Below are 72,089 nucleotides of genomic sequence, written 5' to 3' on the forward strand. Positions count from 1 at the left end.
GAATATTCTAGATCTGCACTGTCCATGACAGTAGCCAGTCACACATACCTCCTGGAACTTTGACATTTGACTAGTGTGACTAATGAACTGAATATTTAATTGTATGTAATTCTATTTGAACTTGAAGATTTATATTTATTTTTCAAACTTTATCATGTATCATTTTAATATTTAAAAAATACTTACAAAGAAAAAATAAAAAGTGGAGCAAACATTGGCATTGATTTTGGAAAACGAAGCTACATGGTGGACCTGTAGTAAGACAGGTTGGCTCTATTAGCAAACACAGCCCCCCACCCCCCCACCCCCCCCATGAGTGCACACACACACACACACCCCCCACACCCCCCACGAGTGCACACACACACACGCACACATGTTTGGGACCTGTTCTCTTTCAATTATTCCACTTGTTTTTATTTACAGTATTGAGAAAGCCAATGGAAACCATCTTATTTTTCATTACTTCAGGAATGGAAAATTACCATTTGAAAAACATTTAAATTACAGTAATTTATAAAAGTGTGCTGTTCCTGTTTATAACAAGATTACATGTATGCTGTTTTATTTCTTCTGTTTCAAATATAACAAAGTTAACTCAGATTAGTATTCATGTACACCTCCTTTAAGTTGTTAGTTGTAATGTGATAACATGTTAAATCAATCATGTCTCCCAGTGAAGATGACTGTATATATACAGTGCTGTCTTCAGAAAGAAGACATTTGGATGATGTTACAGGACCTTCTAGCAGATAAGCTATGACAAGAGATGAAGACTAATTTGCAGAAAACCAAAATCCACTCCAGTCCCCCAATGATGAATCTGTTTATTCTATTACATTGTACTTCCAATCATTACTAATTTCCAATCACTGGTGGAGGATTACCTCTTTAGAGGATAACCATCTCCTAGCGCTGACAATGAACCAACACAATGAAACATAATAAAACAAAAATGCAATCACAAAGCAGAATGGGACTCTGTCCTATATTAAAATCTTTTAGTGATTGAATAACATCACGGACTTGCTATGTTTGATGGTATATAAATAATTTATTGCCTGTGCTGTGATTTCACAACATTTTTTCCTCTGTACAAGAATTCCCCCCCCCCCCCCCCCCCCCGCCGATTGCACTTTTCTCCATCTCCAATGCTGCTTTGGGTATGGGCTTCAGAAATACTCAGTATTTGTAGACTTATATACAAACTGATTGGTAAACATCTGGGTCATAGGGTCACCATGAGTTAATTTTGACATTGCTTATTGAGAGTTAACATTTTAGGCCCAAATCATCATTGTGTTTTCCTGAAGGAAGAAATCGACGGCAAGGCTATTTCACAAAGTTGAATATACATTAATCCACCTAATTTCCATCTTCCTTCTCTTGCTTCCCAGGCTACAGATATGGAACATTATATTCCACAGAGAGAGCTAAGTACTCTCAGGATTTCTCAGCCCTTGTGTTCTCTTTTTTTTAAAAAAAGATTTATTTGAGAGAGAGATTGAGTGTGTGAGTGAGGTGAGGGCCAGAGGGAGAGGGACAAGCAGACACCACACTGAGTCTCAATCTCACAACCCTGAGATCATGACCTGAGCCAAAATTAAGAGTTGGTCACTTCACCGACTGAGCCACCCAGGCGCCCCTCAGCCCTCGTATTCTTAAAAAAATCCATGGAAAGCTCTGTGCTTCCACCAGCTTGATGTGCTGTTTCAGGTAAATAATGTTCACCAGGTGAAAGTGTCTTACTTTGGAAAAGCCAGGCAAAGGGAAATCATTGTAGGTTATGGGAAGAGAGAGCCGCACATGTCACCTGGCACATTTCTACTTCTTCTCCCTCTGTGAGTTTCGTTTTCCTCAAGCCCCAAACCAAATCCAACCAACCGCCCTCAGTGCCCCGAGGGAAAAGTGGCAAGGAAAATGCTGAAGGTCCAAAAGAATTTTGAGGAGCATGGCCACAGTTTTGAGGAGAAAAATTCACTTTGAAGTCTGAGCACAGAAGGCTAAGGTTCTCTCTTAAAAATCTGGAAGAGAAGACTATCTGATCTGACCTGTATGACCTTCCTCCTCTCAGGCACAAACATCTGAAGTGAAAAAAAACTACATAAGCCCAAGGAGAGTGAAATAATAATAATAATAATAAAAGGAGAATGAGAAGGGAGCCACGTGATAAATTCAGGCCCTGAGGTGTCTCTCTGGGAAGGAAGTCTGCAGCCCACTCTCAGAGGAGGTCTGGGGAGGGGGTTCAGTACGACTTCCAGATGGGATGTCAGGCTGATCAACGCGTGGTGCTTGGCCCTGGAGTGGCCTCCCAGGCCCTCACTGGGGAGATGAACTAAAGTACATTGCATCTGAGCTGAGATCACCATGCAGCTAACCAGGTTCCCCCTGTTTGCAGCAGAGCATGAGGGGAGCGCTGAATTTTCCTCTGCCCCTGATGTTTACAGCTATGAGAAGAAAAAAACTGTGGATATGCAACGAGCAGGTACTGGTGTGGAGGGCGGCCGCAGCGGGACCCAGACTGGAGGCTGTTCACACCTCAGCAGACGCGGACAATCGTGCAGACAACACAGCTAACGTGATGACAAGACAGGTACCACCCAAGCAGCAGTGGAAGAGAGAAGAGAAAACCCTTCGAAAAGTGCATTTAACCTTAACCTGAACTTTTTTCACCTGGAACCTACCTAGGGAGTCCTGTCAAACAGAACAGCCATAAAATATGAAGTTCAATACAGAAAATGTTGAAGTTTTACATATATATATTGCATACTTGAGTACAAAGCTTGAACATCTCCTAACAAAATCACGTGTTAGCTTTATTCTGTCTAGAAGAGACCGTACAAATGATCTAATTCGCCCTAAATGTTCAGCCAGCCGGGAGGCCTGAGGAAGCTGAGATGAGTGGCAGCCAGAGTCCTTTCCCTGCTTCCTGGCCTCCCTGCTCTGTCTCACTGGCTCCCCGTCACCGCGGACATACCACTGTCCCAAGTACTCTGCTCACCACAGGTGAGCACCAACGACCTGCCATGGCGGCCTTCCGCCTTCCAGGGATATTCAGAAGCTGCTGTGTGTTAGTAACGTTTGCCTCTGGGTTTCCTGGAGACGAATAAAGGCCAGTTTTATCATTACCACAATTCAAAGCAAATCATTCCTTTAGAAATCACCTTTGAAGATTTTAGGGCCAACTTGTTTATTATGTATTAAAATTAGGTAGGAAAACCACAGCCTTCAACTCAAATTTATGGGGAGCTCATCTGATTTTTAAGTTTATCTTGCATAGTAAGACATTTTTATAAGAGAAATATACTGCAATTAGAAAGAAATTGTACTCTACATATTTTTTTTTTATTTTTAAATATAAATGCTTTATAAAGCATCCACTTCAAAGCTTGGCTTTTAAATGACTGCTCCAGGCAGGAGGGAATAAAAGTGGTTTGTCTGTTCTTCCAAACTTTTGTTACAATTCTGTCTCCTTTGTTATAAAAGCACAGCCGTGGAAACATGCAAAATATCTTTTGAGTTCTATTCTTTGTTTTGTGTTTGAACTTTATGTCATTCTAATTGTGATAACGTTACTAAACTTATCCCTTTAGGAAACTTTATATACTTTTAGGTTGAGAGGCTACCTTAAGCCAATCTTCCCTAAATGTTTACTGTGTATTGAAGGAAAAAATTGTAAAATTGGATTAAAAAAACCCCAACATGGAACAGCTATATGCAATTTATAATAGGCGTATTTTAAATATCAAGACCCTGATTGGTTGAAAGTACAAAGCTGCAAGAATATATATGACATGAAAGACAAAAGAAAACAAAGCTGATAGGAAGAGCCAGGGGATTCCAGAGGCTGACTCTGTCATGCTTGGGGCCGTGATGCCTGCAGGCACACAAATCACAAATTACAGTGTCATCATAAGGGATAGAAGGAAACCATATTAGGATTTCTGATAGCGTTTATAGATACCATTTCTTGTTGCTAATGGAAATTTAACGTGAGTTTGGAGCATGTATAGAGATCACTTAAATTAATTCTGGATACTTTTGCAAGGACTTTAGAAGAATAATATTGGTACAAATGCAGCCATATGAAGACAAAGACATAAGGATTACATTTTTCTGTGTTCCTATGGCAACTATCTGAAAATTTAATTAATATGGATTTTAATTCACATTAGAAGCATGCCACCAAAGCATTGTTTCTCAGCAATCAAATCAACAACTGTAGCTTATATAGTAGTGGAAAGGTTTAAAGGTTAGTTTTGTAAACTACTTTTTAAAAAAGAACACTAACACAAAACAAAACAAGGCAACACAAAACAAAACAGAACTGCCACAGAGAAAATTCCAGGACAATTTGATTTTACTGATGAGTACAACCAGTCATCTTTGAAAGAAGCAATACATGAGACACACAGATCAGAGAAAAAGGGAGCGCACCTCCACTCATGTAATGAGACCAACATTGCCTGGACATCACAGTCTGAAACAGAAATGACAGAAAAGTAGAATGCAAATCAGTGCCTTTCATCGACAGAGATGCAAACAAACATCTGAATTAAGTATTGGCAAATTAAAACAGCATACAAATACATCATGATGCTGGAATTCATTCTGGAAGTGTACAGTTGGATTAAATTTGAAAAACATTTAATGTAATTTACCACATTAGTTAAAGAGAGAAACCCTAAGATCATCTCAATAGGTTAATTTGACGATATTCACCATGCTTTCGTGATAAAAACTCTTAACGAACTAGCAATTGAAGAGAGCTTCCTTAATCTGAAAGAATATATTTAAACTAAAAAGTACCGCTGGAGGTGCGGGAAAAGATGGTGGAGGAGTACGGGACCCTATTCCAACCGGTCCCCGGAACTGAGGTGGATATCTACCAGACCACTCTGAACACCCACGAAATCAGCCTGAGATGTAAGATGATAGATCTGGATGTCTACAAACAGAATATTGCGGGCAGTTGGTTCCGAGGTACAAAGTGGGGAGCCATGATTCCGTGGGCAGATTTCGGAGGATAAATGGCAGCGGGAGGGAGCCTGGCTGTGGGAATCCTACACTGCCTGTGAGGGATAGCCTCCCATGCTGAGGACGGGGCACAGACTCACAGACCAGTAGCGGCGGGGAAAGGACTTTAGGGCAGCCCCCAGGATGGAAACCAGAGCGGTGGGGCCGTGAATGCGAACTGGGGGTGGCTGGTGGTTTTAGAAGCACAAAAGGCAGAGACGGGCCTCAACGTGGAGGCGAGGACTGGGAGCCCTGCTGAGGGGTGCACAACCCAGGATGCTGCAGTTTATAGCAGCACGGACAGAAACGGAAACAGTGTGGCCTGGAGAGCTCACTGAAGAACAGACTGCGATCTCTCTGCTCTGAGGAACAGGGTTAGAAATGGTCTCTTCTGCTCTGACTCTCAGAAGAGATGCAGAAAGCTGCAAGGGAAAGCAGCCAGAGAACAAAAGCCGCCAGAGAACAAAAGCCCCCCAAAACCACTTTCCACTGAGCCCATCCCCCACAACTCTGCCCAGACAGGGTTGCCTGAGTAACAGCGTGGCAGGCCCCTCCCCCAGAAGACAGGCTGGGAGAACAAGAGGCCAGCAACCTTAAGGTCCCTATAAAACAGGTGCATCTTGCTTGGGTTGTGGTCAATAATTTGGACTCTATACATTCCCTCAACCACCCCTTAACAGAATGACTAGGAGGAAGAACCCCCAAAATAGGAAAGACTCAGAGACTATGACTTATGACACAGATTTACAAATGGATGCAGATATAACCAAGATGTCGGAGATGGAATTCAGGCTAGCAATTGTGAAGACAAGAGCTAGAACGGAAATCAATTAATGGCAACAAATAGTCTCTAAGGGCAGAAATGAAAGCTGAATTGGCAGAACTTAAAAATGCTATCAATGAGATCCAATCTAATCTAGATAATCTAACAGCTAGGGTTAAGTGAGGCAGAAGAACAAATTAGTGACCTGGAAGACCATTTAATAGATAAAAAGGGGAAAGAGGAGGCCAGGGAAAAACAACTCAGAATCCATGAAAATAGAATCAGAGAAATAAGTGACACCGTGAAACGTTCCAATGTTAGAATTATTGGAATCCAGGAGGGGGTGGAGAGAGAGAGAGGACTAGAATATATATCTGAGCAAATCATAGCTGAGAACTTCCCTAATCTGGGGAATGAAACAAACATTCGTGTCCTAGAGGCAAAGAGGACCCCTCCCAAGATCAAGGAAAACAGGCCATCATCCCAGTATGTAATAGTAAAACTCGCAAATCTTAGAACCAAGGAAACCCTCTTAAGGGCAGTTAGGGGGAAGAGATTCCTTACATACAGAGGGAGGAACATGAGAATAACGTCAGACCTATCCACAGAGACCTGGCAAGCCAGAAAGGCCTGGCAAGACATATTCAGGGTACTAAACGAGAAGAACATGCAGCCAAGAATACTTTATCTGGCAAGGCTTTCATTTAGAATGGATGGAGAGATGCAGAGCTTCCAAGACTGGCAGAAACTGAAAGAATATGTGACCACTAAGCCGGCCCTGCAAGGAATATTAAGGGGGGATCTATAAAAGGAGAAAGACCCCAAGAGTGATATACAACAGAAATTTACAAGGACAATCTATAAAAACAATGTCTTCGCAGGCAACATGATGACAATAAATTCATATCTTAGAATAATCACTCTCAACGGTGAATGGCCTAAAGGCTGCCATAAAATGGCACAGGGTTGCAGACTGGATAAAAAGACAGGACCCATCCATATGCTGCTGTCTACAAGAGACTCATTCTGAACCTAAAGATACATCCAGACTGAAAGTGAAGGGATGGAGATCCATCTTCCATGCCAGCGGACCTCAAAAGAAAGCTGGGGTAGCAATTCTTATATCAGACAAACTAGATTTTAAACTAAAGACTGTAGTTTGAGACACAGAAGGACACTACATCATGCTTAAAGTGTCTATCCAACAAGAAGATCTAACAATTGTAAATATCTACGCCCCCAACATGGGAGCAGCCATCTACATAAGCCAACTGTTAACCAAAATAAAGAGACATATGGATAACACTATGTTATCCATATGTCTCTTGTAATTGTAGGAGACCTCAATGTGTTAATTGTAGGAGACCTCAATACTCCATTCCCAGCAATAGAAAGATCATCTAAGCAGAAAATCAACAAAGAAACAAGAGCTTTGAATGACACACTGGCCCAGATGGACCTCATAGATATATACAGAACATACCACCCTAAAACAACAGAATACTCATTCTTCTCGAGCTCACATGGAACTTTCTCCAGAATAGACCACATACTGGGTCACATATCAGGTCTCAACTGATACCAAAAGATTGAGGTTATTCCCTGCATATTCTCAGACCATAACGCTTTAAAAACTGGAACTCAGTCACAAGAAAAAATTTGGAAGAAATTCAAACACTTGGAAGCTAAAGACCACGCTACTCAAGAATGTTTGGGTCAACCAGGAAATCAAAGAAGAACTTAATTCATGGAAATCAATGAGAACAAAAACACATTGCTCCAATACCTGTGGGATACTGCAAAGGTGGTCCTAAGGGGGAAATACATAGCCATCTAAGCCTCACTCAAAAAAAATAGCAAAATCCCAAATTCACCAACTAACTCTACACCTTAAAGAACTAGAGAAAAAGCAACAAACGATGCCTAAGCCACATATTAGAAGAGAAATAATTAAGATTAGAGCAGAGGTCAATGAATAAGAACCCAGAAACACAGTAGATCACATCAACAAAACTATAAGCTGGTTCTTTGAAAGAATTAGTAAGATCGATAAGCCACTGGCCAGACTTATCCAAAAGAAAAGAGAAAGGACCCAAATTAATAAAATTATGAATGAAAGGGGAGAGATCACGACTAACACCAAGGAAACAGAAACAATTATTAGAAATTATTATCAACAACTATATGTCCATAAACTGAGCAATATGGATGAAATGGATGCCTTCCTGGAAACCTATAAACTGCCAAGACTGAAACAGGAAGAAACTGACAACCTGAATAGGCTAATAACCAGTAACGTGATTGAAGCACTGATCAAAAACCTCTCAAAAAACAAGAGTCCAGGGCCTGATGGATTCCTTGGGGAATTCTACCAAACACTCAAAGAAGAAATAATAACTATTCTCCTGCAACTGTTTCAAAAAATAGAAACAGAAGGAACCCTTCCAGACTCATTCTATGAGGCCAGCATTACCTTGATCCCCAAACCAGGCAAAGACCCCATCAAAAAAGAGAATTTCAGACCAATATCCCTGATGAATATGGATTCCAAAATCCTCAACAAAATCCTAGCTAATAGGATCCAACAAAAAAGGATCATCCACCATGACCAAGTGGGATTTATCCCCAGGATGCAAGGGTGGTTCAACATTTGCAAATCAATCAATGTGATAGAACACATTAATAAGAGGAGAGAGAAGAACCATATGGTCCTCCCAATTGATGCAGAAAAAGCAGTTAACAAAATACAGCATCCTTTCCTGATTAAAACTCTTCAGAATATAGGGATAGAGGGAACATTCCTCAAGTTCATAAAATCCATCTATGAAAAACCCACAGCGAATATCATCCTCAATGGAAAAGCTGAGAGCCTTTCCCTTAAGATCAGGAACACATTAAGGATGCCCACTCTCGCCAATATTGTTCAACATAGTACTAAAAGTTCTAGCAACAGCAATCAGACAACAAAAAGAAATACAAGGTATTCAAATTGGCAAAGAAGTCAAACTCTTTCTCTTCTTAGATGACATGATACTTTATGTGGAAAACCCAAAAGACTCCACCCCCAAATTACTAGAACTCATACAGAAATTCAGTAATGTGGCAGGATACAAAATCAATGCACAGAAATCAGTTGCTTTCTTATACACTAACAATGCAACTGTGGAAAGAGAAATTAGAGAAACGATTCCATTTACAATAGCACGAAAAACCATAAGATACCTCCGAATAAACCTCACCAAAGAGGTAAAGGATCTATACTCTAGGAACTACATAACACTCATGAAAGAAATTGAAGAAGACACAAAAAGATGGAAAAATATTCCATGCTCATGGATCGGAAGAATAAACATTGTTAAAATGTCTACGCTACCCAGAGCAATCTATACCTTCAATGCCATGCCGATCAAAATTCCAATGACATTTTCAAAGTGCTGGAACAAACAATACTAAAATTTGTATGGAATCAGAAAAGACTCCGAATCACCAAGGAAATGTTGAAAAAGAAAAACAAAGTTGGGGGCATCACGTTGCCTGATTTCAAGCTATTTTACAAAGCAGTGATCACCAAGACAGCATGGTACTGGCACAAAAAACAGACATATAGACCAATGGGACAGAATAGAGAGCCCAGATATGGACCCTTAACTCTATGGTCAAATAATCTCCAACAAAGCAGGGAAAAATATCCAATGGAAAAAAGACAGTCTCTTCAATAAATGGGAAAATTGGACAGCCACATGCAGAAGAATGAAACTCAACCATTCTCTAACACCATACAGAAAGATAAACTCAAAATGGATGAAAGACCTCAATGTGAGACAGGAATCCATCAAAATAGGCAGTAACCTCTTTGACATCGGCCACAGCAACTTCTTTCAAGATACATCTCCAAAAGCTAGTGAAACAAAAGCAAAAATGAACTTTTGGGACTTCATCAAGATAAAAAGCTTCTGCACAGCAAAGGAAACAGTCAACAAAACAAAGAGGCAACCCATGGAATGGGAGATTTTTGCAAATGATGCTACAGACAAAGGGCCTATATCCAAGATCTATAAAGAACTTCTCAAACTCAACACCCAAAAAACAAATAATCAAGTCAAAAAATGGGCAGAAGACATGAGCAGACACTTCTCCAAAGAAGACACAAATGGCTAACAGACACATGAAAAAATGTTCATCATTAGCCATCAGGGAAATTCAAATCCAAACCACATTGAGACACCACCTTACACCAGTTAGAATGGCAAAAATTGACAAGGCAAGAAACAACAAATGTTGGAGAGGTTGTGGAGAAAGGGGAACCCTCTTACACTGTTGGTGGGAATGAAAGTTGGTACAGCCACTTTGGAAAACAGTGTGCAGGTTCCTCAAAAATTTCATTATTCAGCAATTGCACTCCTGGGTATTTACCCCAAAGACACAGATGCAGTGAAAAGAAGGGCCATATGCACCCCAATGTTCATAGCAGCAATGTCCGCAATAGCCAAACTGTGGAAAGAGCCGAGATGCCCTTCAACAGATGAATGGATAAGGAAGATGTGGTCCATATATACAATGGAATATTACTCAGCCATCAGAAAGGATGAATACCCAACTTTTACATCAACATGGATGGGACTGGAGATTATGCTACGTGAAATAAGTCAAGCAGAGAAAGTCAATTATCATATGGCTTCACTTATTTGTGGAAGATAAGGAATAGCATGGAGGGAGAGACTGGGTAGCTTGGTCATTAAGTGTTTGCCTTCGGCTCAGGTTGTGATCCCAGGGTCCTGGGATCGAGCCCCACATCAGGCTCCCTGCTCCGTGTGAAGCCTGCTTCTCCCTCTCCCACTCCCCCTGCTTGTGTTCCCTCTCTCACATTCTCTCTGTCAAATAAATAAATAAAATCTTAAAAAAAAAAAAAGGAATAGCATGGAGGACATTAGGAGAAGGAAGGGAAAAATGAAGGAGGGGGGGAATAGGAGGTAGAGATGAACCATGAGAGACTATGGACTCTGAGAAACAAACTGAGGGTTTTAGAAGGGAAGGGGGTGGGGGAGTGGGGTTAGGCCTGGTGATGGGTATTAAGGAGGGCACGTACTGCATGGAGGACTGGGTGTTACACAAAAACAATGAATCGTGGACCACCACATCAAAAATTAATGATGTATTGTAGGGTGACTTACATAACATAATAAAATAAAATTTAAAAAAATAAAACAATGAAAATAAAAAGTACCGCTAAAATCATTCTGAATGGTGAAATATTGAATGTTTTCCCTGTAAGTTACAAGATAAGTATGTCCAATCTTTCCACTCTCTTCAAGAAGGTGCTAATGCTAGAGCAACACGGCAAGAGATGCAAATACAAGTTATAAAGATTGAAAGGAAAATGAAAACCACCATTATTGGCAGAAGAGTGTCACAGCATATGCAAAGTACACCAATGAATTCATAAATAATCTATTAGAATGAGTAAGTCAATGTAGCAATATTGCCAGATGTTAGGTCAACATAAAAGACGGAGTGTATTTCTCTATATTAGTATCAGGAAATTAGAAAATAAAATGTAAAATAATTGTTTTAAACACAGAATACCTAGGGCGCCTGGGTGGTGCAGTCGGTTAAGCAACAGACTCTGATTTTGGCTCAGGTGGTGATCTCAGGGTCCTGAGATCGAGACCCGGGATGGGCTCTGTGCTGAGTGTGGATCTCTGCTTGAGATTCTCCCTCTACCCCTCCCCCTCCTGCCCTCTTTCTCTTTTTCTAAAATAAATAAATAAATAAAATATTTTTAAAAAGACGCAGAATACATAGGAATAAATCTAAAGTTATCCTGCCCATTGCTAACACTGTTCTGCCTGGATTGTAGGAACACGTTTTGGGATGGCCTCTAGGCTTCTGCTCTGCAGACTGAACTCCTTCCTGATTGAAATGAAAAGATGTAGGTAAAATAATGTCTCTACAGTTATAACAATTACCCTGAAATTATAATTTTATGATTGAATACATGGACTACTCATTTCAAAAAAACAGTGTCAGGATTTCTGCATCATTGAGATAGATATTGAAGTTTGGACACAGACATTTGAAACACGAGGAACAACAGAAACAGTGGGAACAGAAGCCGTAGAGCAGGGACAGGCAGGGACGTACAGATCAAAGAGGAATCTAAAACGTGGAGTAATACTGCTCTAAATTAAAATGGGACTAGGAACTTAGATAACTTACTCTCACATAACTTATTTTTTATTTTTAAAGATTTTGTTTATTTATTTGACAGAGAGAGAGAGACAGCGAGAGAGGGAACAGAAGCAGGGGGAGTGGGAGAGGGAGAAGCAGGCTTCCCACCGAGCAGGGAGCCCGATGCAGGGCTCGATCCCAGGACCAGGAATCATGACCTGAGCCGAAGGCAGACGCTTAACGACTGAGCCACCCAGGCACCCCTCACATAACTTTTTAAATGAAAAATATACCCATGGAGAATTTAACGTTAGTTTATAATACGTTGGTAGGAATTAGGTTATTTTCCTCCCCAGAACTGGACTAGAGAACACATGCAGAGGAAGACAAGAAGCAGTGAAATTGTGATTCAGTGCTTAAGAATTAGTCTTTATCAAGCATGTTCGACAACTAGAGATAATGTGAGAGGCCTCCGAAAACCAGAAAGGACTTAGAAAAAGAATGTGTCCTGTTCCTGATCGCAAGCCTCATGTAGCACCTGGCAAAGCCAGACAAATCCCTGAGGAACGGAAAACTGTGGGAGCAGTGCAAAAATAGAGGTTTTCTTACCAGTATCATGAATACTATAATTACAAAAATAAAAAAATATACAGGTAGATAAATAAAGACTTGACCTTAGCATTGTGTAACTTTAATTTTCCAAAGGTAATTTTCGGAATTCCATGGTTTGTTTATGGCTTTTTAGAGATGATCATTCCAAACTATGGATGCCTAGTAGGATTTTCTCCTTCCTATTGCCGTGATTTTCGTTATCACAAATGTGCTAGAATTGAGTGCCATTGTATGCCACTCATCTTTACGAGGCATTGCATTTCCCGATATTTTTACCTGTGCAGTGCAATTTCTCTATAAATACTAGAAAGGGGTTTAGTAAAAGAAATGTTATTCTGAAATTAATGTAGAGAAGTATTTCTTTCTCATTAAACTGTCAGTTCATTCTCCTGCTATGGGAATATCATTGCAAAGTTTCTTTCCAGAATAAAAGGGGCTGATGTTATTGACAGACAAAAAAGTAAGCAGTTTCTTATACAATATATCAAAAACATATTTCTAATACAGATTAAATGTGAGTTTTACAGTAGTCCTCCCTTACCTGCAGTTTTGCTTTCTGTGGTTTCAGTTCCCTGGGGTCAACCTCAGTTGGGTCTAGAAGCAGGTGATCCTTCTTCTGACATATGGTCAGAAGGTCAATAGCAGACTCACTACATGACAACATCTATGTCATTCACCTCGCGGCAGAAGGTCAATAATAAACTAGTGCTGGGTCACATGCCCGCAACACTCACCCAGTTCATCTCATCACGTGGGCATTTTATTATTTCACATCATCATAAGAAGGGTGAGTACAGTAAGATGTTTTGAGAGAGAGGCCACATTTCACTCTGAGGCAAAAGAACGGTTCGTTATCTACATTCTACCTTTGGCTCTTCTGGATTTTAAACCCAAGAACACTTCATACCTCCCTGGCTACCTAAGCATGTTCTAAGCATGGTTGCCCACGTGGACTATGTTTATTTGCTAATGACCAATACTTTTAAGCGTTGCAGGTGCACTTCAAAATTAAGGTACTCTTTTGGAAACATTTATATCATAATCCAATCTTGGAGATCTATGATATATACTGGCATATTAAAGACTGATAAATCTTAGAGCAAAGAAAGCTAATTAACTTTTTAAAATCAAAATTTACAATCATAATTGACCTTTTAATTATATTTGTTAATTTCCTACATAATTAGCATTCTATAGGATCATATTTTATAGAATATTGCTTTGTCCTTGCACTTACTTTTTCTTCTATCAGAAATATTCTGTATTTTTTCCAGTCTTCAGACAATTGGTTGAATATTTGATAAAATTCACAATAAACTGTGGAAGACAGATCATGACTTAATATGGTTCTTTTCCAAAGGGTTTGAAATTTACCAAAACCTACTTTCTAAAGAGGTAGTGCTTTATACTGACATAGAAACATACAGCCCATGGTCAAACCTGTCTCATTGTCTATATTTGTAAATAAAACTTTATTGGAACACAACCACAGCCATGCTCTGTTGTAGTTATGTATTTGCTATGGCTTCTTCAATCCTACAACGCCAGATTTGAGTAGTTGTCACTGGTACCTTATACCCACAAATCTGAAAATATTTACTAATTCACCTGCTACAGAAAAAACTTACCAGCCCCGCCTTAAACTATAGGAGGAAATTATGATAATATTTGAAGCTCTGGAGCAGGACCACAAAGGAGATACATTTTTTTCCCTGATTAGCAATTATTTCTCAGTAACACACCACAGACCACACCAAGTGACAAGAGAAAATATTGTTGCTTTGGGCCAAGAGCCACTCCCCAAATTTGCAAGGCAAATGCAAGATACAATGCAGTCTTCAGTAACAGGTATACAATTAAAAGCCAAAGAAAAGCTAAAATGTGCTAAATGTGCTTGAAAATGTGTAACCTGTTCGGGTTGACTTTACGTCTGGAATCACAAGAGCAACACATTCATGTGTCCCTATTTCAATTGACTTGCTAAGTCTACAGTATAAGACTTCTGACAACTTGGAAGAAACTGGTGAATCTGTGAGCAGAAAGAAATGTTGTGATTCTAACCCTTTAGAATCAAGGTTAGGGGCAACTCCTTTTATTTATCAGAGGGCAGTCAACATGCATAGCCACGCCCCAGTAAGCCTGTGTATCCTTTGTGCTGCTCATCAGAGGAGAGCTGGACAGACAGTTGGCAGGGATGAATTGGTATGAGACACATCACCACATTCTCATAGATGAGGGAGAGCACATTTATAAAGAGCTTAATTATAGAGGCTCAATTCCACACATTTCAAAACAGTCCTTTAAAAATAATTGCTGTCATTAGGGCAGTAGTCTTTCAGAGAAATGACAAGGCTGTTGATTTATATCCTTGCTCGTGAAATTCCATCACCCATTTCCCTAAGGTAAAAAGATTGCAGTGGCCTAAACCTCCTAAGAGAGAAACTGCATTTATATTATATATTACTTTAATATTTTTCACTCTCTTAATTAAGTTTTTGAGAAATAAAGTGCAAAAGTTGAATCTACATTAATGAAGTTAATGATTAATTACTCTGTTTCATCCGGAGTTTTGTGTGGGCAAAAGTGAATGCTCAGTGTATAAGACGTCCCAGCTATAGAGAGTAACTTAATATATGTCTGCCAAGTATTTTTATTAGTATTTGTGATAAAAAGTGAAGTGTTATGCCTAAAATTTTGAAGTTAGAAGTTTCTATATTTACATAGGAAAATATTTTCAAAACTAAATTTTAGCTGGGCATTCAGTTTTTCAAGTTGATCACTTATTAAGTAAGCTACGACAAGGATTTCCATGGCACCAGAAGAATGGTTAATTAATTGTATTGTTATGTGCATCACTATAAGATTGAACAAAGGTTATTATAAACTCATATTCCAGAAACGTTAACCTTTTGAAAAATTTTTTTCAATAAACACACTAGTGGGGTCACCAGATCAAATGCGGGAGATTCAATTAAAGTTAAATTGAAGATAAACAACATATAAATATTTAGTATAAATTATGTTCCAAATATGACATGCAGCATATTTATACTAAAGAAGAAGAAAAAACATTATCTAAAATTCAATGTTATTTTGACTTATAACAATAGAAAGAAGCTACGTGGGGAGTGTTCCTGCTGCCTTCCAAGCTGCACTCCAGGGTACACCGAGTTGAGTAAATACATCTTCTTCCAGTATACCCCAGGGGCTTTTCAAGCAATTGCTTCTATGTTGAATATCTGCAGGGTTATTTGTTACGTTGTCTCTCTAAGTGTGGGACTTGGTTTCCTAATGCCCTCTTCCAAAGCTGAGTCACTGATTTCCAAAGTCCCTGCTGATGTAAGAACTTATGAGGTTAGCTCCCCTGGTTTTCAAAGCCAAATGTTATGGGGACTCATCTTCCTAGTGCAAATCCCCCAAGTCTGGGGTGGCTAGAGTGGGGTCTGCTTCCCTCCCTTCTCCGAGCTTGTGGTGTCTCTCCTGTTTGTGGTTGTTCTTGCCAGGAGTTTCATTCCCAACCACATCTCTGTCTTCCTACCCTTTCAGTGTGGCCTCCTCTCTATGATTAACTGGGAGAGTCTGTTCGGACCGTTTTGGGGTCCTTTTCTGGGTTATTTACACAGAAGTGGCTGCTTGCTAAGTGTGTCCAGGGGACGAGGTGAGCTCAGGGTCCTCCTACTCCGCCATCTTCCCAGAAGTTCTGTTTCTGGCTTCTTTCACTTAGCATAATGTTTTCAAATTTTGAATCATGAGTTAGTATGTCATTCATTTTTGTGGCTGAATGAAATTCAAGTTTAACTGGACTTTTTGTATTTTTATTCACTAATCTTGTATAATTGGTGTGTAAAAATAGACAGGCCCGAGTTTTGCTAAAAAACAATAATTTTCTACATGAGTCCTCACATATTTCTGCATTCTTTTTACGACTCAAGTAAGGCCCATAGATGGCTAGGAAAGATGGGGAGGGTTTCTTATTTCACTCTTTGTAACACAATGTCAGATACCCATCTGTCCTGAACATCAGACTTCCCCTTCATTCTTCCTCAGAGACTCAGTCCTATTTCCCTCTAGTGATCTGACTCAGAGGCTAGTAACTGTTCTAATAACATCCTTTATGTTAAATAAAATCTTGGGTGTGTATTGTATTCAGATGCCATGTCTCTTTATTCTTTTGGTTTCAATATAGTGACACTTAAGAGAGTCCAAGCCACTTATGTTGCAGAAGGCAGCATATTTGGTCTGTCCTAAATCTGGGATCATTTAAATATCAAAAGAAATGATGATAGTAAAGGATTAAAACCATGGAATAAAATTAGAAGTCCACACTGATGTAGATGATATATAAGTAAGGAGCCTGGTTTTAAACTCTATTCCTTAACAATGAAACTGGTAAAAATCTCAAACCAGGTGTGGAAAAGAATGTCTCTCCTGCTCCATCTCAGATGGGTATGATGTGGTTTTGGAATACAGGCGAGGCTCAGTGGGGTGGCGTCAGGAGCCTATGACTAAGGAAGAATTCTTGAGACATCTTTGGTGCAAAATGGTGGTTTATTAAAGCACAGGGACAGGACCCGGGGGCAGAAAGAGCTGCTGCACAGGGGTTGTGAGGGGTGGCTGATTATATACTATGGGGTTGGGGAAGGTAAGGAAAAGGGAGGTTTCCAAAGAACTTTCATATGCTAAAGAGGACCTAGGAGATACAGGAGGCCTTGCCATTGTCAAGTTAAGGTTGTTTTCCCTCTAGCAAGGCATTAACATAAAGATAGTTGGGAGCTTCCTGGAAGAATGTCACACATGTCCCACCCAGGAGTGGGGGTGGGGGGAGGTTGCAGGGTGTCAGCTGGTGCTTTGTCCTCCGCTTGCCTTCTGCTCCCTCATCAGTAGCATGCAACAGAAAAATCAGGCAGACCTCAGAGACAGCAGTGTCTCTAGCAGAGATGCTAGTTAGCAGAAAGTTTATCAATACAGCACATGGGCTTTCTCCCATGTGCACCAATGGCAAGGCCTCAGGCATCCTGTGAATCCTCTTTAGCATATGAAAATCCTTTTGAAACCTCCCTTTTCCTTACCTTCCCCAACCCCACAGTATATAATTAGCCACCCTCACAACCCTGGTGCAGCAGCTCTTTCTGCCCCCGGGTCCTGTCCCCGTGCTTTAATAAAACCACCATTTTGCACCAAAGACGTCTTCTTGGTCATCGGCTCCGGACCTCACCCAACCCAACCTCACATATATTTCAAAACTATAACACTATAAAAATGAGAAAAAAAATTAAAGAATGGGGAATAGTGACTTACAGATTGTGTCAGAAGGTAAAGAGATTCCTCCCAGAATCTCCATGGATGGTATTCGAGTTTCTCTGTAAGAGGAAAAATATTCCTCTGTCTATACTGTTTATCCATTATGTAGACACTCTCTCGTGAGCTACACAATTTTTTAATAAGACTTATATGGTCCACTCTTAGAACTCAGAATGAATTACCAATCGTATTAGATCCTTATTGCTGCTATAAAAATTTACCACAAATTTAGTGACTTAAAGCAGCACAAATTTATTTTCCTATGGTTCTGAAGGTCAGAGGTATGAAGTGAGTATTACTGGGAGAAAATCCATGTGTGCGTAGGGCTGCCTCCTTCTGGAGGCTTTACGGGATCCGCCGTGCCCTTCCTCTTCTAGCTGCTGGAGGTCACCCGCACTCCTGGGCTCCTGGCCCCCACCCATATTGTGTCACTCCAGCCGCCTTCCTTCTGCCTCCCATGGCCTCTAATACCGATCCCTCTTCATCTAACCGGAGCTCTCGTGATTGTCCTGGGCCCCTCCATGATCCAGGACAATCTCCACATCTCAAGTCCTTAAACTAATCAGATCTGCAAAGGCCCTGTTGCCACAGAAGGTAACACATTCACAGGTTCTGGGGATTAGAGTGTTTTGGAGTTATTATTCTGCTCACCACACAATAAAACTGAAATTGCAAGATGTCCTGAAAGTAGACTAAAAGGAAACAAAACATCCTGGGAGGAGATCCTTGCATGTTGCTATCGGATAAATTCTCCCAAACCATGATTTTTTGGTTCAATGCTTTCACTTTAGCAAACAATTTTGTGAAGAAGAACAACAACAAGAAATAAAGTAGATGAACTGTAGATAAGCAAATATAAATAAATCTTCTGTCCTTATTTTGGGATGACTTTAGAGTTCACCTGTACATGATGCTGTTTCACTGTTAGATTGCACAATTCACCATATCAGCATATTCATGAAGGATCCGAAATGGATTTACTAGTACTATAACCTATTTGATCCAATTAAAATATGTCTCTGTCTAAACTTCTGAAATTCAACTAGAGAAATTTCTGACTTATATCCTCCTTCTGACCTTTAGCAGAATGTTCTGTACTCACATCACTCTCAGTTGGTAACAGGCATGCTGATATAGTTCACACTGGAGAAACTGAAACATATTTAAGGGGGAAAATAGCTTATTTGGGTTACTGGCAGAGTCAGAAAGATACCAGTGTGACAATTTATTGAGTTTATTGAAGTGAGTATTGCCTACAAATGCAGATGGTAGGTTCAAAACACTCTCATCTGAAGTGACAGGAATAGAGTTAAGAAATGCAAAAGTAAACTCTCAAAATATATCACTGTACTGAGGGAATACATTTGCATTAGGGAAAAGCAAATCAAAACCACAATGAGATACCACCTCACACCTCACACCTATCAGAATGGCTAAAATCAACAACACAAGAAACGACAGGTGTTAGTGAGGATGTGGAGAAAAAGGAACCCTCTTGCACTGTTGATGGGAATGCAAACTGGTGCAGTCACTCTGGAAAACAGTATGGAGGGTCCTCAAAAAGTTAAAAATAGAACTACCATTTGATCCAGCAATTCCACTACTGGATATAGAAGAAAATGAAAACAGTAATTTGGAAAGATATATGTGTCCCTGTGTTTACTGCAGCATTATTACACAATACCCAAGACATGGAAGCAGCTCAAGTGTCCATCCATAGATGAATGGATAAAGAAGAGGTGGTGTGTGTATACAACGGAATAGTACTCAGCCATAAAAAGAATGAAATCTTGCCATTTGCAAGGACATGGATGGCTCTAGAGAAATAAGTCAGAGGAAGAAAAATACCATATTATTTAACTTATATGTGGAATATAAAAAGCAAAGAAACAAAAGAAACAGACTCATGGAGAGAACACAGTCACCACTGTGGTTACCAGAAGGGGGGGTGGGGGGCCGGGTGAAAGAGGGGAAGGGGATTACGAGGTACAATCTTCCGTAATAAAATGAATATGTCACAGCGATGTGAAGTGCAGCACGAGGGATACAGTCAACCACGTAGTGACTTTGTGTGGAGACAGACGGCGATGATACTTACACTGGTGACCATTTTGTAATGTGTACAAATATTGAACCATATGTTGTACACATGAAATTAATGCAAATTGTACGCCATTTTTTGTCAATTGAGAATAAAGGGGGAAATGTAGCAGTAAACTCTCTAAAGACGTCACAGTGGTGAGGCAGGCGCCCCCACAGTCTCGTTTCGTGGGCGTCCTGCCGAAGGTCAGAAGACCTGCAGCGCATTGGGCTCTCTTATACATCACCTCAAGTGCAGTATCGTATGCAGCATTTGTCTCTCCTTCAGCTGAAGTGGTTCTTCTCTAAAACAAGTAAGGCAGGATGGGAATGCAGAGTCTAAGTGGTCTCTGACACCCGACCACAAGGCCGGCTGGCTCTGCCCAACGGAAAATCAAGATCCACCACCTACTGGTGTCAAGAGATGATTGGAGCAGCCGATAGACCAGTGGGACAGAGATTGGCCATTCTCTCAGCATTAAGATCAGGAAGCAGCTTTAGTCGGCTCACATGCTGTGGAGTTTCTGTTTTCCAAGTTGACTTCTTCCACTTCAACTATTCTTCTTCTCTGTTTTCCCTTTCTTGTTTGGCCAGCTTCCCTCAAACACCAAACAAAATCCAAAGCCTTACTGCTTTCCAATGGTCACATTTTCTAGACACTCCATGATGTGTCCCTGCATGATTTACATTAGATACAAAACCAGACTGAAATCTGTGTTTTTGCCTTTCTTAGGTTAATCCTTGTTAGTTGATAACAGTATTACCACCTTGATAATTTATAATTAAATTTAATTACAGAATTTGTTGCTCCAAATAAGTCTTTTTTTTTAAAGATTTAACTCAATTTAATTTAAACAATTTGACTTAAATGCTATCATGCCCAAGACATTATGCTTTTAACCTGATATGTTACTGTAAGTGCAACTTAAATGCAATTTTATGATATATCCACATGTGAAACTGGACATCCTAAATCTCTGAAATTTGGGGTATTCCAAGCATTTTACTTAGTTCTCAAGAGGCAGGGAGCAATACCTGGGTTACTGCAGTAATTACTAATGTTTAGCATTTACTTTGAGCTAATGAGTGTACTGTTCATATATTTGCCATTAATTCATGCATTTCTGAAGTGAGAATTTATGTTTTGATTGCTTTTTCCTGCTCATGGTCCCCTGCCTTCTGTGTCCATCCCTCTTCCACAAAAAGGAGAGAAATCGAGCCAGGTGCTAGTTCTGATCCAAGTAGTTGCCATGAAAATGCATAACCTTTGCTTCGAGTTGAATGTTACAGCCGATTGTTTGCAACATTGGATTTTAAGTGGAAAAGGAATGTAGTTATCAAGGGACGTGAGGCAGACTTTTTTCCCTCATGGTTTCTCAACCATATCTGTGAATATGCTTCTGTTTAGGAATTCGGAAATACTCGGTGATTTCTCTCAATTCCACAGCTCAAATTTACGTTTATATCCAGCTTAATGAGAAATTTAGAAAGTAGTCAAACAGAACATGCCTGAATAAAGCCTATTTCCTTCACTTTTAGGAGCCTTTTTCCCAACCTAGCCAGCTTCTTCTCCAAACTGTGTGTGTGTGTGTGTGTGTGTGTGTGTGTGTGTGTGTGTGTTTACCTGAACTAGATCAGGAGTCATACTGCAAAATACAGACGCCAGAATCTCCCAGATCCAAGTCACTGGGATTTCCTTCGACTGAATTCATCAAAACACTATCTCATGAGTGTTCAAACTCTTTGCACCTGTGTTTTGTTAGGTTTTGCTGTATGTTGATTCAGGAAACAACAACCACAAAAAACCCGAATGAGAATGAACAGAGAAGCCTATAAAACTGGCCAATTCAGACAGTAGACAATTCGGACAAGAGAGAGAGAAACATGTTGCAGGAAAAAGTACTTAGGAATAACCTATAATTGACATATTTGTGTTGCTAGAATGGGAAGACAGTGTTCAGGGAATTTATCTCGTTACCCAGTGGACATGTCACTCAGCTCATCACTGTCCCTACAGAGAAAATGCACTGAGAGAGAGGGAGTCCTGTTCTCCCTTTCTGTAACACTTGACCCAAGAAGGTCTGTGATCTTGTTGTCTAATTTGCTTTATGCTTTCCTTATGAAATTATATGTGGTGGCATAACAGGGCCAGCCAAGAGTTTTGGATATCCAGCACTTTGTACACACGGCTGGAGCACAGTAAAGTTCTTGACATTTGCACAACGCAGACACAAATAATGAAAGAGGCTGGTGTTGGAGCACTGGCTACAAATACAGTCAAAACAGAGATATGGGCGGTGTCCAATATGGTTTAAAAAATGACTTATTAAGGGGCGCCTGGGTGGCTTAGTCGGTTAAGCGTCTGCCTTCGGCTCAGGTCATGATCCCAGCGTCCTGGGATTGAGCCCCACGTCGGGCTCCCTGCTCTGCGGAAAGCCTGCTTCTCCCTCTCCCTTTCCCTCTCCCCCTGCTTGTGCTCTCTCTCACTATCTCTGTCACTATCTGTCTCTCTCTATAAAATGAATAAAATCTTTTAAAAAAAAATGGCTTTTTAACAACCACCATGTGCTGACGACAGTGCTCTACACATGTAGCCTCATGAAAGCCTCCCCATGAGCCCATGCTCCCACGGGCGCTCTGGAGGTGTGGAGATGGAGTAGCTCAGTCTGGTCCTGGATCTGCCCAGCCTCGGTGGCACACAGGCCAAGATGGACGAGAAATGACACAGAAACTTCTATCACCTGATTCAGTTATCTGGGAAAGTTGCCTGGGGTTTGTGGTAGAAATTGTACAGACTTAGCTAATGTTCTGGATGAGACTACAATCCTGCGGTACTAAGATATGGAAACAATGAATAAATACTTAGTATGGAATTTTTCTTTCCATCCATTGAAATAAAAATAAAATGACTTCTGCTCTCAGAAATGTTCAAAACAACCAATATAATAATAATAATAAATAATAATAATATGGAGCAGCATCTTTTAACGAAAGTATGAGAGGACATTTCATCATATAACTTAATATGTTCCTAAGGGAATAATAGTTACTCGATAAGTGATTATTACCCAACTTAGTAACAAGTACTGTATTATATTTTTAGTTTATTATTTGTAGTTATCATGTCTGGGAGAAGTATCTCAACCTGCGGTACATTCACAGGGTAATATGGTGATTAAGACCCCAGGTTCTGACTCTGCACGCTTTGGGTATGTCCCATGTAGGGTTATGACCTAAAACTTTCAGGACCCCAAGATCAACAATGTGAGGAGCAGAACAGTATTTATTACAAGGGATAGTTGAAAGAAGTATGAGTTTCATCAGATCAAGTTCTTTGAATAGCAACCGGCATGTGTAAGTATTGAACAATTATTAGCTATTATGTAACTTGTGCCCCAGTTCCCGTAGAAGTCCGTACACTGTGATGGAGTTCTAATCCATCATACAGTGCTAAACAGTAGAGATTGTAGAGTCGAAGATTGGCATATCCACAAAATTATCTCTCAATAAAGAAGTGCTAATATCTTTTTTCCTTTAGTTTTTCTGAGGAAGATGAAGAAGGAAGAGGAGGAGAAACCATCCATACTCTACAGACCAGTCTTAGTAAGTAATTCTGGAAATTTAGAGTATTATCTGTATTTTCGTTCTGTTTTCCCAGTTTAATTGATGTGTGTTTGTTTCATTTAATTCTTTGTTATTTTCTTTGACCCAACCTCAAGCACTTTTAGGAGGAACAGAGGTACACTTTAAGTAAATATTTATTAAAATGTGCTATGTTTTGATGAAGTTTGTCAGGGAAATTCAGCATATACTTACCCTATCCCATAGAAGGTCTAAAATTTTGTGGTGCATATTTCCACCTGATCCATTGGCCTTATGACAGCACATTTTAACAACCAAACTGTAGTGACTGGTTTACCAAAACACCGTAGTGAAGCCTTTCTAGTAAGTCAAACCAAATATGTTGTTACAGATATAGATATGCTGATTTTATATACATAGGAAATATACATATACATTTAAATATATACAGGTTTATGAATACATACATGTGTGTTCGTCACAGATCTAGGTATGTGTGTAAATGACAGTTTAAAAACTTTCATATTTCCCATGGATTTTATTTAACCTCTCTTGGGTCCTGACCTTGGAGACAGATGTTCTTAAGAAATTTCATCCATCATTTGGCAGATGACCATTTGAGGAACACTACAGTCCTGTGTTTCTAAATGTATGTTTTTCCCCATTTTTTTAAAAGATTTTATCTTTAAGTAATTTCTATCCCTAATGTGGGGCTTGAACTCACAACCCTGAGATCACGAGTCACACATTCTACTGACTGAGCCAGCCAGGCAATCCCCAAATTCTTTTTAAAATGAATAGTAAACATGTTTCCATTAAATTCAAGACCAAAGACCCACTTGAAATTAAATTTTTTTCACAAAGCAGTTAACAATTAATTATGACTCCCTTACCCATTCGGGTACCCATGAGGTATGGATACAGGTGAGCCTAGGGAACAAACAGACATCAGTGCTCTAGAAGGAACGTGGGTCCCGGTTCTGCTTGTCAGGAGACCCCACACAGCACTCCAGCATCTCGCTTGTCACTTTGCGTTCAACCTTGCTCTCATTACATCCCATGTGATGCTACTTCAAACGTTTCTAACAAAGGTCATGCTAAAATTGAAGTAGAATCTCAAATCAAGTGATTAATATTTAAAATTAAAAAAAAAATTCACAAATGGCAAAGGCCACTGCTGTTGTTTAGACAGTGAGTCTTCATTTCCCATTAATTACCCTGCAAAGCTTTCATTTGGAGAAAATCTCATTTGCCTGCTGAATAATTCTGTCACTCTTTGATGGATAACATCAGCATTTATTTTATCCAGAGGCCTGTTAACTCCGCAGCTATTTTGGTCTCTGTTATTTTGGGTCCACTGGCAGTCTTCTCAGGGACCAAGGGATGCTTCTCCTGCATCATGTGCATCCCATCATTTTGCCTAAAGTCACCTGGTCTCCTCAGTTCTTTTCTTCCCACCATCCTTCATATTCCCTCACACTTTTTTTTTTGGGGGGGGGTAACAATTTTGTATACAATGTATTTTTTACAATATTGTTGTCTCTATCGTTTATTTACTGAGAAATAATTGAGATATAACATCGGGAAGGTTGAAGGGTCCAGCATCTTGATTTGAATCACTTACACACTGCATCAAGGTCGGCACAGCCAACACCTGCTAATACCACATAATTATCACTTCCTTTCTGTTGTGAGAACATATAAATACACTCTATTAGCAGCTTTCACATATATAACACAATACTGTTCACTATAATCACAATGTGGTGTGTTAGATCCTGAGAACTTACTCATGTTCTGATTGCAAGTTTGTACCCCTTGACCTATGTCTCCCCACTTTCCCCACCCCCACCACTGTTAACCATCATTCTACTCTGTTTCTATAAACTCTAAAGTTTGGCTTTAGAGATTCCACAGATCAGTAATATCATACAGAATTGGTCTTTCTCCCTGACCCGTCTCACTTAGCACAGTGCCCTCAAGGTCTACCCAGGTTGTCACAAATGGCAGGGTTTCCTTCTCTCTCATACCTGAGTGATATTCTAGTGTGGATATATACTACATTTTTTAAATCCATTCATCTGTTGATGGACACTTAGATTGTGAGTAATGCTGCAATAAACATGGCAGTGCAGACATTTTCATTTCCTTTGAATATATACCTAGTAGTGCAATTGCTGGGTCATAGGGTAATTCTATGTTTAAAGTTTGAAGAACCTCCATACTGTTTTCCAGAGTGGCTACACCAGTTTGCATTCCCACCAACAGTGCACAAGGGTTCCCCTTTTTAACAATACTAATTCTTCTGATCCATGAATGTGGAATATCTTTCCATTTATTTGTGTTTTCAGTTTCTTCCATCAATGTATTATAGTTTTTCAGTGTACAGATCTTTCACTTCCTCGATTAAATTTATCACTAAGTATTTCATTATTTTTGCTGTGAATGGGATTGTTTATTTCTTTTTTTCAGATATTTAGCTGTTAGTGTATAGAAGCACAACTGATTTCTATCTGTTGATTTTATAGCCTGCAACTTTACAGAATTTGTTGATCAGTTCCAATAGTTTTTTGATGGAGTCTTGAGTCTTTAGAATTTTCTGTATATAAGATCACATCATCTGCAAATAAACACAAGTTACTACTTTCTTTGCAATGTGAATGCCATTTTTTCCTTGATCTTTTCTCATTGCTCCGGCTAGGACTTCCAGTGATATGTTGAATAGGAGAGGCCAAAGTGGGCACCCTTGTCCTGTTCCTGATGTTAGAGGAAGAGTTCTCAACCTTTCATCATTGAGCATGATGTTAATTGTGGGCTTTTCATATATGGTCTTTATTATGTTGAGGTATGCTCCTTATAAACCAAGTTTTTGAAGGTTTTTATCATAAAGAATGTTGTATTTTGTCAAATGCCTTTTCTGCATTTATTGAGATCATTATATGACCATTTCTGTATAGAAGGGGGGTTTGATTAAAAATTCAATATCCTAACTCATTACTGGCCTGTTCAAATATTCTATTTCTTTATGATTCAGATGCATATTTTTAGGAATTTATCTATTTCTTCTAAGTTACCCAATTTGTTGACATATTATTATTCACAGGAGTCTCATGATCTTTTGAATTTCTGTGGTACTAACTATAATGTCTCCTCTTTCATTTTTGATTTTATTTATTTGAGTCCTCTCTCTTTTATTCTTACTCCAGCGAAACTGTTGCAAATTTTATCTTTCCAAAACACCAGTTCTTAGTTTAGTTGATCTTTTCTATTGATTTTCTGGTCTTGACTTCACTTATTTCTGCTGATTTTTGTTATTTCTTTACTTATGCTACCTTTGGCCTTAGTTTTTTTTCCTATTTTTTCTAGTTTCATGAGTGTAAAGTTAAGTTTATATATTTGAGATTTTTTTTTTTTTATTACAGGCATTTATTACAAACTTGCCCAGGAGCTGCTTTTGCAGCATCCCATAGGTTTTGGTATGTTGTGTTTCCATTTTCATGTGTTTCAAGGTATTTTTTTTAAATTTTCGTATTGATTTCTTCTTTGATCCATTGGTTGTTAAGAAGTGTGTGGTTTATTTTCTACATGTTTGTAAGCTTTTCAGCTTTTCTCTTGCTGATTTCTAGTTTCATACATTGTCAGAAAATATGGTATGGTCTCAATATTCTTTGTTTTGTGTCCTATCATATGATTTATCCTGGAGAATGTTCCATGTGGATTTGAGAAGAATGTGTATTCTGCTGCTGTTGGATGGAATGTTCTATATATGTCTGTGAGGTCCATTGGGTCTAAAGTGTGGATTAGGTCTAACATTTCCTTGCTGATTTTCTGTCTGGATGATCTCTCCATTGCTGAAAGTGAGGTATTGACATTCTTTATTGTTATTGCATCATTGTCTATTTCACCTTCATATCTGTTCATTTTTGCTTAAAATATTTGGATGCTCCAATGTTGGGTGCATATATTTTTTATATTTTTATACCTCCTTGATGAGTTGGCCCCTTTATCATTACATAATGATCTTCTTTTTCTCTTGTTACCATTTTTGGCTTAAACTCTACTTTGTCTGATGTAAATGCCGCTACCTCTGCTCTCTTGCTTTCCATTTGCATTGAGTATCTTTTTCCATTCCTCACTTTGAGCCCATGTGTCACTTAAAGCTGAAGTGAGTCCCATATGGGTCATATTTGGTGGGCCATGTTTTTTTTTGTTCATCCATCCAGGCACTCTGTGTCTCTTGATTGGAAAATTCAATCCATTTTCATCTAGAGTAATTATTGATATGTAAGGACTTACAAATGCCATTGTATTAATTGCTTTCTTGTAGTTACATTGTTCCTTCTTTAATCTTTTTTTGGCTATCTTTGTGAATTGGTTTTCCGTGCTTGTATCCTCTGATTTCTTTCTCTTTCTCTTTTGTAAATCTACTAACTATTTTTGCTCTGTGGTTACCATTAGGCTTCCACAGAACATCTTATAGATACAAAAGTCTGTTTTATGCTGATGGCAACTTCAATTGCATACAAAATAAAATCTTTTTACACCCCTCTCCATTTATGCTTTTAATGTCACAGTTGATCTCTTTTTATATTGCATATTCACTTACAAATTACAGTAAGTATAGTTATTTTTAACATTCTTTTCCTTTAACCTTTATACTATAGTTAAATGGTTAACATACTATTGTATTACAGAATCAGAGTTTTCTGAATCTGACTATATATTTACCTTTTCCAATGTATTGTTTCTTATTACTGATTAGCATCTTTTCATTTTAGCTTGGAAAATTTCTTTTCTTATAAGGCCAATCTAGGGGTGATGAACTCCCTCAGATGTTTTCCTGGAAAAGTCTTTATTTCTATTATCTGAAGGATAATTTTGCCATGTAGAATATTCTTGGCTGAGATTTTTTTTCTTTCAGCACTTTGAATATATAATCCCACTCTACGGGCTTGCATGGTTTCTGCTGAGAAATCTGCTGATAGCCTAATGAGGGTTCCTTTGGAGGTTATAATTGTTTTTTTTCTCTTGCTGCTTTAGGATTCTTTGTCTTTGATTTTTGATAGTTTCATTTTAGAGTGTCTTGCAGAAGATCATTTTGGACTGAAATAATGGGGTGATCTATTAGCTTCGTGAACCAGACGTCCAATTTGCTCTCCAAGTCTGGGAAGTTCTCAGCCATTATGTCTTTAAATAAGCTTTCTGCTTCCTTCTCTCTCTTTCTTCTCCTTCTGGAATCCCAGTGATCTTAATTTTTGGCTCTTTTGATGGTATTCCATAGATCACATAGACTTTCTTTGCTCTTTTTTTATTCTTTTTCCTTCGTTCTCCTCTTATTGGATTATTTCAAAGTTCCTATCCTCTCACTGATTCTTTCTATTCCTTCATCTGTTCTGGTGTGGATGCCCTCTACATCACGTGTAGAGAACATTTTTTATTTCATTCACTGAATTATTCAGTTCCTGGATTTCTATTTGGTTCTTTTTTTAATGATTTCTCTTCATTAAATTGCTCATTTTGTGTATTGTTTTCCTGATTTTGTTGAATTGTCCTGTGTTTTCTAGTAGCTCTTAGAATTTCCTCAAAATAGTTATTTTGAATTCTAAATCAGGTAAACCACAGATTTCCAGATCCTTGGATTTGGTCGCTGGGGGATTATTGTGGTCTTTTTTTGATATCATATTTCTTTCATTCTTCACATTCCTAGGAGCTTCACATCACTGTTCTCACACTTGAAAGAGCAGCTGCTTCCTCCAATCTTTACTAGCTGCATTTAGGTAAGAAATACTTTTCACTGTTCTTGCTCTATATTCTGAGACTTTCTCTGACCTTGTATGGATACACCTGCTCCACACTTCTTGTTCTTTCATGTGGCTGAAATCTCAAACGTGTACGTCTTCTTTTGATCTTATAATGTACCAAGCAGCTGGTAATCTCTCTTTTGTTTTCTCAAAGGTGGGGCTACAGTTCAAGATTGTGGTTCTTGCCTTGCCCACAGACTCTGACCTGCTTTCTGTATACACTCCCGGTGCACTGATGCTCACAGTGGCCACTTCTCTTAGGAACACACACTAGGAGCCAGCTGCAGAGTGGGTAAGGTGTTTGTTGGGCACTCGGGTCATTGTAGTTGTCCAGGGACTAGTTGGGGGGAATCTCTGGGTGAGATTTTCTCTGTGGTTCATGGGTCAGCTGCCTGCTGGAGTCGAGAAATCAGTCAATAGGAACTGTGTCCCTCTAGTGCTCTCTAATATTCTTATCTGCTTCTTTCCAGACCTTCCCTCACCCAATCACAGAGCTCTTGATTTAATACTCTAGGTAACTGTGGGTGAGAAATAGGTTTCTTTAGCAGCCTCTGCACCGGTGGGGAACCAGGGCTCACTCACTACTCTCCCTTTCCCCTGCCAGGAAGACTCTGGCCTCCTTTGTTCTAAGCTGTGTCACCTGGAGGGGAGAGCTAATGCTGGCAAAGTCCCTCTTACCCAGGCCAATGCATCTAGACTCATATAGATATTTTTTTCATTGCTCAAATGGAGTGCTGGAACTTCTCTGAAAACCTGGACTTATACAAAAGGCTCCGCCCTCTGTGTGCATGTGCACAGGTGGTGTTCCCCAGGTGCTCCCATACTATGCTGAGCTTGGTTGGGCCAGTTCACAGACTCCTGTGGGCTCCACAGCTCATCCTGAGGTGTGTCTATTACCTAATGGGACGTGGATGAGAGCCCTGCGAGGCCCCTTGGCCTACGTTGCTGTATCCCATAGTTCACAGAGGCACTTTTGTTTATGGATGGATGTCAAATTTTATGTGTAAAGGGGAGATAAAAACAAAGGACACCTTATGTTGTTATGAAGCTGATATTATTCTTCTTATATCAAATATTTTTATTTATGAAGGAAGAGAAATATTGTTTTGAATGGTTTCAATTTGGGCTCTGAAAATAACTTGTCTGAGTTTTCCATTTTTAGGAAGATAATAACAATGGATAGTGTAAAAAAAATGAAGCAGAGTTTACCTATCCCCACACTTTAACCACAAACACTATGTCAAAGTCAATAGAGAATTAAACTTTCACACACATCTATACATTGTAAAACTGACATGTTTTTGCTCTTTTAGATGCATTTTGTTTTCTGATTTTCCATTCAGGAAAATTTATTTTGCCTTCTAAAAATAATTCTATTATAATATATATTTCTATTTTTCTCTATCTTAAAAAAGTATTGATGTATGTATATATCTGTGCATTTGTGTTTTTTACAAATGAACTGAACTTGCAAGTGGTTTTATCATGTGCCTCTACCAGAAGCGGATATTCCATTATGTCAGCTCCTATTATTACTTCCAGTCTCAGCTTCCCAGTGACCCTCCCACGTCTGTCTTGGTTGCACGCCCCCCACACACTCAACAACAAGAGCCTCTTATATAGGATTTATCTATGCCAGCCACTGTTCTGAGTCTGAAGGTGTCACTGTATGAAATCAATGTTGTGATTTCCCCATCTTGCAGGTGGCACAATGAGGCAATGAGAGATTAAGTCACTTGCCCAAAGTCATACAACTTACAGTTGGCAGAACTAATTGCAAATCAAGGCAACCCGCCTCCAGAGCCCCCCCTTTTTTTTTTTACTTCCATAACCCCCTGAAACATTTTAGTTGTTAACCCAGTGGTTATCAGATTAGTTCAAGATACTTAATTTTCATTAAAATTGCTCTTCTTTCCAATTCATAGTCTAGCCTCTCAGGAAAAGCTTTTCTTTAGTTAAATAAAGGCATGAAGCACAAACTCTAAGATTATCATACTGTTTCTGAAACATGTCCTTCCTGATATTAATATGTGTTCTTTCCCTTCAAATGAAATTGTCCCATTATAAATTAGCATGGAAGTTTCTTTAAAAAGATACTGTTCTTAGATGCAACTCGTATAATGCACATACATCATAGTTAGTACTTTGCGTGGTTGTAGCCTTCCTGATATTTGTCTTTCTGATTAAGAAGATAATTGGAAAGCTTTTTCTAAAGGAATAATAAAAATTTCATAATGTTTCTGACTGATTAAGAAATTAAGATCACAAGGAAACATGGCATAAGGATTCAATTCATATCAATGTTGTATATTAGTTTTGAATTTTTTTTCTGAAGCACAGATTAAGTTAATTGAGAATATTTTTCTTCTTGTGACATCTCAGCCATGTGTCCCCCTTAAAGTATTCCTTAGGGGGTAATTTCTTGTACAGTTTGTGCATCAGGGCACTGCAGTTCCTTAAGTGTTAAATAGTGAGAGGTACCCCTTCTTCTATTACCACCAAACACACTGCTTATGAAATGAGCAAATGTCAATAGCTCACATAATTACTGAGAAACCCGTCATCCATGACTGAGAATCTGCCATTCTCCAAAGCAAAGGTTTAGGATAACATCAAAGGAGAAGGAACTGTTTTTGTGAACACTTAGGAGGATTTTTAATTGTCTTCTAAATGAGTAAAACTATCACCAAAAAGCTATTTTTACATCTTTACCAGTATCTTTCTCTATTCCTCTTCCTCTGCCTCTTCCTTTTACTTGTTTTTCCTTTCCCTCATTACAGGAATTCATAAGGTTGTTTTATTTTAGTGATGGTGATCGGAGTGAGTGGAAACTTTTTTTTTTTTTTTCAAGATTTTATTTATTTACTTATTTGTCAGAGAGAGAGAGAGCACAAGCAGGGGGAGCAGCAGGCAGAGGGAGAAGCAGGCTCCCTCCTGAGCAAGGAGCCCCCCCGATGCGGGACTCAATGCCAGGACCCTGAGATCATGACCTGAGCTGAAGGCAGAGGCTTAACCAACTGAGCCACCCAGGCGTCCCAAGTGGAAACTTTTCTTAATGTTTGGTCTTCACTCGGAAGTGAATCTGATATGCAGAGAATTATTTGCAAGTATATCCATACCTTACAAGTATTTTACTCTTGGAGTGAAAACAATTTCTAAAGAGTAAAGGTCTTACACTCTTGAAATTATCTCAGGCAGTGGACATGTACAGTTATCATGGATGTATTAAAGCTAGGGTGACATTTGAAACTGTTATCCACTCTGAAATACATTGGCTTTGCTTTATCTCTCTGATAAAGTAAATATCCCCAAGCCACAGTGAGGTTTGGAGAACAAATTACAAATGTGGGTCTTGCTGACGGTTCTTTCCTGAAAACCCTAAAATTTGTGTTGAAAATTAAAACAATAAATCATGCTACGACAGGAAACAACGTGAAACAGGCACTTTTAGACTCTGAAAATGAATTGAGCACTTGGAATTCTCTGTTCTAAATCTAAATCGTTGTTCTAAATCTTTGTTCTAAATCTAGAAATTTACCAAAACAATCCTGGAGCTAAATTACCAGAGAGACAGAAATCTGAAATCATTGTTTCTATTTTAATCCTATGGTCGGTTAATTTATTTATTTTCCTGTACAATCTCACAGTCCTCACCTAATTAAATGAACATGGAATTCTAATTTTAATTGTATCAAATATAGAAATCATATTCTATGCTAGAGATAACCAAGTCACAAAACGTCTCTAAACTAAATAACTCCAAGACAGCGTTTCAGGAAACCGTTCTCATTTCTGCACGATTTCTTCTGGGACCCTTCTCGTTCACATGTGAAAATCACCGGTAAAGTGTGTGACAGCTTCTCACGGAGAGCACATGTCATCCTGAGCCTCGGCCAGTTCAGAATTGAACTGAACTTTAATCCCTCCCTCCCTCTGAGTCTCCTTCCACCTCTCTTTCCTCTCTTTTCTTCCTTTCCTGCTTTCCCATCTGTTTTCTCCCCCCACTTCCTTTCCTCAGAGGCAACATAAAATTTGGGGTAAATGTTTGGATTTTTAAAGTAAATAGACACGATTTCAAGTGCATAACTTGTACCTGTTAAAACACGAACCCATCATTTATCCTATTCAAGTCTGCATTATCTCACCTACAAGATGGGGCTAACAAAGCTTACATAGTGATAGAATGATTAGTAGGATAAAATCAGAAAATACATATAAAGTGCCTGACAGATGTAAAGCCTTCGGTAAATATAAGACATTGTCTTTAAATATTATTTCTCTTTTGCTTTCCCTGCCGTTTCCTTTCTTCCTTGATTCCTGACTTAAATGCAGCATTTCAGCATTTGCTAAGTTGTGTGTTGGCACAGGGCAAGAAACCTTGTTTTTCCACTCATGTAGTGGGCAATCTATTAGAAAAGATAAGAACAACAACAACAAAATGGGGAAGGAGGAGGCCTGTTATTTAGCTAATAGTGGCCATTTCTTCAGGAGTTTTAGACAAGTATCTGTTGGAGACAAAGGGTTATGAAGGCTCCATATAGCTGGAGACAGACATGCTTTTCCCACAGAATGAGCATCTCCCCTAATACCCGTATAGCTGACACTTTCTGGGGCTTTCTATATATCTATATGGAGCTGCTTCATGAAAAAACTGATGATTCAGAGTTGTTCCTCGGAATTGCTTGAGTTTCAAGGAGTTCTTTACACAGTTCCTCTGCATCATGATGAAACATTTCAGTTTCTGGAGAGCCTGAATGCACTCAATAAGCTGTTGTTCACTCTAGTTGAGCCCAGGTCAATAATGCTGGTCTCTTGCATGGCAGCTTTCGGCCACTGTGGCCTGGAGCCAGTGGGTAAATGCCCTGGCCTCCAAATGCCTGGTGGGCTGGGGATGGCTCTGGACCGTGTGCTGCTAAGCTTCTCAGAGGGTCACAAGCAGGGCTGAGCTTACAGAAGTGACCACTCACTCACATTCGTTTGGGCTTCTTCCCTTCCTGCTGCTTTGTGCTTCCAGGATCATCTCCCATATCCTCTCCTTAGGGTCTAATTATGGGAAAATTCAACGTCCGACGTGTTCCAACAGTGTTTGGTAATAGAAGTCACGCGGTAGATGGTAGTGCCATCGTCGTTGTCATCATCATCACCACGAAGACAGAACTGGAGGGTTTTCTGGCTTGTTTTTATCACTTTGCCTTGTTTGGAAGAGCACTGACCCCAGTTTGGGAGAAAAAGAGCCATGTCATTTTGGTTAGTCTTTTGTGTAAAGGCTAGGACATGCACGCTGGTCAGTTCTTGTCCTGCGCATGAACCAAGGGGCTGCCGTTCTAACGGGCTCTAGCACTGCCTGAGAGCGGGAAGGAATCCAATACAACATCAGAAAGATTTTCCTGACTGAGACTGACATGATCACTGCGGCAAACTGCAAACACAGCTTTGCTGTCTCAGCCTTAGTGACTTTAAACTTGAATACACAGTCTTTGTTTCTGTTATTTAGAACACCCTCTTTGTGGCCAGTTCTTACTCATCTTTAATTGTACATAAGTATCTTCTCTAGGAAGCCACCTTGGCCCATGTGATAAGGGTTACTTGCTTTCCCCTCGGTTTCCATGGCATATCACTTCCACCTCACTCATCTCGTGGAATCATGGCTTTTTAAAAAACCTGTCTTGTGAGGGCCTTAAGGCAGAGATCGAACTTGTTTACTTGTTCAGAATTGGATCCCCAGTCAAATAACAAAGCTTGTAATATTTAACTGGATAAATGAGTGAATGGTCAGGAATTTTTGAAAAAATTTTGACTGTTCTCACTAGTTCACTCTCACGAAGGTAATAGGAAGGAGATATAACTCAGGTTACTTTAATAAAGGAAAAGCAGGCGAGCCAGGGTAAGGAAGAAACAGGCCCAGGGCATTCCTGGAGATTCAAGAATAGGAAATAGAAGAGGGATTCTCCACAGGCTAAGGTGACTTGTGTCCTGGTAGACACCTGCTTTCTTGTTGTAATTATTAACAGTGCCCCATTAAACTCACAAAAGTATCCCAGTGTGGATGATAAGTTTTGCGATCCATTTGCCACAGAAAGATCTAGATGTTGCCCTTGAAAGAGAAATGCATATTGGGAAAAGAAATCTTACACGATGGGAGGCGGTTATGTGGGACATTTTTATGCTGGGATTTTGGGTCGTCTGGTGGTTGCAATATTAGTAATCACCCTGATTTAACTGGAACACTATTTAGTTCATCCAACCAAAAACCAAAAAAGCAAAAAGATCCAAATCAACACTTTTGAGACAGTTTTGCTGCCATCCTAAAGGTTAAGGGCACCCATTCTTTTTCCCTCTTTCAGGGGAAGAACCATAATGCTCTGAGAGGGTGAGGTAGCACAGACTTTGGGCTTTACATTCACTGAAACATAAGATGTTGTGTGGAATCACTCCATGGAAACCATGGAAATCAAGAAATCTGAGGCCACATAAAATGAGTAAGGAATTATTACTGCTTAAGAACATAATCTGGGAATCATCACTAGTTCATTTTAAAACAATCTTCAGTCTAACTTAATACTGATTTGTTTAAATGGAAATGCACTTAGAGTCTCATGGCAAGGTTGTCATCTGGGTTCATGACTTTGATCCAGCATTTTAGTTTAAAATCCCTTGTAATTGATTCAGAATGTCAGAATTATTCTCAGTGATGAATAACATTATATAAATAACCTAATGATAATTACTCATAGGCCTAGGAATATGAAAAGAATATATTTATTTATTATTTATTGTTGGGTGGACCGATGATTACATGGATACTAGAATATGTTCCAGAAATAATTGGGATTGCTGTAGCCTTCTTGGCAACTCACTCTAGACAGCCCTTGTGTTCTGAAAAGACAATTTACAAGGTTCTCATTGGCAATGATGATGAGTAGACTGTCTAGGAAAGCATCAGCCTAGGATCTTTCTTGCACAGATTAGTCCCCTAGTGCATTTCAAATATATTTGACCTTTCAGATCAAAGGAATAAAACCAGGTGAACCTCCAGTTAACTTAGTTTCTACAATTCAATTTGGAAAAGGATTCATATTTTCAAACATTCTCTGGGTGAGGCTCCTCCACAGATAAGCCTCAAACCAAGTCACCTTGGGAAGATTGCCATAGAATTCCAAGGGTATTCTGTCTGCTTCATTAGAGCAAAACCAAAATGTAGTGGGTAGGAGGAAGACACTGCTGGATACCCAGAGACCTAAACTCCAAAGGTGACCTCACAGATCTATAAAGAAGCAACCCTCTTCCTTTTCAACTAGTCACCTGTGTGCAGGATCAGATAGGGAAGCTTTCTGTTGGGTCAGCTATAAGATTTCTGACTTTTCAAAAGAGAAAATTAAAAAATAATAATAATTAGCTCAACAAGCATTAAAATCTAGGGGAGACTGAGAGCAACGCACTGATCTCATAAAGAGAAACTGGTATGTTCAAAGGGATTTAGTATTCCCAGATTCGAATCTAGGGCAAATAACTCATCATAATGTTAGTAACTTAAAAGCAGTGTTTTTACAGGAAAGGTAGATACTGTGAGCTGCTAAACAGACAAACCCAACAATATCAATGGCTTCACACAACGAACTTTTATTTCTCACTCTGGTGAAGTCTAAAGGCAGGGCAGATATCCCTCCACCTCGTGGCTACACCGTCTGGAGCATGTCTGCTCCAGATGATTTCTCTCATCATGGAGACTTTCTGTTATTGTTGTAGTTAGAATCAGTGTCATACATAACTGTCCTATAATTTACTTATTAACAAGATCATAAGTGAATTTATACTTGCAGGAATAATTACTGATGCATTTATATAGTATAATTACCTTCTTGCGAATATGGTATTGTATAACACAGGTGCAGAATATAAAGCAAACTGGACGCACCACTGTGGGTTCTTCTTCATATTGCCAGTGTCTACTCTGGGTAGTATTTGTAACGGGACCTCTATTAGAATGATTAAATAGTAAACTACCTATCAACAGTAGAATGTCCATTAAAGGGATGGATAGAATGGGTGGATAGATCTAATTTAGTGTACATTTTGTGGTAACTGACTGCTTTCCCAGACAGGTGTCCCATTATTTTTGAAAACAGAATAAATTGCAATTGATTTACTTGATAGTATTATAGAATCCCTGATCCTCCTGGAAACCTGGATCCCTGGTTTTAGAGTTTCTCTCTTTGCTCAGAAGAAAATATATTCAGGAGAAAATGTAGCATCTCTACACAAAGGTCAACTTTTCTGGGGGAGAGAAAAAGAAGTAAGAAAAAATTGGACAGCTGTCACCTTGGAAAAAGAGGGCCTTTGGTGAAAGAACACAGGATGGATGAATTGAAGGTAATTGCCAGGTTGAGAGAATGGGTGGGAGACAGGGGTCGGCCCCACTGAGGCTGCTCCTGGAACGAGATGCACTGGGAGCAGGGACCCCAGGACACTGTCTAGTGCTTTGGGTGAGGAAGGAACTCTAACCAACTTGCTAATGTTTTACCTTCAATTGGTCTCTCAACCCATGACCAAATGCACGTTTCTCTGTGCTGGACTCGGTGTAGTTGCTGGGAAGATAACTGCCAATCTTAGCAACAGCAATCCTGTTTTGAAGCAAGTGGGCATGTCATCCCCTTTTATATAGTAAGACTCAGTAAGTCAGTTCTGATTAACGGACACCTGCAGACACATCCCCTCGTTTGGATCACTGGGTTCTTCCTTGAGATGGACAGAGCACCACGGCTGCCTGTTGAGCAACAGAATCGATCCAGAGTTGTCAGGAGAAGGCAGGGCCCACCTGACACTAGATTTTATTCACTAGACTCTGTATCTTACACTAGACATGAAGGGTAAATAATGTAATTTATTTGGGAGTCAAAAATCCCCCAAACAAAGCATGCAGTATAATATATATAATCCTTACCGTGGCCTAGACCACACTGCGTGCCCTCCCCCCAGCCTCATCTCCTGATCTCCCCATTTCTCCCTGCCTTAGTTCCTGATGGTTTGCCGGTTTTTGTAAGTGATGGTTCCCATGGGCTTAGCTGTCCTGTTTCCCCCATCTTTGATACCTAAGATAACATGAAGGACAAGGTCTGAGCGGTTCTCTGTTCCTTCCAACTAAGAGGGAGAGAACATGGCCTCAAATAATCTCTACTAGATTAATCAATGCAGTTAAGAAAATAGGATCTTTTGTGTTTGTGGTATTTATTATAAGCTTCCAAAGAACAGCATTTGTTTACTTTTTATCATGATGGCAGCTACCAGTGTTTCATGTACATTGATGCTGAATAAGTGAATGATGCAGGAGAAGCAGATGAGGCAGTTTACCCACTCAGCAGTATCTGCTTCTGCCCTGTCCCCACCAAATGCTCCAGATGTCGCAAAAAACACCAGACATTTCTCTGGCCCCAGGATCTAATTCCTGGTCATATATCTCCTAGGTTCCCTTTTTCAAAAAATATTTGTCCTAAATCTCTGTGGTGCATCATTTGCTGGCCTTTTATTAAGTGTTGTCTGAAGGCTGCTGGGAAGCTGTAAAGATTTGGAAGAAAGAGTTCCCCTTCATACCACAAACAAAAAAGAAGCCAGCTGCAAGGCAGGTGACCTCTGTGAGCGGGCAAGTAGAGTCTGGGGTCACACCACTCCCTGTGGGTTCAGGAAACAATTGAACTGGACACTCGACAAAAAAGAAAACGTCAGCAGGACCTTGGAGGTGAAGTTCACAAGCCGCTAAGAGAGTGCATCAGAGATCACACGGAGCACCGCGCGGAGCCCTAAAAGAGTGGGGTGAGAAAGCAGCAACCTGGGGTGTAGCAAACATCACTTTGCATCAGCAGATCCCAGGTGCAGAGGCTGAATCATGATTGCCTGGGAACCACTTTCAAACTCAGATGTCTGTCATCCCTGCCAGTGGAGGGCAGATCCCAGCCGGCCAGCTCATGGCAACGGCCACGCCAGGCTCCCCCACCAGGTTCCGTTCCTTGTGCTCCTTATCCTATGGGTGCATCTCCTGTCCACTTGCCCATCAGTGATATCCTATGTTGCATTGAGGTGGATACACTGTGGAAGGTCTGCTTATCCTCTGCTGAAGAGCATTGGCTTTTATTCTTGCAGGCAGTTACATTACTGGCCGGTCAGCTAAGGTTTCAACATGAGTTTTGGGGGGACACTGACATTCAAACTATAGCCGTTCCTCACAAATTAAACATCAACAGCATTTGGCCCAGCAATTCCGCTCTTAGGTATACACTGATTCAAAGCAGTCACTCAAACAAATTCGTGTACACAGATGTTCACTGCAGCACTATTCGCCATAGCCTGAAGGTGGAAACAACACAAGCGTCCATCATCAGATGGACGGATACATAAATGTGGTGTGCAAATACAACAGGATGTTGTATAGCCACAGAAAGGCATGAGGCGCTGCAGCACCCCACAGCGTGTATAATCCTTATAAACAGTAGGCAAAGTGAAATAAGCCAAAGAGAAAACCTTCACCCAATAGATCAATATAATTGAAAGAATAAATAAGTAGCATGTGATAGAGGATGTGAAAAAGTTCTACAACCTGCAAAGTATGCTATAATTAAAGACAGTTTAGAGCTGGGCACAAATACTTTGAAGATGACTGTATGGAACCTTCTGGAAATCAGTCCTACTAGGAACATCATGTGAAGAGATTTACTCAGCTAACTTAAATGACTGCACAAAAGAAATGGATTCAATGCTTTATGTTCTCAAGCTTTACACTCGAGCCTGTCTAACCAATCTGTAATTCCAAAACTAGAATGATTCTTCCTTAAATATTCTGGGAAGGAGATTATGCTCCTCATGATTTTTCTGCTGACTGCTTGGCTATTAGGGTCCCTTTGCTTAGGAAATGGCCAAAGCCTAACCGTGGACTCAGGAGGACCTTGATATTTGCTCACAGGTCTCCACCCTTCCCCAGCCTGCCATCTTCCCCATCTTCAGTAAAGTGCCCTGGAGGCAGAGAAAGATGAATCTTCACTGTGGCCTAACTTCTTCCTCTTCAGGAGATAATGAGTTTAAATTAGGCAACGAGACTCTGCCTAGAAACAGTTTTCGGTATAACCCAGGATAGAATCAGGGAAACCAGTTATAAAGCCATTTACCTCATGGAGGTGAGAAATAGGACATTTCTTTGGACCAAAAAAAGGAAGTGGATATACTAAGAAGAAGTCAAATTGTAGGTATGTTCTGAAAATAGAACGGAAAGAATTCGCTAGTGAATTGGCTATGAGGTGTGAGAAAGGGAGCACAGAAGGGTGTTACCCAGGGTTTTTGGTTTGAACCACCAGAAGATTCGAGCTGCCATTTATCAGATGGTGTGAATTCTACTGTAAGCAGGGTTGAGATTGGGAACCAAGAATGCTGTTTGGAATATGTTCAGTTGGAGAGTCCATTTAGGTAACATGGGGGAGATCCCAACTACTTCCGGCACTTGTGAATCTAGAGTTCAGTGGACATGACAAGTCTGGGGATATTAATGTGCGAACAATCATTCTACAGATGACATTTAACCAAGAGACTGAAGGACATCACCTAGAAGGAGTTTCAATCAAAGAGAGAAGTGATGTAAGCATGTGAACCCAGCACTGATTCAGTATTTACTCATAGGTTCGGAAGAAATCGATAAAATAATCTGAAATGGAACATCTAACCAGGTTGGAAAAAAGAACTAAAGAAAGAAGTACTCCAGAAGCCACATGTGAAAGTTACATAATGAAAATATTTTTGCTTCATGCTCTTGTTCTGACTAAAATTTTCATATCTGTCACATTCATAATAAATACTGTTAAAATAATTTTTAAGAGATCGATGTAATATGAAAAATATGCACAAAATTGTATACATTGTATACATTAACCAATGTTCTATTTTCACATAGGTTTTTTGTTGTTATGTTATAGTTCCCAATTTAAAAAAATGTTTGAAAAGTCATGAAACTCCATATTTGGAGTTTTTTTATTAATAAAAATTTCTTTTTATTAATTTTTTTATTAATAAACATCTCTCTAAGCAATAGGGTCAAAGTAAGATAATTATGAAGCCAATTTCTCATTTACCTGATTCAAACAACAGCATGGCAATCTCATTAGATTTTTTTTTTTAAAGATTTTATTTACTTATTTGACAGAGAGATAGAGAGCACAAGTAGGCAGAGTGGCAGGCATAGGGAGAAGGAGAAGCAGTCTCTCCGCCAAGCAGGGAGCCTGACGCGGGGCTCCATCCCAAGACCCTGAGATCGTGACCTGAGCCAAAGGCAGACGCTTAACCGACTGAGCAACCCAGGCTCCCCTCATTAGATTTTCTTAAAAAGAAAAGAAAAGAAAGAACAGCGTGGTATATGATATGGCAGGAAAAGACCACAGTTAGGAGGCAGAGATTTAGGGTTGTGATGAGAACGCCACCATTTCTGTGACTTCGGGGAGATCACACAGTCTCTGTGCTTAAATTCCCTGGTCTAGGTAACCAAGGGGTTGATGGCGCCAGCTCAGTCCTTGGGATGGTTACATGGGTGATACCAGCCAAACCTGTCCCTAAAGTACTGTCAGTATTAGGATCACTGTTCTATGCATTAGTTAAATCTCTCATCATTTGCTTCCCACACCTTGATTACAAGCATTAGAATCCCACAGGTAATTTTTAGAACTTACTATTTATCAAGATTTTTATATCCCTAGTACTTGGAGAGGCAATCATTCACTTACTGAACACTGACAAGACCCAGACAACCCCGTGCAGCATCCTGTAAGGTCCCCTTCTCTCTCACTGCCACAGGGAGAGGGCTTTCATCAATCCATTTAAACATAAGCCCAACATCCTTAACAGCTCTCCCTGCTCAGGCATTATTTCGTCAGTCAGCATGCATTTTTGTTCTTTATTCATTTCATCCCATTTGCTTTTAGAGCTTTGTCCATGTAGCTATTCTTTTTCAGGATTTGTGTCTCAAAATAAGTAACTGCTCTAATAGGAACCTCCTCATACCTACAAAAAAGAGCACTTCTTTAAAGTATGGTTAGCATACACCCTCACTCCTGAATTCTATTTGGCTACATAAAGTTGATTGCCTAGAAGGTATGTTCTAAGTAGCACGTGAACTGTGAACACTGCAGGAAAACTCTTTTTCATCTCTTCTGGCCAACTGGTATATGAATATTTAGTAACAACTGGGATCTAGAATTTTTGAGGATTAGGAGAAAAACATTTGCTCCCAATAAGCTATCATTCATTCTTATTTAGGTTTGGAATGGGGGAGAAAATGTGGGATTATATGCCTGTAAGACTTATTAAATCAGTTACCACCGTCACGAAAGACCCTGGATAAACAGTATAGGTTCAAGAACCATCACGAGCTCTGAAAGAGACCATCCCTAGGACAGCTCACTCTCCCCAGGCTTCCTACCAAAAAATGCTCAGTGGAGGGTCACAGGCATGTGCTACAGTGGAGGAAAAATGACGTGGATGTTATTTTTGGAAAACACAGACTTTGGGAGAAAGACACTTTAGGAGGGGTGTTGAGGAAGCTCTTTGGAACCCATTTCTCTGATTCCAGCTTGGCTCCTCCACATGAGGATGTGGGCTGACAGGTGGGCTGACAGGAAGACATTTCCTCCATCCTCCAGAAAGCCCACGTCAGCCTCCCCCCTCAGCGTCGTTCTGATGTGCAGCCTCCTTAAAGACTAAAAAGGAATTGTAAGTGCTTCATGAATTTCTCCTGAAGAGGAGCTAACTGATTTATGTACAAATTTTTCTAGTATATTATCCCCCAAATTTTCTATTTTTGAGTTATTGTAAAAGATCTTCTTTTGCTGATTTGAATTCTAACTTTAAAAAGAGATGAAAATTTCTAACTATTAAGGAGCCTCATATTATTTCTCAAGAGGATCTTGCTCTTTAAATACATTTGAGCACTCTTTTATTCATTTTGTTAGCTTTAATCAGTATCTTTGCAGCTGACTTTATACCATCCCTATCAATCTAATGTCATGAGGTCCTATGAGTGTCTAGTAATTCAAGACTGCCATGGACTATAAAGCCTGGGGTAGCTGGGAAGATCGTTTATCTTCCTACCATTTTCCTTTCAATGGAGTCCATCAATTTCTGACCTGAGGGGTGTGAAAATTAACTGAATGAGAAGCACTGGACTCTGCAAAATGCTTGGAGGACAATTGCCTGTAAGTTATTAACTCGAGATTTGTTCTTTCTTTTGCCACCCTTTGAGAATAAGAATATACTACTTCATGTACCATTACAAGAATATCTAGATATATAGGTCCAGTCATACAGAGAACTGGTATATGGATATCTGGATTGATCTATCAATCTATCTATCTCTCTATCATCTATCTTATCTATTGAAAGTCATGAGCTCATACTGACACAATTCAAATAGGGTTTGCCCTAGTTTCCTTCCTTTCCACATATGTGCATCCATTCTCTGTTAGTGAGAATATGGCTTCCTCTGTCCTTAATACATGTATTTGATCATATTTCCTACATATAACCAATCTCCTGTGGCTGCTACACATCCCCCTCCATTGAGGTGGCCTCTTCACCACAACTGGGCTTATCTCACTGCTCTCACCTCCTGCATGGTTATCACCTCCTCTTGTGCATGCCTGGACCTCTGTCCTGAGCTATACTCATCTTGGTGCCTTCCTCGTTTTGCTTGAGATTCAACACTGTAGAGCCAGACAGTCCTCCTACATGATGTTCTTCACTACTTGAGCTCTAAACTCCATCCGGGATCCATCCCTCTGTGGGTCATCCCTACTTGCTGGGGCTCTGACTCTCCTCTCTGATTCTGTGTAATCGTTTGTGTTGGTTGGCACTACCCAGTGGCTGACATTGCTCAGGGAGATGAGAATGGAAGGACACAAAAGGAGAAAGAGAAAGAAAAATGAAGAGAAAGAGGAAGAGAAAGGGTTTTCTCTTTTTTACCCATTTTGTGATTATCATTCACCCTCCAAGTCAGAATTATTTGCATATCATGAGGAAGAGGGAGAAGCTCAGCAGGCAATGAATGAATTACACTCAGCTAATAGGAGAGAAGGAGGGTGGAGAACACCTATACATTAATAACTCTTCCCAAACTCAGTGGGACCCTAACACTCTGGTCTGTATTTAACGCATGCAAGATTTAGGTCAACTACCTTCTGGGTATGTCTCATTCAACATCTTAACTTCCAAGATGATTAAAACTTCTTTGACTCTTTCTGGATGTATTACAACATGTACAAGCTCCTCCACCAGGGTCTAGGTTATATTTTGACCTGTTTCCTTCTCTCTTTATAAACCTTGTAAATATGACTGTTTCCCAGCTGGAAATTTCCAAGACTAAAGGCAATTCTAGATGGAGCCAACTTACTTACCATGTTTCATCATAAAATTACCACCGAGGATCTCAATACTATCTTTCAATGATTTTCATCAAAGAAAAAAAAATGTATTTCCTGGCTTTTTAAATTTTAAATATTTATACAATTCCCATTCCCAATTCTTTCCAATAAGCATTTCCAGTGGTCCCAGCTTCAAAATGCACAAGTACCCTTATATTGTTAGTACTAAGCTCCCTTACATCACTACTACCACTGCTATTAGCATACTGTCAAAATCCATGGATCTAGAGTCCTCTGTCAAATGATGCTGTATAGTTCTAAATGCCTTTTTATCTTATTCTTGGAAAGAGTAGAAAGTCTAGGACATAAAAATTGGTATTTGAAATTATCACTTTGAAACCGTGTTTTCATTATTGCTCAATAATTCAAATTTGGAACACTGCTGGACTGTCATGTATGGAAGTTGGCCCTGGTGCTTTGAGGGCCTGGCTGCGTGACCAACAAGCCGTGTATCTTTTCTCAGCCTCCACTTCTGTGTCTGTAAAACGGAGACCAGCATGGGCGAGGGGTAAAGCAAGATTCTGTATGGTCTTCAAAGCGTTATGAATCACTATTATGAAATAGTGATTTTATCATCTATCATCTTAATCTATTTCTCAGTTAATTTTCTTAAGAATTAAAAGAATTCTTAGAAAAGGAGGCAAGTAAATGTTACATATTATGATTATAGGAAACATAGGTTCACAGCTTTCGCTCTGGGCTTACCAGTCCTGTACCTGGCCCCACAGCCCCGGGCCCACACAGGCTTCCCCAGCTCTGGTACTAACGGTCTGGAATTCATCACTTTTCTCTCACTGACTCTCATCTGCTTCGGTTACCTCAAGCTCCAGAAAGTTCGAGGCAAGGAGCCCCATTGCAGTGAACAGCGAAGAGCTGGAGTGACTTCTGGAATCAGCTGGTCCTCAAAGCCTCACACACACACACAGTGACTTGTCATGCAGAGCGTTAGGGAATCGCCCTTCCTCCCTGAACACAATGGGCTGCCGTGGTTTACAAAACTTCATTTAGGAGGTTGGCTGGCAGAAAGCACACAGAGTTTCAGGTCCTATACCTCAGGCCTCTGTCCGGTGTCATGTCCGTTGGGAGACATCCCCGTCTCTGAGGCTTTCTGTGACCTTGGCACCTGTCGCATCACCGTGTGCTTGACACTTGCCTGGTGCCATGCCTCCCAAATCATCTTTTAAAATATGTCCTAGAGGAACCCTAGTGCTATGAGCCATGTGGTTTCTTTCCTTCTCGCCTGCCTATCTTCTTGTTTTCCTTATTAATTCTTCCTTAGTGTCTTCTAAGAAGATAAAAAGATCTGTATTTCTCGATGTGTCTACAGCAATTCCATGTTAGCCGTGCCGAATGGACAGACCCAATATCACTCATCATAATAAATAATAATCGGTTAATCAAAATACTTGGCTCATGACACTGATACTGCAAATGAAAACAACACTAGTGGGTTTTATGTGTCAGTCATTGTGATTACAATTTTCCATGTATTACCTAATTTTCATCACAACACTTTGGGACATTTCTCTCCCATTTACCAGAGGAGGAAACTGAGTTTCAGAGAGGTTAAGTCATTAAACAAAGGTAACACAGCTGATACAGACCCAAGTTCCAGATTCCTGTTCGGTGGTCCTAGAGTGCAAGCTTTTGACTGTATGATGTTGCCTCCAAAATTCTCTTTGGTGCTTATAACTATGTGTTTTTATTCTAATCATTCCAACTTTTGGAAACTAAGTTTTCCTATGTGTTTGGATGTTTTAACCTACCACCAGTTAATGGTGGCTTAAATAGGATGGAAGTTCTCTTTCTCTGTCTGCTGTGCCCACCCGGGCCCTGCCCACCCTCATTCTGTTTGGCTCTCTCTCTCTTCCACACACACACGCACACACACACACACACACTTATGGGGCTTTTGTTCTGGGAGGACCCTGGGAACAGAAGGCCTACCATCTTGTTGTCCTGCAGTCCAGGACAATAATCAAAGGTCTACATGTTCCGAGAGCTGGCTCACCACAGCCACACTCACACTCAGGCCCTAATAAGGAAGAAACAGAAACTGGGAGGTAAGCCTTTCCCCCCGCCCTTTTTTTTTTAAGGATATCTGTCTAAATTTACACACATAGCTCTAGTTTACACACACCTGGACCGAATTCACCTACATGAAACACCTATTACCAAGGAGGTCCAGAAGAGCTAGAGACTGTGTGAGTAGCCATTTGCTCAGTTAAAGCCCAGTGTTTCTATTTTTACAAGGGAACAGGGAAGATTTTGTGCTGGGGGATAGCTAACTGGTAGTGTTTGCTGCACTTATGACGGTGTTTTCAAAGCCCACTTTCATCTTCCGTGTACGTTATTAGAAACCCCAGATGGAGGGGTTCAGAAAGCTCTCTGTTGTTGAGAGTCAGATCCTCTTGAGGACCTATGGTCCCCCACACGTCCCTGCAGTGTCGTAGAGAACACTAAAGACACCACTTCCCTCGCCTTGGCTGCTGGCTTGCTGGTGACGGTGGCTTCCCCCCTTTGCCCACAGCCACAGCCCAGTCAATGGGGCCCGTCTCTCTGGCCCCAGTTCTAGCCCGAGCTCTCCCTGCCCCTGACTTTTCAGGCCATGGAGTTGGAAGCAGCTGTGCCCAGTGGGGACAGCCCCGGGGCTCCCCTGTCTTGTGTTGGTTCACTTAATCCTGCTCACGTGAAGTCATGAGTCTCCGGCTGGGACCCCGACTGACAAACCAAGAAACAAAACACAGTGAAAACTTTACCCCCGGTGCACTTCCAAAATGGCTTGTGACCATAGCAAGGAGAGTGTGATCTGTATTAGTAATTCTCTGCTCTACAACCTTCGTGGATCACGCGAATCAACGCAGTATTTCCTCCACCGAGAAAGCCTTGCCCACTAAGCTTACCTGTTGTTCATGAGGTGGCTCATTTTCATTCTTGAGATCAACCCTTACTTACCGTGTGCGGGAGAGGGCAGCTCCGAGCCGCCAGCCGCGGACCACACTTGGGGCAGAACTGATGGGGTCTGTCCGCCTTGACCCAGCTGTGCCAGACGCACCTGAGACTCTAGATTGTGTCAACCACAGCTGCATTAAAACGGCCACCATTATAAGAAGTTTTCCTGAAACGAGGATAGAGAAAGAGATGAATTTAGAATCAGAAGAGGAAAGACCTTTAATTTCAAAGGACTGTCTCTTGAATCAGCTCCAAAGACGCTTCTTTGACTAAAGATGAAGTTACCGTGGAGGATCCATGTGTTTTAATTACAGTGTCTATCACTTCAACATATCATCATGTTTGGTCTATCTTAAACAATCAGGTATGGTAATAGCTATGATTAAGGGTCTAATGTTAACACTTCGTTTTAGGTAAGAAAGAAAAAACAGAAGTAGGATTTATAAAAGTAACAATAACAAAGATTTGAAGAATTTGTTTCATAAAATATAATACTGAAGATTTTCTTTCAAAGGAAAAATCAGTTTTGGGATAGGCTGTCCTAATTCTGCTGAAGGAAAATAGAAAATATTGGAATATTTTTCTAAATAAAACATTAGAAAACAATGTGATGGGAATTAATGATATCTAAAAAATAATCAGAGAATTTAATTTAATTGTTTTATTATTGAACAGGAGAAAACAAAACCTAATTTTATCAAGGTTTTATGTGGATATTAAACCTTATTTATTTACTTATTTGTAGCTTAAAACAACAAGCATTTCTTATCTTACAGTTTCTGGGAGATAATAAATTATCCTATGATCATTTATAAATAAGTTATTTTTTTATTTAAGTTGAATTAGCCAACATATAGCACATCATTAGTTTCAGATGTAGTGTTCAATAATTTATCGGTTGCATAAAACACCCAGTGATGTGTTGTTACACCTTATTTAGACATCAATATATCCTTAATGTGGAATTTTAATTCAGTCACCATCTTTTAAAATTCTATTTGTTAAAAGTACTTTTTTTTCCAAATGGAATATTTTATTTGTTTTTAATATTATCAAGAATACCTATCATAATCAATAGAGAAAAGCTCATAATAATGACAGTTAATATTTATTATGCATTTATTATGAACCAGGCACTGGGCTGGATGCTTCATATCTATTAGCTGTTTTATTGGCTCAGATAGGTAATGATAGGTTACATTTATTCACATTTACACAGAATTTGGAATGCTTGATGCACACTAATTTATTTAATCATCATGTCAACTCTAGGAGTAAATACTTGTACTATCCTCTCTTGCAGAATCTGGAGCACAGAGCAGCTAAGCAACTTGTTCGTATTTGTACTTGGCGCCACAATGGGAGAGGAACCCCAAACCTGCTCTCACAGACCAGCGACTTCATCATCCACATTTAACAAAGGAAGAAATGGAGTCTTAACATTTCAGTAATTTTTCTAAGGTTATACACAAGAAGTTAATGGAGCTGGTTACAAATAGAGGTTAATTTTAATGTTCTAATAGTGCAATTAGAAATGATACCCTCAGGGCTCCTGGGTGGCTCAGTTGGTGAAGCATCTGCCTTCGGCTCAGGTCATGATCTCAGGGTCCTGGGATCGAGTCCCGAATCCGGCTCCCAGCTCAGCCGGGAGCCTGCTTGTCCCTCTGCCCCTGCTGCTCCCCCTGCTTGTGCTCTCTCTCTGTCTCTCTCAAATAAGTAAATAAAATGTTTAAAAAAAGAAAGAAATGATAGCCACTAGGTCACCTGCTCTGAAGACCCCAGATGCACAGATGTCCTGTGGCCCGACAGCCAGTGGCAGAGAGAGGCCGGGATAACTGACCTCCAGACCCCACTGACTAGAGACGCTGAGTTCTTTCTGAGGGTCTGAGCCATATCCAACTAGATATGAGAACTAGAGATAAAGAGACCGCATGACTCGTTTTCTTCTATCACTTCACAGGCCACTTTTCTGGTGGTAAATCCTGGACTGTTTGGAAAGTTACTAAACTGTATGCCTCGGCTCTTAAGACTATTTCCCGTCACAGTCCTAGAATGAACGTGCAAACAAACAGAAGTCAATGCGAATTCATTTTCAGGGTTTTTCTTGGTGGGAACAAACTTCATGTTCATTCTAATAAGCTCATACACTTAAAATCTTAATTTTTCATTTTCAAAATAAAATGTGCGTATGTGTGTTTAGAGATGGGAAGCTAACATTCTAGGATTATAAAAATCAGATGCTTCTTTTATGACAGAAGAGAGACCTCAGGGCTGTAATATCCCCCTTAATATCATTTTTCAGTTCTGCACTACATAACTAACCTTTGGGGAAAAAAAAAAAACACTCAAGATGCTGAGCCAGTATTTTGGGCTTCATATTAGTGAGCTCGTTCCATAAGATTAATCTTTGGATTCAGTAAAACGTAAAGCAATTATTTAAATCAGAGCCTCCAGCTGGAGATGTACTTTGCAAATACATGTTCAATAGTGCAAAACTTATATATTTGTTCATTAGCAGAGGTGAAAATTAGGCCCTGGGTATTTATTAATAATTTAATAATAATAAATTGCAATCTCTGAAATCCAAAATTAACTTTTTCAAATGATTGCTGGTAAAAAAAAAAAAAAAAATCTTTGCCCTACAAGAACTACGGACATACATGTGCATTGCCAAGCAGAGCTCCTCATCAGACACGCCCCTTCCTCCCTGAGGAGCAGGACGGAGGGCGATGTGGCTGCTGGTGGGGCCTCTATATTAACCGTATGTGATAATTGTTCAACCATTAACTGTCACTTTTCTGAAAAGAGGCAAAGGAAGTCTGCTCCAAAGGGGCTTTTAACAATTTTAAATGAAATTTCCTCGAAGGAGAATACAATTCCTTATGCTATAAAACTGTAACCTTCAGTTAGAGCAGTTTGTGCAGTAAAAATGCTGAATGCGAGGCTCAGTTTTGTGACTGCTTTAACCTGTGGCCCCTCAGTGTCCATTTCCCTGATCTGGGCTTCAGTTCTGCAGAAACAAAATACGTATGAACATAACTCTTCAGTTTCTAAATAATGCTGAATAATGCTGAAGGTGAATTGAAGTAAATTTGCTAAAATATTCAGAGTTGTAGCTCAGTTCCATTGGTTTCTTAAATGACAGCATAAACTGATATAGTAATAAATCTTTATTACCTCAATTGTCAAATTATCCCACTTTGATAAACTCAACTCAAAAACAATTTATTGAATAACTGCTATATGTACCAGGCATTATGCAAGGATCACAGGCAAATCACAATGGTGGGTGCCAATGACTTCTCTCAAGATCCCAAAACACAAAGAGAAAAACAAGACAAGCTAACAGAAAAACTGTCAACTAAAGTAAAACATATGATTAATGACTCTCAAATGCATTTTTTGCAGAAGTAGACAAGCTGGCCTTAACATTCATAGGAAAAGACAAGGGATATAGAATAGTCAAAACAATACTGAAAAGAAGGACAGTGTTAAAGGACTTATAATACCTGCTATAGTAATCAAGACTCGGTAGTACTGGTTAAGGGAAGATAGGATTGAGATTCCAGAAATCTATTCATTATTTTTTCAAGTTTGAGCAGAAAACTCAAGGATGGAAAAAAAAGTTTTTTCAACAAATAGCACTGGGAAACTGAAAATCCACATGTGAGATAATGATGTTGGATGCCGACTTCACACCAAATGCAAAATCCACTCCACACCAAATCCACTCCAGGGGATCTAAGACCTAAATGTAAAAGCTAAAACTACAACTCTCAGAAGAATGCATGTGCATAAATCTTCCTAATTTTGGATTAGGCAATAATTTCTTAAATATGATAGTGAAAGTGCAAGAAATGAAAGAAAAGTTAGAAAAACTCGACTTCATCAATACTGAAAACACTTGTGCTTCAAAGGACCTGTTCAAGAATGTGAAATGACAATCCACAGCATGGGGGGAAATACTTGCAAATCATATCCTGAGAAGGAACTCGAGTTTGGAATATGTGTAAAGACTTCTTACAACTCAACAATTAAAAAGACAAGTAACTCAATTAAAAAATGAGCAAAGGCAGAGTGGACATTTATCCAAAGAAGATATGCTAACAGCCAATAAGCACACGAGAAAATGTTCATCCCTTGTCATTAGAGAAATGCAACTCACAGCTACAGTGAAACACCAATTCACAACCACTTGGATGGCTAGAGTTGTAAAGGATGGTGACAAGGTCGGTGAGGACACTGAGAAATCAGAACCCTCATATATTGCTGGTGGGAATGTAAGATGGTGCTGCCTCTTTGGAAAACAGTTTTGTAGTTCCTCAAAAAGTTAAGCATTCACCATATGACCCAGCAATTCTACTCCTACGTATATACTCAAGAGAACTGAAAACATAGGTCGACACAAAAACATGTACCCTAATGTTCATGGCAGCATTATCCTAATTGCTAAGAGGTGGAATTGACCCTATGCTTGCTAAACGCTACAAGTATATGTATAATACATGGTACATGCTACAACATGAATAAGCCTCGGAGACACGCCAAGTGAAAGCAAGCAGGTACTAGTTAGTACTCACTTCCTTTTCCTCAATGCCTCCACCACTGGTAACCACTACTCTCTCTGTCTCTATGGATTTGCTTATTCCGGACATTTCATATAAATAAAATCATATCATCTGTGGTCTTTTGTGTCCCAGTGTCCTCCTCAGCAGGCACTGTGTCTGACTCATAGTGGTGGTTGAATAAATGCTTGCTGAGCTGCTCACCTGAGAGAGAAAAATGGGGCATGCATAGAGCCTGTAGCAAGGTTTTCATCCAGTCAGTAATAAAAGGATCTTTCCATTTAGCTCTCTTAAACACATTTTTAAGTAAATGAGGGGGCAAATCTCCCATATCTTGCTTTACCTCAGGATATATATTTTCCTTTCAACATGTCCACAAGAATGTTGTAAGTATTGATTGTCTTTCTAACCCCATTACTTCATGACAATGTTCTTGCTCTCTAGTCTCTGGGCTCTTGCTCATGGTCTTCCCTCTCCGTGTCTTCTGTGTTCCTTGCTGACTCTTACTCAACCTCAGGGGAGCCTTCTCTGATTCTCCTCACACAAAGCTGTCTACACCTACCACCCATGAACATAAGCCATTTATTTTCCTCCATGAGATCAAACATTGCTCAAAGCATGTGTCCAGTTGCCTTCCATTGTAGAATGGCAAGTCCATAGGGGACGTGTCTGTCTCCTCACTCATATCTTCACGGTCTCACACAGGGATTTTTCACAGTCTCAGTGTTCTTTAATAATAAACCATCCTATTTATGGTTTATTTAGGGAGGGATAACATTTTTCGGAACTTGGAAACTGGAAAAAAAACTCCTCATGTTGTATTTAAACATGAAAATCATCTTACTTGTACCTGACTTTGTATAATTAAAAATATATATGTTTTGGTTTATTTGTAGAAAAAAATGCATCCCAGATATTCTGCAATTTGGTGTTTATTCATTTATTCAGCATTTTATATAATTTCATTCCCCATGTGGGCCATCTGCCAAGGAAGGACACGCATTCTCTTTCTGAAATCATGGGGCTAATAATATTGGTTTTTATTTTTCACTAGGCATTTATTTTTCATTATGCAGGCATGTATAGAATTCTTACCAAATATTATCATTTAACTTTCACGTTATTAGATTTATGACTATATGTACCTGATATCATAAATAGATTAAAATTTCCTTGAGAGCAGAGTTTGCATGTTGTTTATCTTCATAGACTACAAAAAGTACTCAGCATAGACTCTATAAATATCTCAATATCTAATCACCTAATTACAATTTTAAAAATATATGAAATCACATATCTACCTTAAATGATTTCCCCAAAAATAAACCAAATAAAATTACCAAATTCACTGAAGTTACTGACTTCTTGCTTTTTTTTAATCCATACACTATATTTTGTTGTTATATTTAACAAGAGTATTGCTATTCTTAATATACTGTTTCCTGTCACTTTACTTTAAGATGACCAGTTATTAGTAATATTTTATACTATCACCAGGATCAATGTGGATAGCCTAAAATAAATTACTGTTTGGTCATAGTTGTGTATCTAGGACAAATCAGTTATGTTTATTATTGCTTCTATTTTCTGTTTTTCATAATTTCTAGGATAATGTGAGATCATTACTCGTCTAAAAAATAACCAAGTGAAGAGTGATACCCTTCTGCTAAGCATTTAAAAGCTGTGTTCAAAACACAGTTGGATGGTATGTACACACAATATGCATCGATACATGAACCCAGATGATTCTAGAACCCAGACTCCTCATGCGATGCTTTATGAAGTTCTGGAAACTTCAAAAAGTGACTCAGTCATATGCTTCACATCACATCTTTACAGCATCATAGGTTTTAGTGAATTGAAAATTATTAGACCAGCAAAGAGCATTTTATATTTATCACATGTCTGCCTTCCAGAAAACCCACTTGTTCCTGTGCCACACACTGTCTACTCTGAGAGTGTCTCTAGACTTCAACGTTGAGGTAGAAATGACATCTCTGCTGCCACTTCACCTATACCGGGTTCAAAGTCTTATCTACCGGTGGAAGTCACCCAGAAGGCTTTTACACCAGAGTTGTGCTAGCATTGATGAGGGTGATGTTCTCCCAATGTGCCTGGGAATGAGGACAGTTATCTGTGAAAAGAGGCATGAGAGAGTGTCAGCTGGGACTCTTGGAAATTTTATCAGATCAGAAAATAAATCTGAGATAGAACACCCTACCTTATACCCACAGAAACATGGCAGCAAAAGCCCCATTCTTCTAAACCAGGTGAAGGTGGGAATGAAAATAAAGGCTAAGTGTGTAAACACTACATATGACTTACATAATCAGTCATTTAAATAATCAATAAAGTAAGTGTGGTAGTAATCATGTTGACAGCATGTTATGCAACAAGCCCTTTATTATTTTGTTTAACATGCGCAACATCCACATGAGTTAACAATTACTAGAATTCCCAATTTCCAGATGAGAAAATAAGAATAAAGAAGATTAAAAACTTTTTCCCAATAGCCCATGTTGAAGCAACATGGGAGATGGAGCAAGGATTTCAAACTGTGCCTGTGTGATTTGAAACTCCTGTTTTCCTCTGCAGAGAGGGATGATGATGGTTGCTGAGCTCTCTTCCCCTGCAGGCAGCTCCCACCCGTGGATGCAGCCTCAGTCCACGCTGGTGCACTGAGGGAGGGCTGGGGACCTGTGCACAGCCCCCCATTTCTCTTTCACATGACTGGCCGGGATCCTGTTTGCTATTAGTCAGACTGGGGAAATGGAGGGATGCGGGAGATGGTGCAGGAAGGGAATAATCACATGATTATATTGAAAATTTGGATGCATTGGGATAATGATGGCTTTGAAAAAGTAAACAGAAACTTTCGGCGGGGGGGGTGTGTTTTAGTAAAATGAGATGTGTTTAGTGTGGAGAGCTTATCAGATGTGCAGAAGGAAAATTCTTGCATGGATTTAGAAATGTTAGTAGTCCTTAGGATAGGGATCAAGGCCAGAAGTATGAATAATGTATATGGAAATATCAAAGCCTAGGAAATAGGTGGTATTTTTGAGATAAAAAGTTTGAAGAACTGCAGGAAATGATTACATAAGAGATGAAAGGAGGAAGATGAGTCAGAAAAGAAGGAAGTGGAAAGTGGGAGTTGAAACCAATCCTAAGTGATTTTCAAAAAGGAAGTCACTGATGTTGACTAAAAATGAGCCACTTGTTTTGCTTACTGGGAGGTCCCACACAAGAAAACCTTTCTGTGAGATGGTGCCAGGGGCCGGGAATAACAGCCACATTGAAGAGGATGACAGTACCCAGCATTTGCATGCCCACCATGCACTTTGCTCAGTGCTGGACACACAACTTCCCAGTTAATACTTAGAGTGACTTTATAAAAAGATGGTAATAGCTGTACTTCACATGCCATGAAATAGTCTGAGAGAGACAAACATCATGACCCTAGTATCTGTAGAATCCACCTGAAGACAGCCCAATCCCTACCACTGATTATGAATTACACGTGGGGCACAGGATTAATGATTTGACTTACCTACACACCTTCGACTTACCTTGATACGAGATAGGGGATGGGTAAAAATTACTAATAGCTTACATTTTGGAGCAGTTACTTTGTACATTAATCTGCTAAACTCTTTAAAAAGATTAACTTATTTAACCCTTATATTGACCAAATGACACGAGCATAATTATTATTACCCTACTATTACAGGGATGGAATCTGATGGTAAATGGCTAGGTGTGTCATCCATCTGATATACCTCATACATGATAGAAGTGGGATTTGATCGCGGGAGGTCAAGGTTCTTGATACGTGAGGGTCTGGAGATGTTTTCCACAATGACAGAGCAGAGAGAGGGAAGCTGATGGCAATCCTGGGACTAATACTGATGATAATAATCGGAAGACAAGAGAAGGGAAATAAATCTTGGTGGTAAAGAAATAGAAACACAGATAAATTTTGTGGCCCCTATGCTAAATTCCAGATGCATCTCCAATGGACCAAAAGTTTGGTGTAAGGAAGTTTTTGTGGAATAAAAGATAGAAGGAAGCTCAAGATCTGGTCAAAATATCTGTAGGTGGGACCAGCATCTGTGCACAGGAAAGCCTGGGAAGAAGTAAACACGGAGGAATGGACTGATGCTACCAAGAGCGGGGGGAAGCTAACGGGAAAGCTCACGGGATTTTGGGGAGGCTCAGGTGAGGAAGCCAGCCCTGCAAAGGAAGGAGGTTACCTTTGGCTCTAGAATGGGAGGAAAACAAGCAAATAGGAAAATATGAAGGGATGTTTAAAGGCAGCTGAGATAGTGAGAATGTGCTCAGTGGAATAGGGACGTCATAGGCTGGACGTTTGAGGGTCTGGGGCAGACAATGAGCTAATGCAATGAAGAGTGAATATAAAAATAAACAGAAGGATTGCCACATAACAGAGAGAGCAGAAACATCGGGAACAGAGGTCGTCACAGTAGTCCTGGACAAGGGGCAAGCAAGCCAAGGATTCCAGAGGGCAGACAGATAGAAGTGCCCACAATGATGGCCACAGCATTGGGGCAGGGCCGAGAGCACATGTGGACACCACTGCTGTGCTCCCAAAGCATCCTGTTCTCCCCTCATGACTTTGCCCACACTGTCCCATGGTTACTTACTGAAGATCTTTTCTCCATTGGCTGTAGTCTTCATGGGGCAGGAACTGGGACTCTCCGGTTAACTGCTGTGTTCCCAGCACACAGTGCAACACGTGGGCTAGAACACGTGCTCTCGGGATATGGGATTTTCTTCCCCCTTTTCCCATCAGCCCAGATGCAGACTTCTAATGTTCTAATGGAAAAGGTTTGCCTGACAAAGGTCCTTCATAAGCCTTATAATGTCTTCGCAATGAGATGTGCCCACTGGAAATATTTACTTGTTAGAATTTGCCTGTGAGAAATATCTTAGTCCAGTGGTTCTCATGCAAATCATCCAGGGACCTTGTTAAAATATCAATTGTGAGTTCCAGGGTGAGATACAAGGGTCTGCATTGTTTATAAGCTACCAAGTAATGCTACTTGTTTATGTTTAATGCACGGAGTATCAAGGACTTTATAGATTCTCTGGTAAAACCAAGTCCTCGCTGACTCTGATCCAACCACCTGTAGGCCTTCTGGTATTTATGCTCGTCTGGTTCTTGTGGCTCCTCTCTTGATGGCTTTTGACCTGCCTGTGGATCGTACTCCAATATTTCTTGTAGATTCTGAGTCTGGCCTGCCCACCTGACTTCAGTGGCACCTTTGTTCTCATCTTTCAGGCTAATCATGTGCTTCTTGAACCATAATTCTACTTTGGCTCCATGTTTCTGGGCTAACCTTGCCTTGCTCATGGCATACATTTATCATGCATGATGAGCACTCTGCAGTGCATATGCTCGAAATGCATGAAGAAAGCCAAACAATTCAACACAATATGAACAATTCAACAAAACACCTCCTGTGGCAGCATCAAGACAGAGACAGATTCCAACATCTGGCAGATCTGAACAATGGAGCGGGCAGTCAGAAATAAGTCAAGGGACTGGGGCCAGATCACAGAGGGAACAAGGGAGAACATAAACACAAGTTTCTGATGTCAAGAAGGCAATAAATTAAAATGAAGAGACCTGATCTTCTGAGTCAGAGCAGATAAAGCCCCTTGTCACGTAGTCCAAGGTGGTCCCAATACCTTGGATTTGGCACTTTTGACCTTAAGACATAAGTCATAAGTGAGCCTTACCCTTGTCTTCAGTTGTCCTCATTCCTATACTTGTGGTAACTGAAAATCATTACCAGAGGAACTCCAGCTGCAATTCTGATATATTGATCAGTGAAGGGAGACCATTTATTGAACAATAATTTATTGAACTTGCACCCTGTGCCAGGTCCTGGGAGTATCTAGAGAAAAGAGAAAAGCATGGTCTTTGCCCTAAAGAAGTTACCAGTCTAAGGAAGGACTCAGACATACACACAAACTTTTGTCAGAGATACACCCAGAGAGAGAGAAGAGGAAGAGAAGAGGCCTTTTCACCCTGGAGGGTCAGAGAACCCCCCTGGAGCAGTTGTCACTTCTGTGAATCTTGAAAAAAGGATCTTAAGATTAAATTCTAGGAAGAAGTATGACCCCGAACATATTGGTTTGAGGGAGCATGATGCAATCGGCAGACTAGGTTCATTTAGCAATGCAGTGGTTGGCAGGAAGTAGCATGAAAGGCAGTTAAGAAGGGAAGGGATTAAGAGATGCCCAAAGTCTTCCCCACGGTGAGAAATCTGGATTTTGGTTCTGTACAAAGGGCTTTCATTCTAAGGAAGTAGTAACTAGGGGTTTTCCCTGTCCACCTGTTACTCCAATACTGATTTCTTCCTATCATACAATATACATCTTGGACTGTGGTCTAACTACTGATGGGAGAACAAGTGAGAAGGGCCCAGGGCAGGATGGGAAGGCCTGCTCCGCGGCTCTCAGAGTGCATGGCACAGCTGAAAGGAGAAGTGAAAGGAACTAGAGGTTTGTCCTCAAAGGAAGAGACAACTCAATGCAAATATAATTTTTCAGGTACTCCATGGAGCAAACCCAGAACATAGTAGCTTTCTGGAGAATTCCATAAGATGAAACCAGGATTAAATTTTGGAAAGTGTAAGAAGGAAAATGTGGGTTTATAGGAAGATTTTTATTACTAATTAGAGCTCACTACAATAAAACAGGTAGTGAAGTAGTGAGTTTCCTGTCACTGGAGATACTGTTTCCATGACTGGGTGACTGTGGGATGTGGATTTCTATGCTCCTGCTATGATACAGCTCAGTAAGCGCTGACCATTGATTGCTAATTGCTAAAGATATCACTAACTCTGACCTGATTCATCCAGGATTGAGTCACTCTGTGGAATACATTTATAAATCAAATCACACGGCTCAACAATGATTGAAACGCTAGCCATTGAGGTCACAGAGTAAAAAGTACAAAAGGGGGGATTCCCTACATTTCGGGTCAGAGGGCACCTCTGAAGACCTGTGTCTTGATATCAAGAACGCATTGGCCTTTACTCCACAGAGTCAACTATGTTCAAGGATTTTTATTTGTTTCCTACTGCAGCCTAATAAATCACCACAAACTTGGTGACCTAAAACAACACAAATACGTTCTTTTGTGGTTCTGGAATCCGAAGTCAGACATCAGTTTCACTGGGTCCAAGGGTAGGTGTCAGCAGGCTGGGCTCCCTGCAGAGGCTCCGGGAACCACTGCTTCCTTGCCTCTCCCACTCTCAGAGCTACATTTCTCCACTCACTGCCCTTCCTCCCTTTTCAAAGGCAGCAGAATCTCATCTCCAAATCTCCATCCCTCACTCAGTCCTCATGTTGCCTTCTGCACTTCATGGTGGAATCTCCCATTGCCTCCCTCCTACCAGGACACATGAGATTATAGGTACTCAAAAACAAGTGAATAGCTATAAATATGCTATCACCTAATAATATCGAAAAGCCCATCTTTTGCCAATAAAAGACTCTTTGAAAAAAATGGCGTTTGTCTTTTACTGACATCCAGTCTGAGAACCCGATCTCTAATGCCTGCATATGAACATTACACAGAACTGCTTGATTCTGACCACTTTGGGTGCAACTAGGATTACCAGCACAAGATCTATTTGCCAGCTTTGTCTGGAGAAATTCCCTAGGCATCACTGCAGTGACCTAATTACGCCAGGCATGAAGAACATGCAGCCAAGAACTGTTTTCCTGTGCTGCATTTTTAAAGTCTCCATAATCAGCAATTGGTGATTAATCAACTGCCAAGATAGTTTCAGTTCATGGGGCCACCACCCGCTTCTCTTCCCACCTGCACTTTGCCATCTAGAATTATTAAACACAGATCTTTCTGTATTTATGAGTTGTATAGAAAGTGTTCCTCAAGCCTGGCTAAGCATCAGAATCGCCTGAGAAGTGTTTTTATGGATAGATTTCCAGGTGTCACCTCAGCCCTGGCATCATTAGGAGTAGGCTGGGGCATTTTTATTTTTTAAATGGCCCCTGTGTGACTCTGATTTAGCAGACCTGCGGACTGGCCTTTGGTCTCGGCCTGATCTGAAAAACAGCCCTTTCCTGGACTTCCAACCATCCTATAAATAGTCTCAATATTACTCTGGAAGTTACAGGGTTTTTTTGTTTGTTTGTTTGTTTTTTTAAGATTTTATTTATTTATTTGACAGAGAGAGAGACAGAGAGAGCACAAGCAGGGGGAGCAGTAGAGGGAGAGGGAGAAGCAGGCTCCCCGCTGAGCAGAGAGCCTGACGTGGGGCTCGATCCCAGGACCCTAGGATCATGACCTGAGCCGAAGGCAGATGCTTAACCGACTGAGCCACCCAGGCTTCCCCAGTTACAGGGTTTTTTAGAAGCACCTTATAGAGTCTCTAGCTCATTTTGAGACATTTAGGTTTTTGCAGTTGTAGCTTTTTCAGCAATTCCCACACGCTCAGATTTTGAAAGTCTAGCCCATTGTTATTCTCTGAGTCCTGAGAATTCCTCCAAGTGCTGTTCACCCCCATAATGTCCCACAGAACTTTTCATTATGTCCCAAGCTGTAGATGACTGTACCTACCTCTCTTGACCCCGGGTAAGGATTTTCTTGGCACTCTCATCCCACATTTATAGGCTATATTTCAATTCTAGCTCTCAATTATCCTTGAATTATATTTAGTGCATTTTTATTATATTTCCCTTCACCTTTCATAAGAGAAAAACAATGGATGTGAAAGGACAGAGGCAGAGTTACGAAGTCCCATCTTCTGATCTCGAGGAGTTACGTTCATTCTTGAACTTGGCAAAGCCCTAGAGAAGTTAAGTTACATGTAGGATGGGTTCCATAAACTGTTGTTTCTCTACACGTGAAACTACTGCCATGTATCTCTTTGGTGTCCACTTATCTAAATGGAATCTCTGAGTCTTCTACATGTTTAAACACTGGAGTTCCTTTAATCCCAGCCAACCTGCTGTCAATGCAAAGTTTCTAATACCAAAGATGGCACCTGAGGTCCAGCCTTGTCTGGGTTTAGATGCAGGATCATCCCTTCCGCTGCGGGTACAAATACCACTGCTCATCTTGACGGCCATCGCAGAGGGCAGAGCCACCCGATTTCTGTCCTGCTCCAATCTGTCCAAGCTCACTTCTGTCTGATTCATACCATACATTTCTTGAATGGAGGCTATCGTGCTTATTCAGAAACCACTCTGCCGTATGTACATTATATAGCATCTTCTTAAAGTAAATGCTTGAAGGTTTTATATCCAACTTGTTTTTTAAAATAAAATTAAGACTAAAAAAAAAATGCTCTGTTTCAGAGGTATATGCCGAAGTCCAAGGGATGATGGAAATTAAAAGTTCTAAGTTATTAGCACAGAGAGGGGTGAGGCTTGCTGTTCAGACACACAGAGTGGGGAAGGACCAGAGGAGTATAGTGCTCCAGCATGCTCTGATTCTGTCAATATCCAAAACACCATTCCCGAGTTTAGTTGTTGCTGATTAAAGAATCAGTACACTCTTCGCACTGTCCCTGACACTAAGTGAACAAAAGCGTCCCTCCACCCCAGTGTCGCCGCACGAATCACCAGCATCATCTCTCTCCACAACGCTGCCGGGCCTCGCCCTCATTCCCATGTCCTTGCAAATGTCGAGGAAAGTGGAAAATACCATTTTTCTTTCTAACAGCTATTTCAACCTCTTAATGCCAGAGGAAATATACCATACCACAAAGGTCACCAAGGCCCCCGAGGCCCTGAATGTGGGGTAATGAAGCCACAGCATCCACAGAGGCGTTGCCTGTGCACAACACACCCTCAGAAGAGCTACCGTGACATGAGACCAACCGAGCTCACCCTCTGGGAACTGAGAGGCTAGCCAGACACCGAATTAAGTTCATCCCCGTATAGTGAATGCGTGCGTTTTTTACATGACCAGATCTAGAATCTTAGAACCAAAATGGATGTCTAAAATCATTGTTTGAGAACTTGGGTAAAGTGCTTTCTGAAAGCCACAAATCAAGCTCACAGAAGGAGCAGGTCTTGGGAGCTGACCTGTCCGTTGGGTTGGGGGTGGGTGGGAAGGGCAACACAGCACACTCTTAAGGATGCAGACCTTCAGACTGGACAAACGTGGGTCCAAATTCTAGTTCTGCTACTTAATGCGTGGTCTTTGACAATTTGCTGAATTCTATAAAACTTAGTTTTGTCACCTCTAAAACAAGTTAATAATACAACCACCAGATTAGAAAAAAATAAAGTAAGATTTAAGTGAGATGATGCACGCAGGGTAGAACCCTTAGCTAGGTGCCGGGCACATCATTGTCATTAAATAGACGTTCACCACCACGATGCCCTGGCAGGAACTTTCTGACTTCCAAGTCCAATTCTTTGCACTTAACCACAGATACCCTTTGTGGGCGTGAGCGTTTCCATGCAGCAACGATTGGTAAACATGAGAAGGGACTGCAACTACCCCCACTAGCCTCCACCACATTTTATGCACTCAACTGACTTTATTACTTGATGTTCTTTGCTTCAAACATTGTATCTCAGGGTCTACCCAAATATTATAGCCGATTTTGCCAATAACTCTGCTTCTCAAATGTTAAACAGGAAAAACTTTAGTTAAACATAAATTAAAGAATGGTATGGGTAGATATTTTCAATATTGATCCAGATAACTGTTTTCCTTTATTCAATATTTCATGATTTGATTATGTTTAGATACTTTCATTCATGGGCTTCAGTATCCATCAGTTACATATCTGACCAAGATCAATGACTTTCTTATGTGAAACTGAGTATCAATGATGGAAAAGGGAATTCTAGCAAAAAGAGTTTTGTTTGAATTTCCTAACGGTTAATTCCAGACTATGGGGAATCTGAACTAGTTCCTCTGCTCCATGGGAATGGTTCTGTATAAAAGTCAAAAGTAAGACTGAATTTAATCAAAAGAGGGGAGGCAGCAAGACGAGACAGTTTCCACGAAATAACATTAAAAATTTTATGAAGGTGCCGTGGTCCACAACTCTCCAGGAGAACCTACCCCTCCCCCAACTCTTTTTAGGGAAATTGCCTTGAGCTTGGGGGAAAATTTTTCACAGATCAAAGATGAGTGTTACTTCTCATTCATTATGAGTTGGCTGAACTTTAAGAGAGCTATTATAGCACATTTCTTTAATGAAAGAAGAGGCGATAAATTAATGATTTTGAGAATTGTATATATATAACCAAGGCTAACTCTAAGTTAGAAAGACAACTTTTCCAAAACTACAATGAAGAATTGTAATAATCTGCAACTAAGCAATATGAATATACATACACAAATACATAAATATTTCCTCAATTATCTGGGCATTTATGGATAAAATTATTTTAGTTTACAGAAGTTTTCAAATTACTACTTCTGTTTTTCATTCCATCCACAACAATCTTGCTTGAAAAATATAGAACAACTTTGTTGAAAAAGATTATACGAGTAAAATATATTGATAATGATCTTGAAAGAATGACTCAAGAATTGTGGTTTTGTTCCAGACACCAGTAACAAATAATAAAATGCATGGGACTTTCCATCATTTATGAATAGATTCTTTGAAAAAAAAATCACTGTATTATTGCTAATAATAAACTTGAGTTTGCCCATATATGTTTTTATTGTTTACTCTCAATAAAAAATACATAAATAACTACTTCCATCTCTTCCTCTGCCAAGCTGTCCCAGTTGACATGGAAAAAAAATGTCTCTTTTCACCTTCAAAATAAATAGTCCTCCATATTAGATAATGCAACCTAGAATCCAAAGTAGGAAGTATTATGAATGTGTCAAGGTCTTGCAAGCAAAGATACTGTGGAATGACATAGCCCCAGTCATAACAGCACATAAAGTTGATGTATAAACACTATCATATTTTAAGGGAGAAACATATCAAGGCATTTGTGTATTACATATTCTGCACCTAAAAATGAAAGCTGTGTGATTGTTTTCATTAACCTTTCATTTTTCTAGAAGGGCAAAATCGATAATAAATTTATTTAGCCAACTGAAAAGATAATTTCGAGCAATTTCACCTGGGATTTCATTTCCATGGATTTTTTCTTTTCTTTTCTTCTTCTTCTTCTGTTTTTTTTTTCTTTTTTCTTTTTTTGCCTCCCACAAATTCTAATAAATTACGATTTGCCCAAGTACAAAACCACGGATTGCAGTAACTTTTCAAAGACATTGAATGAATTCCTCTTTACAGCTTGATAATTACCTGTCTAAGAATACTGATTCCTTCAAATTATAGGGTTGTGTTTAGGGCAGAAGGTTACTGAAATGTCCTAAAGCTAGAAATGTGTGGGCTTCTGTTTTTAATCACTCTACAGTATTGACCTAAGTGTTATAACCATTTTCAGTCTGATTTTACGCCTATTAGAAGCCACTGACATAGAAGCAATTCTCGTCCTCTTGGTTTACTGGTTTTATTACTGGCCTTGTCCAAAGTTATGGCGTGAGATCGTTCCGTCAATTATCAGCCTGTCAGTAATAGTCCAGGTGAGGTTTTTATGACCATGTCAGAGTTCTTTTTATAAAGAACAGCATATTTCCTGCTGGCATTTCTACATTTAAACACAATTCTGTTATGCCCTCTGTCTGTTTTCCAAGTAGGACATCCAAAGTCAATGTGCTCAAGCTCTTCCATACCAAAAGGTCGTCTCTCTCGATATAAATAGTGGCGGTCCAAACACCAAGAGGTTTTGGACAGATATTAAAATGAGAAATATCATTTTCCAGCCCATCCTTCTGTCCCTACAGCCCCTTATCAGAGGCCAGTGCTGGCAACTATTCATATTTTCTGTCCCCTTGTTACTTTTCATGCACTAAATAATGTGCTTATTCTTTTGTTTCTTTTTTTTTTTTTTTTAAAGATTTTATTTATTCATTTGAGACACAGAGATACAGAGAGAGAGAGCATGAGCCGGGAGAGAGGCAGAGGGAGAGGGAGAAGCAGGATCCTCTCTGAGCCAGGTGCCCGATGTGGGGCTTGATCCCAGGACCCTGGGATCATGACCTGAGCTGAAGGCAGACGCTTAACCGTCTGAGCCACCCAGGCACCCCTATTCTTTTCTTTCTCTCAACAATCTCAGATACTCCTGTTATGGAATATGAGGATTCGACTCATTATATTCCGTTTACTTCCTTCTTCCTAACCTCAATTTCTGAGAGATACTGATATTTTTAGTTCTCCTATTGGTAACATTGGAAAACTGGAATAATAAACCTAAAATTTGATCTATTTTGCTAAAAACTGTAAGCATTGTGTCGCTGATGTGTTACAGTCAGGTGACAGGATCTCTGCTCTCTCCTCATTGCTGCTTCCCACTCTGACCTCCTCATTTGTCAACTACACCCATCTTGTTATACTGTCGGGAATGATACACAGATTTTTTTTCATAAACTTGACTGTGTGTACTTTCTTTTGGTTGACTGATTCCAAAAGTTGAAAACCAACAAAAAGGAAGCATAAGAACATGACTATATAAATAACGATCATTGTAGAAATGAAGGCACTGGGACTGTGCTTCCTTTTCTCAGGGGCTAATGTCATGAACTCAAGGACAATTGAAAGAAAAGTTTCCCATTGTTGAAGTGTCTATGCTGCCCAGAGCAATCTACACATTCAATTAAAACCCTATCAAAATACCATCAACATTTTTTCACAGAGCTGGAACAAATAATCCTAAAATTTGTATGGAATCAGAAAAGACCCTGAATAGTCAGGGAAATGTTGAGAAAGAAAACCAAAGCTGGTGGCATCACAATGTCTGACTTCAAGCTATATTACAAAGTTGTGATCATCAAGATAGTATGGTATTGGCACCAAAACAGACACATAGGTCAACAGAACAGAACAGAGAGCCCAGAAATGGACCCTCAACTCTATGGTCAACTAATCTTCAACAAAGCAGGAAGGAATAGCCAATGGAAAAAGGACAGTCTCTTCAACAAATGGTGTTGGGAAAATTGGACAGCCATACGTAGAAGAATGAAACTGGACCATTCTCTGACACCATTCACAAAGATAAACTCAAAATGGATGAAAGACCTCAATGTGAGACAGGAATCCATCAAAATCCTAGAGGAGAACACAGGCAGTAACCTCTTCAACCTTGGCCGCAGCAACTTCTTGCAAGACACATCTCTAAAGGTAAGGGAAGCAAAAGCAAAAATGAACTATTAGGACTTCGTCAAGATAAAAAGCTTCTGCACAGGGGCGCCTGGGTGGCTCAGTCGTTAAGCGTCTGCCTTCGGCTCATGTCATGATCTCGGGGTCCTGGGATCAAGCCCCACATCGGGCTTCCTGATTGGCGGGAAGCCTGCTTCTTCCTCTCCCACTCCCCCTGCTTGTGTTCCCTCTCTTGCTGTGTCTCTCTCTGTCAAATAAATAAATAAATCTTTAAAAAAAAGAAAAAAAAAGCTTCTGCACAGCAAAGGATACAGTCAACAAAATTAAAAGGCAACCTATGGAATGGGAGAAGATATTTGCAAATGACATAAGAGATAAAGGGCTGGTATTCAAGATTTATAAAGAACTTCTCAAACTTAACACCCAAAAAACAAAGAATCCAGTCAAGAAATGGGCAGAAGACATGAATAGACACTTCTCCAAAGAAGACATCCAAATGGCCAACAGACACATGAAAAAATGCTCCACATCACTTGCCATCAGGGAAATACAAATCAAAACCACAATGAGACACCACCTCACACCAGTTAGAATGGCTAAAATTAACGACAAATGTTGGTGAGGATGTGGAGAAAGGGGAACCCTCTTACACTGTTGGTGGGAATGCAAGCTGGTACTCTGGAAAACAGTATGGAGGTTCCCCAAGACGTTGTAGAGTTACTCCATGACCCAGCAATTGCACTACTGGGCATTTACCCCAAAGATACAGATGTAGTGAAAAGAAGGGGCACCTGCACCCCAATGTTCATAGCAGCAATGTCCACAATAGCCAAACTGTGGAAGGAGCTGAGATGTCCTTCAACAGATGAATGGATAAAGATGTGGTTCATATATACAATGGAATATTACTCAGCCATCAGAAGGCATGAATACCCACCATTTGCAATGACATGGATGGACCTGGAAGGGATTATGCTAAGTGAAATAAGTCAAGCAGAGAAAGACAATTATCATACGGTTTCACTCATATGTGGAACGTAAGCATTAGCATGGAGGACCATAGGAGATGGGAGGAAAAACTGAATGGGAAGAAATCAGAGAGGGTGACAACTATGATAAACTCTGGACTCCGGGAAACAATCTGAGGGTTATAGAAGGGGGGGGGGGGTCGGGGGAATGGGTTAGCCTGGTGATGAGTATTAAGGAGGGCACATGATGTGATGAATACTGGGTGTTATATGCAACTAATGAATCACTGAACACTACATCAAAAACTAATGATGTACTATATGTTGGCCAATTGAATTTAAATTAAAAAAAAATGAAAGAAAAAAGAAAAAAATGAAAGAAAAGTTTCCTTGGCTTAAAAGCAAACAGATTCCACTAGTTGATCAAATTCATGCCATGTTTATTTTCGTTTTCATTGACATCACTACTTCCTTTATATTTTTTTCATGACTTTCTTAGGGTCTTTCTTTTTTTGACAAAAAACAATGATTTGTTATCATATCCTCAAAGTTATCCTGCTCTTAATCATTCATCTGCCACAGAACTCCCTTTTTGTCTCTCCTCTGTTGATGCTCCAGAGCCTGTCTGTGGTCTTGTCATCTGCACAGGTGTCCTCTCAGCTCCCTTTGCTCTGCTGCGGGTGAGGATAACCAATCCTGAAATCCAGCTTCTTTCTCTTCTTTCTCCAGGAGCTTTACTGGAGCATGTTCTCAAGTTACTCCTCAGAAAGTGTGTCTGGAGGATCAATTTTATGATTCCTTGTATGCCCTTAATTTTATCTTTACTTTTGATTGGTAATTTGTCTGCATATATAAGTTTAGGTTTAAGACTAAGCTTCCTTCACTTAAATATTGAAGATATTACTCTCACGGCATTCTATATATCTTAAGTGGGTAATAGGATAATTATACTCTTTTTGAGTATAATTTTCTTTCTGGATTTTGAGGTGTTTTTTTTTTTAAATCTTTGGCATTTGAACATTTCATCATAGTGGGTACATATGTGATTTTTATATTGGCTAGATCTAAAACTGTATGACTTTCTTTAGGTTTTGTAAACATCCTTGGTTATTTTTCTGGCCTTTCCTATCTCTCTTTTTTCTCCTTTCTTTCTGGAAATATTATTAACATAATTTTAAGTTATTGAAGATTGTTCATATATTCAAGTACTTGTTATTTTGATCTGTGTTCAGGGAAATTCCTTAGTGTCTAGCTTTTAACCCATCTCTTAATTTAAAAAAACTGTAATTATATATGTTATTTTTCACAACTCTTTTGTGTTATATTTTCATGGCTTACTATTCTTTATTATATATACAATACCTTCTCAAATTCCTCTAAGGCTAAGAATTAGGTTTTTGTTTCATTTTAATTTCTCATATGCCTTAAATTATGCCTCCTCCAGAGTAGTTTTTTAACTTTCTTTTTTATGTGGTTGGGTTTCTTTTTACCTGAGTATATTAAATTGCTTTCATGTTCAAAAAGATAGGTTTGCCCAGGGAGCTTGAGTGTGGTTCCTTCACAGTGGTGTATGCAGCTCCTTCTCTCAGAGGTCTTTCCCCTGAATGGAAAATCTAAGTGGCTCCTCTGTTCCTGTCTGACAGGCTTGTCACAGAGGAGGCATACTTTACTGATGGGGCAGGAAGCCAGCTGGAAGGACAGGAACCCACCCCCCCCCGCCCAATCCTGCTGATACCACATCAAGAGTACTTAGTGACAACAACACCCGGGGTTCTGTAGGTCTCCCAAGGCAGTTGCCTTCACTTCCTTATGGAATGTTTTATTTTGAGGTAAATGCCCATGTGCATGCAGACAGGGTGAACAGGGATAAATAGCTGACCAGCACAGCTGTTCCAGAGGCAGACCTTCAATGACCCCACCCCCTACTCCTGCCCTTGATAACAGCAGACTCCCAGGTTGGATTGATTATCCATGGCATTCCCTGGGAAGATGGCCTCCCATGAACATTTCACTTAGACTTTAAGCACATATGCTTACTTTCCAATGTAAGTCAAAAACATAAAAGCATATCATGAGCTACAGTGGACCCATTTTCCTGGGTAAATGATATATACTGACCCAACTACAATAATGGTAAGGTTACTCTTGACATATACAGACAGCCAGTAATCCCATGGTTGAGCATGAGGCAAACTGAATTGATCATCATAGTTTACTTATTTGCCCATTCACTCAATAAATATTAATGCTAGACACTACTGTATGTCAGGCACTATTCCAAGTATTAAAATTAGAGCAGGGAATAAAACAGACAGTAATTAAAAAATGCTCTATTATTTTTATTCATATGACTTAGGGTTAATATACTTTAAATAACAGAATACTTTGAAATGGAGCAGAACAATTGGAAAGGGATCATTTGACATTATTTCATCTATACACAATGTGTACTTGGTAGGGAGGAGGAGACTATTAGGGCAGGTTTTATCCATACACCTAAATCCATATCTCCATACCTGTAGATAAAGTGATATTACATAATACACATAAATTACATAAGACCACTCATGAAATATGTCATGATGGTCTTCCTCTTTGCCACACAAGATGGAGTCACTTTAATACTTAAGTAGCAGAGCAGGACCTTCTAAAAAAATGCAAGGCTTAGATTAACCATAATAAGCTTTTATCCTTAAGGCACACTTTGATAAAGTGATCCAGACTCTCTGATCCTCCTAAGAAATGTGATAATTCTCAGACTAGCTTACTATTCTATGTTAAGACAGTAAAGAAAGCAGGTAAATAAAGGAGGCCTTGACTTTGAAGTCAGATAGCCTTGGGCACATATCCTCAATCTTCTTCTAGCTAGTTATGTAAACACAGACACCTTCCATAACTTTTCTAAGCCTCATCTACAACGTTAAATTTAAAAAACATTTAATTCCAATGCTGCAGAAAGAACTGAATGATAGGATGAGAGGCAAACTAGGCATACTCTAAATGCTCAATCAACACCATCATTATTTTTCTTCTGTTATTATCGTAACTTCCACCTTATTTTCCCATAGCATATGTTGGTTTGAACCCACTCAGTTTTATATCTGTAAGTTGCAACTATTCTTGTTACCTTCAAAATTGTATTTTAGCCTGCAACATTATTTAGTTTATTATAAGGGAAGTATTTAATCCCAATACATCATTGTGCTGAATTCTGCCACTCGTTGAGAGATCTCCCATACTAGTCTGAACACTGAAAAACTGAATTTACTTAGGTTGTCTCCGCTTCAGCTAGAGGGAAATAACCACAGTTCCTAATTTGCAAATGATTAAGTTGATTCTACCTGGGAATAGTTCATGGAAATAATGTTCGGTGGTCAACATGTTCAAGGTCAGTCTTACCTCTACATTGTAACTAAAACTCTCAGAGGCCAGTTCAGATAAAGGCCCTCTATTTCCTTCTTTTGTGCAGGTGTAGAATAACAAAACCCCATGTTGGGATGCCTAGGTGGCTCAGTTGGTTAAGCGTCTGCCTTTGGCTCAGGTCATGATCTCGGGGTCCTGGGATCGAGCCCCACATCGGGCTCCCTGCTCAGCAGGGAGCCTGGTTCTCTCTCTCCCTCTGCTCTTCCCCCTGCTCATGTGCATACACTCTCTCTCTCAAATAAATAAAAACAATCTTTAAAAAAAAACCAAACATGTCAGTCATCACACAATGGTAAGAAGTTGCCAATGGAGAAGAGGGTGTATCAGTGAGAATAGATGAGTTTATATGGTGATATTATAGGAGCCCCCACATCTCTTTGGCTTACAATAACAAAGGTGTGCCTCTCAGGCATATGACAAGTCAATGGTAGGTTAGCAGTAATCTTACTTCATGTAATATTTACTCTGGGACCCAGGCATTTGGCACAGCTTCTAAATATTAATGATCACGATGGCAGGAAGAAATGGGAAATAGGACCACATGCCATCTCTTAAATCTTCTGTCCAGAATTGACATATGCCAGTTCCATTCATATTTTAATAGCCAAAGCAAGGCACATGGTCAAGACTAACATGGATGGGAAGTGAACATGTGTGAATAATAATACTATTTACCATACTGGACATAATAAGAATGATGTCATAGAGATATATCTCTCTCCTTTGTATACCTTGTATGTTTTATATTGTTAAAAAGAAAATCACAAGCCTGAAATGGAGTCACTTATATAAAGGTCCCAAACCAAGGCTTAATATCGAACCTAACTGCACTTTCAACCCCCCCACCCCTTGGGCAGGAATATAAACTTTAGCCAGTCAACATGGATTTTCCTGGTCAGCAGTAGGAAATTTACTGATAGACAGCTTCCCATCCCCCTTAGGAGGAAGACCTTGGCTAGAACACTGCACCCTTTGCTAGTAATTTCCCTCTTTTCCACCCGCCTCTTTGCCTTTAAAAACTTTTCTTTTCTATGACTTGATGGAGTTCCTTTCTATTTGTTAGATGGGATGTTGGCCAATTCATGAATTGTTTAAGAAGGCCAAATCTTTTAAACTACTCAGTTGATTTTTTTGTTCTTTAACAGTACGCATTATTTCATTTCATCCCTATATTACTCCTGTGAGGACAAAGTATTTGTCATTAACCCCATT

Source organism: Halichoerus grypus, chromosome 7 (assembly GCF_964656455.1).
Source record: "Halichoerus grypus chromosome 7, mHalGry1.hap1.1, whole genome shotgun sequence".
Lineage (NCBI taxonomy): Eukaryota > Metazoa > Chordata > Mammalia > Carnivora > Phocidae > Halichoerus > Halichoerus grypus.